The following is a 72,089-nucleotide window of genomic DNA, read 5'->3' as shown; positions in this document are numbered from 1 at the left end:
ATAGAAAATTATAAGGTATTACAAAGTTTTGGTAAAAATATTTAATTCATCTGAAACTCTTTGATGTTATAACAAGATGCAATAGGAATATCTTTAACCAATCTCCACCGCTGAAATACTTTTTTTTTTTTTAGTGAATTAAACAGTAATTAATAAATCAATTATTAGTTCCAAGCTGCCTGTATTTAAACCGGCTCATGATGTTGTATACTAGCGCCATCTACTGTTGTAAATGGTTCATGGTATAATCGATATTGAAACACTGTGTTACGTTCGCCCATCGAAATCCAAGTGGTTTGAGTTCGTTGCGTTCGCCCCGCCCGGCGCAAGCCACATGGACAGAAGACAAACAGCAATTTTGACACCGCGCTGACCCCGCTCCACGGCGGGGAAGCGACTGTATTCGAATGGCTTCGGTCCATGTTCTTTTTTATAGCTCCGTGGTACCAGCATCTGTGTGCGTTTGTGTGAGAGCAAGTACCGTTCAGGATTGTATCGCACAAATCAAGGGAGTTATAATCTCCTTGCAGAGTGAGTTTGACCATAAACCTATGGTTTGACGTACCCGTAAACCCTCCTCCGCAACCGTCTCAATCTAGTCTCAGCTTCGACTGATCAGTCTTTTTGATATACATTTATAACAGACAATTTCAAGTAGGCCTACGGGATACATGAAGTCTTATCATTTTTTCCAATTGTTATGTCCGTGAAATGCATTCAGAAAAGAATATCAGAAAGAAAGCAATTTGAAAATGAATGACCACATAATCGTTCAGATAAACATGAAAGAAATACAATAAATATGTCTATCCAGATACCGCTCTCCCTCTCTCTCTCTCTCCGAAATATAGACCCAGGCTCTCTCTGTCACTCTCTCTCTCTCTCTCTTGTTCCCTCTTTCCCTTCCTCTCGCACCCTCTCGATCTCCCTCTCTTCGCCTGTGCTCCTCTGCACTGCATGTTTGACTTGTTTTCTTTCATCCTCATCTACATTATAACCCCATCAAAAAACTATGGTCCTATCACGTGAATGAAAACTTCTATCGTCTTTGTGATTATTATTATCTTTGTCATATATTTATATGATCCTCATGTACATACACCCCAACAATGGTCCTATCGCGTGAATGAGAACTTCTATCGTTTTTACGATTATTATTATCCTTGCCAAACGTACTGTATTATCATATTCATTTACATGAACCACAACCAATTATGGTCCTATTACGCGAATGAGAACTTCTATCGTTTTTGTGATAATTATTATCTTTGTCATATAATTATATCACTCTCATTTACATAACCCCGACAAAAAAAATATGGTCCTATAACGCGAATGAGAACTTCTATCGTCTTTATGATTAGTATTATCCTTGTCATAAAATCCAACCAAAAACTACAGTCCTATCACGTGAATGAGAACTTCTATCTTCTTTGTGATTATCAGGTGGGCTGTATAACGTACAGACCACCTTATAATTTCGTTAGAATTGCCTTTATTTATTTATTATTATATATTTTTCTTATTTCTAACCACTTTTTTGTGAACAAGATAACTTGGAAATGGCTCAATCAAATGCCTAGAAATTTGGCACACATATGTATAGACATATGTACAAAGCACAATAACGTTTTCAACATTGACCTTCACTGATGACGTCATCTAGGCGCCATTTTGTAAAATTTTACGAAAATCAACTCATGATCATATCTTCATAACCAAAAGGTATTTCTCGTTCATATTTATCATGATCAAGGTCAATATCCGTCCGGTCAATAAAAGGTCAAATAACGCGCGCGTGCGCGTACGTCCGCGCGTCAATGCGCGCGCAAAATTTTGAAATGCTCAAAATCGTCTGAAAATCATTTTGCATACGTTTTAGGCCATTCTAAGCATTTTATAAAAAATCGCGCGTACGAGCATGCGCGCGCGTTGTCGCGCGTAAAACTTTTGCACAACATTGAATTGCCTTTCTTTTTTTCTTTCATAATATACCACATATATTTACAAACATATTGATACCATGTTTGTCTCTTTATGACTATTAATAACGGAATGATCGACCGTTTAACATAAATCTCCATGCGCGCGAGCTCTTGTAATACATAGCATATATGGGCAAAAACACGCCTATACAAAATCCATTGTAGCTCTTTAGGATGCAAGGTGACCCCAATTTGTTTTCATATTTTAAAAGAGTATGATTCGGAAATATTGTTTCATGTCTCATTTGACCCTCAATTAACTCATGACGTCATCATAATGGCCTCCGAACTAAAAATTCCAATTTGCATATTATGACGTCAGCATATTTATGGAAAATTGATTGTATCTCTGTAAATATTGATCAATTTTCTTCCAAATTTTAATATGTTCTAGCTGAGACAAATTTCTACAAATGCAGTCAGTACTATTCTTCATTTTGACAAAGGTATCATGGCGTATTTTTGCGATTAAAGGAGGCATGTCAATTTTTCACATTTTGCGTGTATTCTCTATGGGACATGACTTTTTCTCAAAACTCGATTCTACATTCCCGTCTTTCGCGGGCAACATCTACGTCATTTTAGCTTCATTTACGCTGAACTTCGAGTATGATGTAGCTGAGACAATTAGCTATCTCAAATGTGCCCTTCATTTTGTCTAAAATGTTAGCTGGACCAGCCCACCTATACTTGTACCAAACAAGTATTACAAATCTAGTTATTATTCTTGTCATATCACCCCATTACGAAAAGCTCTCGTTAAAACTATACCCCACCACTATAGCACAGCAGTCAATGTAATCTGGTGGGGTAGCACTACCCCAGATTCGTTTCTCTCGTTAAAACTTTGTAATCTGGTGGGGTAGCAATACCCCAGTTTCGTTTCTCTCGTTAAAACTTTGAGAGAGCTACTACTATTACACAGGCACCAATGGGAATCTGATGGGGTCTCACTACCCCACTTTCAATTCTCTCGTTAAAAACTTGGACAGAGCCTTGAGGCTCTGAGTGAGAGATTAAGATATTGGATTGCAGCTGGACTCTACATCATCTTACGTAATACTAGTGTAAACAAACTCTTACTGGGGTCTGCCTGAAAGGAAATGAGAAGTAGGAAATAAGTATTTTACTTGTTTTAAGATATTTTCATGTCCTAAAGTCACTAATAATTTAGATGAAGACCAAAATGAAAGTTCGAACGAAGCAAAATGACCCATAATTGGCGATATAACAACAATTTTAACTCTGGCAGCGAACCCCTGCATGTGTCTCTTTCTCCCTTCTCCCTTCCTTTCCCCTTGTATCATGCTTATCTCTCTCTCGCTATCACCTCATCAAGGTCTCGGTGGGGGTGGATTACAGCGCTAGTGTTTACTTAGGGCTTATCACAATCTCAGCTCTAGTACAAGTAGAAATTGTGAAAGTCAAATGGGGGTTTCAATTTTAAACGACGAGTTTTCGTCATGCTCATTTACATAACCCCGACAAAAGAAATATGGTCCTATCACATGAATGAGAACTTTTATCGTTTTTGTGATAATTATTATCTTTGTCATATATATTTATATCACCCTCATTTACATAACCCCGACAAAAAAATATGGTCATATCACGCGAATGAGAACTTCTATCGTCTTTATGATTATTATTATCCTTGTCATAAAATCCAACCAAAAACTACTGTCCTATCACGTGAATGAGAACTTCTATCGTCTTTGTGATTATTATTATTCTTGTCATATATTTATATCACCCTCATTTACATAACTCCGACAAAAGAAATATGGTCCTATCACGCGAATGAGAACTTCTATCTTCTTTGTGATTATTATTATTCTTGTCATTTATATCACCCTCATTTACATAACCCCGACAAAAGAAATATGGTCCTATCACATGAATGAGAACTTCTATCGGTTTTGTGATAATTATTATCTTTGTCATATATATTTATATCACCCTCATTTACATAACCCCGACAAAAAAATATGGTCATATCACGCGAATGAGAACTTCTATCGTCTTTATGATTATTATTATCCTTGTCATAAAATCCAACCAAAAACTACTGTCCTATCACGTGAATGAGAACTTCTATCGTCTTTGTGATTATTATTATTCTTGTCATATATTTATATCATCCTCATTTACATAACCCCGACAAAAGAAATATGGTCCTATCACGCGAATGAAAACTTCTATCGTCTTTGTGATTATTATTATCCTTGTCATAAAATCCAACCAAAAACTACTGTCCAATCACGTGAATGAGAACTTCTATCTTTTTTGTAATAATTATTATCTTTGTCATATATATTTATATCCCCCTAATATACATAACTCCGACAAAAAGAAATATGGTCCTATCACACGAATGAGAACTTCTATCGTCTTTGTGATTATTAATATTCTTGTCATATACTCTACCCCAAAACTAATGTCCTATCAGGTGAATCATAAGTTCTCTCGCATTCGTGATAATTATTATCTTTGTAATATTTTTACATCACCCTCATTTACATAACCCCGGCCGGCAAAAGAAATATGGTCCTATCACGCGAATGAGAACTTCTATCGTCTTTGTGATTATTATTATCCTTGTCATATTACTCCAACCAAAAACTACTGTCCTATCACGTGAATAACAAGTTCTCTCGCATTTGTGATAATTATTATCTTTGTCATACATTTATATTACCCTAATTTACATAACGCCGACAAAAAGAAATATGGTGCACTCCTATCACACGAATAAGAACTTCTATCGTCTTTGTGATTATTATTATTCTTGTCATATACTCCACCCAAAAACTAGTGTCCTATCACGTGAATAATAAGTTCTCTCGCATTCGTGATAATTATTATCTTTGTAATATTTTTATATCACCCTCATTTACATAACCCCGACAAAAGAAATATGGTCCTATCACGCGAATGAGAACTATATCGTCTTTGTGATTATTATTATCCTTGTCATAAAATCCAACCAAAAACTACTGTCCTATCACGTGAATGAGAACTTCTATCGTCTTTGTGATTATTATTATTCTTGTCATATATTTATATCACCCTCATTTACATAACCCCGACAAAAGAAATATGGTCCTATCACGCGAATGAGAACTTCTATCGTCTTTGTGATTATTATTATCCATGTCATAAAATCCAACCAAAAACTACTGTCCTATCACGTGAATGAGAACTTCTATCTTCTTTTTGATTATTATTTTTCTTGTCATAATATCACCCAAATTTACATAACGCCGACAAAAAGAAATATGGTGCACTCCTATCACACGAATGAGAACTTCTATCGTCTTTGTGATTATTATTATTCTTGTCATATACTCCACCCAAAAACTAGTGTCCTATCACGTGAATAATAAGTTCTCTCGCATTCGTGATAATTATTATCTTTGTAATATTTTTATATCACCCTCATTTACATAACCCCGACAAAAGAAATATGGTCCTATCACGCGAATGAGAACTATATCGTCTTTGTGATTATTATTATCCTTGTCATAAACTCCAACCAAAAACTATACTGTCCTATCACGTGAATAATAAGTTCCCTCGCATTCGTGATAATTATTATCTTTGTCATATATTTATATCACCCTCATTTACATAACCCCGACAAAAGAAATATGGTCCTATCACGCGAATGAGAACTTCTATCGTCTTTGTGATTATTATTATCCTTGTCATAAAATCCAACCAAAAACTACTGTCCTATCACGTGAATGAGAACTTCTATCTTCTTTGTGATTATTATTTTTCTTGTCATATATTTATATCACCCTCATTTACATAACCCCGACAAAAGAAATATGGTCCTATCACATGAATGAGAACTTCTATCGTCTTTATGATTAGTATTATCCTTGTCATAAAATCCAACCAAAAACTACTGTCCTATCACGTGAATAATAAGTTCTCTCGCATTTGTGATAATTATTATATTTGTAATATATTTATATCACCCTCATTTACATAACCCCGACAAAAGAAATATGATCCTATCGATCGAATGAGAACTTCTATCGTCTTTGTGATTATTATTATCCTTGTCATAAACTCCAACCAAAAACTATACTGTCCTATCACGCGAATGAGAACTTGTATCGTCTTTATGATTAGTATTATCCTTGTCATAAAATCCAACCAAAAACTACTGTCCTATCACGTGAATAAGAAGTTCTCTCGCATTTGTGATAATTATTATCTTTGTCATATATTTATATCACCCTCATTTACATAACCCCGACAAAAGAAATATGGTCCTATCACGCAAATGAGAACTCTTATCGTCTTTGTGATTATTATTATTGTTGTCATAAACTCCAACCAAAAATTACTGTCCTATCACGTGAATGAGAACTTCTCTCGTTATTGTGATTATTATTATCTTTGTCATATATTTATATCATCCTCATCTATAACCCTAAACAAAAATAATATGGTCCTATATCACGCGAATGAGAACTTCTAGAGAGAGAGAGAGAAAGTTGGAGCGAAAGAAAGATGAAGGGTTGATATCATTGACCTACTATGGTGATAGTAAGTGAGAGAGAGACAGTCATCAGACAGACGGACACAGACCGACAGAGAGAGAGACTAACAAGTGATATGGATATAGAAATATGATACAGAAGGGGATGAACGAGGTGATGCGATGAGAGGGAGAGAGAGAGACACTCAGACAGATATATACAATATACATCAAAAGAGAATGGTATGGGGTAGAGAAATAAAGAGAGAGGGAAAGAAAATGGGAGAAATAAAGATAGCGAGAGAGAGAAGAGAGAGAGAGAGAGAAAGGAGAGAAGGGATAGAGAGGGATACAAAAGAGAGATACAAAAGAGAGAGGGGGAGATGAGAGTGATATAGAAGCGACAGAGAGAGTGAGAGAGAGAATTTCAAGGGAGAGTGTTATAACAAGGAGTTACTACATGTAGTAACTCCTTGGTTATAACATGGACGTGGTTGGGGGGCGAAGGATATAATTCAATTATACGGAAAGAGAGAGATTAGCCCAAACCATAGCCCAAACACGTGTAGCAATTACTGACCTCTACCAGAGGTCATTTAGCAGGATAAACAAAACGTACTCGTAAACTTACTAAGGGATGATCTAAAAATAAGAATGTGCAGTATACACATGATCGACTGTTCGGGAAAACGTCAAGTCAACCTTATTATTGATTAATCTTCGTTTGTAAGATTAAACGTATCTTCCTTATTTTTAATAAAGAAATGCAAAATAAATAATGTTACGTTCTCTCTATAAATGATTACCCAAACTGTCCCTGTACAACGACTTTGGGGAGTATTTTGAGATCATCCCTAAAAAAAAATGTGCTAGGAAATTCTTCGGGCCAATCCGGCACATAGACTAATACACGTACACACGTAAAATGTACTATACGTAGGCCTAATACATGCACAGGGATGCCAGATCATGTCACCACGACCACTTGACTGACTTGACCAAAATACAGGCAATGTGTGCGTTCGTTCACAGAGCTGACGAACAACAATATTATCAAAGTCGAGCCATAACAAATGCATTTCAAAGTTGAAAACACAGAAACGATTAAGAGAGGGAAATGGAAAAATGAGTTGAAGAGAACAACACAGAATATTCCGGCCCGCACAGGAAATACATAGACTAACATACGTAAGTACAATAAGATGGCGGCGGTCCGATCGATTATAAAAATTTATATAGCGATTACAGTGTACAGACAAGTGTTTTTTTTCTTCAAATTTGGGAGACAGTATAAAAATCTTACACTAAGGCAACTCGACTTTAAAATAATTATCTTTATGATTATATATATTGTTTAAGTCTGGTAATATGATTTGGTGTCAAAACATGTTAATTACTACACTTTGACAATAGTGCTATATATGTGTTATGCTGTTCAGATGACATGTACATTTTCGAACTGAGAGGGAGCTATACCAAATTTACCGGGAGTACCGGTAAATTTTTTTATTTTTTAAAATTTTAATTACTCCAAATCAAAAGCTTTTTAGAGCCCAATTTTTTTAGAGTTGGGTGTTCTAACACTATGTTTCACAATAGTAATGCAAATTTTAAATTTCATGATCCAATCCTGATGAAATATTCCCAAAACTTTGTAATACCTTTAATGGCACCCTTATAATTTTCTATTCTTGATCGGGTCGGAGAGGTGTTACCCAGTGTTATTTTGGGACGGCCAAACGCTTCTAGGGTTACTATGTCAGAGTACATGGGGACTAGCTACGCGCTCTTTTCCTCGAAAATGTTATTGATTAAGACGTCACCAACGGCTAGATGTCTCAGATACGATTGTAAATTCCTAGACAGATGGATAAACTGTGACGTCGTAAGAAGAGAACATGAACCACTTAAGTGACGATTTGCTTACGTGATGTACAACGAACTATATTGGTTTGCCGTAATAGGACCCATCTTAAGGCTTGGTTGTTTGACACTTGCATCTACGGCGATTGCTCCCCGACAGTTCCTTTCATTAACCAAATTAATAACTTAAACTCCGGCCCTAGACAGAAATAAAAACATCTGCTTGGAAGACTCTTTAACATACTTTGTCTTTCGTCGCTCTTCTCCATATTAAAAGAGAGGATTCGGTGAAACCATATGAAGTATAATCGGAACATAATCCAGAACGAAATAGAATATTAGTATTAGGCCTGCCCTGGACTCACCGTTATAATACCTCACCCTAACCCATACCCAGTGGCGGATCCCCCTGGAAAAAAGGGTGAAAACACGTTAATTTTACCTCTTTTTTTTTTTTAGATCCCCCCCCCCCCCCCCTGGCGCTCAAGGAAGGGGGGGGGGGGGGTGCGATTTTTCAAATTTTCGGGAGTAAACAAAAAAAAGGTCATTATTTTACACTACATTTATAAAACCCGTCGAGACGAATGCTGTATTTGGGCTCATGAAAGTAGTATAGTTATTCATGATTTGTTTTGTTTTAAGCAAAAAGTTTGTAACATGTTTAAAATCTTACATTCTCTACATATAGCCTACTGATTTGTATAATTTCTGTTTAATATCAGTCAAAATAATGTGGATTAAAATATTCAAATAAAACAACAATATTTTCGACCCCCCCCCCCAAAAAAAAAGAGTATTTGAAAAACCGAAGCATCGATTTCTCTTTGATTATCACGTGAATTGGTATGCGATCCTAAAGAAAATTAGAACAAAATATACTTAAACAAACAAACAAACAAACAAACAAACAAACACACAAAGATAAAGACCGTCAATACTACTGGTCAAGAAGGGATGAGACCACTCAGCGAGGTCACTGACAGGTGGCTATCCCATTAACTCAGCTCTCAACTAACATAAGAAAAAGAGGATCATGGGGACCAACAGGCACCGATTGGGGAAGTTTTCTATATAGAGGCAGCAAGTAGCTACAAGTAAGACAGCGGGCCTTAAAAAAATGTTTACAATTTCATCACTTTCTCTTTGATTAGCACGAATCGCAAGCAGAAAAAGGTAAGCCCTATAAATTGGCATCGCATGCAATTTGTAGAGTAAAAAGTAGAGCGATATTACTAATGCGGATACTTCTGCCTTCCTGTCTCTAATTTTTGACATTTTAAGCGGGATATGTCTGTCATCCACAACTCATAAATGTCAAATCCATCTATATGAGGGACAAACCGTTTATTCCAACCGACTGACTCACCTCAACATGTATGCCAAGCTGCCCAAAGTTTGAAATGCACCGGAATCTAATATTAAGATGTCAAGTATGCTTTAAAGTTATTGTCGGGAGAATTACTGTAAAGTTATCACTTTTAATCAATTTCACCTGAATTAGAAAGCAGGTTTAACAAATATCGCTGTTTCAAACAAATTTCTCATTTCTCCTGTTGAGTCAATGAAAGTGATAAGATGAATGGTATACGAGCATGATCATATGATGGATAAAGAGCAATCCCTTTTAAGCAGCATTTCTATCATAAATTCTTCCAACTGATATTTGAGAAAAATAAAACAATGTTTTTTTCATCCATCCTTACCAGAATTGAACCTGCTCTTAAAATCACCTCACCGTGAGTATGAAGATCACTGCACTATCTGTCGTACTAAGCATGACTGTGTTAATGGCTGTTATGGGCATGCATGCTTCGGACGAACTAAACGAGACGCATTAGTAATATCAACCGAAGAACGTGACCAGACTCCGATTGCCCTTTCATGCATTTGAAAATACCATCCTAGGGGCAGCTCCAGGAAAAAAAACTTACAGGAAAAAAATAGGGCTACATTAAGAAAAAATAATCACTTACAATTATATCCGAATATCTAAAAGTACTCAAAAGCGTTATCAGTCGTTCTACTTATTATTTTTTTTTTATTATTAATTAATTAATTTATTCATTTTGTAATTCTTTTTTTTTAATTGATTGATTGATTTTATTTTTTATTTATTTATTTATTTGTTTTGTTTTATTTTTGTATTTTTGTATTTTTTTTATTATTCTGTTTAAATATTTTTTTGTTTTGATTTTTTGTTTGTTTGTTTTTTGTTTTTTTGAGGGGGGGGCAATTTAGATTTTTAAGAGATTTAAAAACGATCATGGCGATGCTGAGTACCAATAAATGCAACTTAACAGAAGATTGTTAGTTTGATTGCTGATGGCTAATTGTTCTTTATATTTATCTCATTAATAATAATAATAATAATACTCAAACGGTGCTTATAAAGCGCTTTCCACCGAAGTCTGGCATTGTTTTTGTTTTGTTTGTTTGTTATTTTTTATTGTCTTCCTGATTCATAGAAATAAAACCAAATTTACTAAACGTACAATGCAGCAGTGGCAACTGACCTGTTTGTGCAAAATGGTGACCATCTCATTTATCGTAATCATAATGATCATTGCTATTCTCGTTCGAGTAATCGTACTGAGAAATGGTAATCACCAAACCGCTTATTGCTTATTGTCAAGTCTTTCCAGACAAAAAAACAACTATATATCGATTTTGTGTCGAAGTACTGAATACAAATCAGAAATGCGGTGGGGGAAGTTGGTTGTTTGTCTCATCAATGATTCCCAATAATTAAAGACGGATAAAAAGACATTTTATATTTATAATCAAAGATATCTGGAGCTAATCTGACACGCGCTTCCGACAGTTCTATTCACAAAGTATTCGAGGCATACAGCGTTAGAGTGATCCACAAATAGGGATATTAATTTCAAATCTGTCACAACGGGATGCGAGATTCGAGAATCTTTATTTTCCCCCCTCCTAGGCACAGGTGGGAAGGAATGATAGATAATGATAATTGGACAACAAGCATCAAATTACAGAATGCCGCTTCTCGTCAAAGGGAATCGCAGAGTATTCACAAATATTTGTGACTTATTCCTTGAAGAAACCGACATACAATATTGCAAATTTTGTATTAAATAGAGATATAGGTAGTGAGGGAGAGAAAGAGAGACGGAGAGAGAGAGAGAGAGAGAGAGAGAGAGAGAGAGAGAGATAGAGGATATGTTATCATAGACGGAAGAAGATGAGTAGAGATTGGGAAAGAGACAGATGGAGATAAATACAGAGAGAGAGAGAGAGAGGCGGGGAGAGATACAAATATAAATAAAAGAGGAGACAGAGACTGAGAAAGAGAGAGAGAGAGAGAGAGAGAGAGAGAGAAAGAGAGAGCAAAGAGACACAAAAAGGTAAAACATCAACAACAGCAACATCAAACAAACAAACAAACAAACAAACAAAACAAAAAAAAGTAAACAAAAATGCAGATGATGCCGGGGTGATGGGGTCTGCTATTGAAGACTGAGTGATGCTGGAGAGTGTCGAGAGCCCAATCAATTTCCCGTTTCCATGGCAACGCATATTCACACTTGCTCATTTGTAAAATCCTTGGCGATCAGAGGTAATACCTTCTGGTTTCTAAATCACCCCCTCGTCTATTATTATTTTCTCATCATCCGTTCAAGGGTACCATAGAGTGACCGGATGAATATATGGGTAGAAGAAGTAAACTAAAATGGCATGCGGTATCTGGGAAATAGTTTTATTACAAGGTTCTCGTATTACCTGTGGTAAATTTGAGCAAAACTGTGTGCAAATAACAACAACAACAACAACAACCTCAACACTACTACTACTACTACTACTACTACTACTACTAATAATAATAATAATAATATAAATAAATCCGTATGCTTATTTTTGGAATGGTAAGACATCTGCATATCCACATTAAAGTTACGTTGTGTTTTTGATCTAGATAAGAAAATATAAATAACAATACTAAATAAAACAATAACATATTATCGCTTTCCAAAGACTTAGTCAACTTTCACGGAGCAACGATTATCTCTGGTTTGATAATACAAAACCTAAATTAGAAGAAGAAAACAAATCATTATCTTAAACCCCCCCCCCCCCCCTCCAATAGAAGGCACCGTCCACGCGTTTATGTGAGTGAGAATACTGGCATAAACCTATCGAAAACCGTTAAAACAACACTGGAAATGACTGAATAACGTTATAACCACCAAGAATCATTGCTCTGAACAATAACAGGTCTACTTAGCACTTTTAGGAACGAGCCAGAGAGAGAGAGAGAGAGAGAGAGAGAGAGAAAGGTGAAAAGGTGTAAATACTAAAAAGGTGTTTATTTAAACAGAATAATAAACAAATAAAACAAGAGGACGAGCGAGCAAAAGGGTGATATATACTTGGGGAATCTGGGGAGGGTGGGGCAAGAGCTGGGGCGGGGGAGGGGTGGTCACATACCACTATATGCAAATGAAGACCATGGACCTACGTATGTCCATGGTACGACGTAATAAACAGACTTGTTTTCCTTCACATGTAAACCACAACGCATACCGGTACACATATTACAGTCTTCGGTGGCACGCTTCAGTGATAAAATTCAAATGAAAACCTAACCACTAAATCTTCCAGCCGTGCTCTCAATAAATAAGAAGAAACATTTATCATGGCCTGAGTACATTGACACCTCACTCTCCATACATGGATACTTATTGTCAGACGGAAATATCGGCTTCTCACCAAACCTCAAGTCAATAGATCTAGGCGCAAAATTCTTGATGTTGAAAAGGTAGAATTTGCACAATCGGTTGGTCATTACAATGATTACATACACATGTATTAACAGTTGCGATATGACACCTTTCGATATATCCAAGTCACCAGAAAGCGTTTGCATGAATGAGCTTGTTCTGATCATAATTCTTACAATCACCTCATCATATTGAAGTACAACTATCTGTTTTTTCTTCTATTTTAGGTAAAAGATTTTCACACATTTCCTCAACAATTTAAAGTAAGCAGCGGATCAACATATTGTGAAATGATACCAAGATCATGTGACGATAAAACAGAAACAACATCACGAGGCCTTAATCTAAAGGCGGAGTAAACATCTGCAAAATATGACGATTAGTGTTGACAAAATGAAAGCAAATCGTTGAGATTGGAGTGACGTGGGAGGAAGCCCATATCAGGGAGAAATCTCGATCACGCTGCTTTTGTAAGGTTTTGCCAGGAGCAATGCCGAGACAAATATCACATTTATTTTATTCTCCTGATTAATAGAGGGATTACAGGTTTGATTCCCGGGAATATGGAGAAGATGAGATGGTTTATTTGTAAGCTTTTCAATTTGTGATTTCTAGAAGACGAATGTCATCAGTATTCATTTATACGATGAAATGGATTGCACTCGTAATGCTCGTTCCTCCCTCGCATCTTAATAGACCATTGTCGTAATGTAATAAATATAATGCATAAATCATAGTTAAGTGCCTGTTATAAGTTGTTATTGTAGTTCAATAGTCAGAATGTGAGCTGCATGCATTAATTATTGCTAGGTAAGACAAACATTTTGGCTTTGTAATTTATAACGAGGCATTTAACAAAGATGTGTGCATTAAATTAATTACTTTACGAAAATGGCCTATCAAATAGACTAACAATTCATACATATTAATGTACATGTATCTTGTGTTTTGCAATGCTTATGTTGGGCAGGATTTAGTCGACTTGATAATTTAGATTCAGAAGCATTATAAACGACAAATTAGATTACACTCGTTATAACCTAGTAAACTAAAATTATATAAATTCTTTAAAACAAACATGACTAGTGTTTTGCCAGTTTTAATTTAAACAAGGTGTACTCGATTCGGTATATCTTTAATGGGTCTAAGTAAATTTTGTATTGAAAAAAATCGCCTATTTACAACATGGTCAATTAAAGATAAACTCCAGTACTGGTAAAAAAAAAAAAAAAATTCTCACAGAATCAAACCAAACTTACACTGAATGTTCAAGATTACAAATAAATGACATGTGCGAAACAATTTTGGAAGAAAATGTATACTGGCTGAGTAATGAGCATAGAAAGACAAGGAAATCAAGGTAGTACTAGCCCCGACATCATGTGTGTTGTCCCATATATAGCTTTTCTATGTGAGTGCTTGTTACTTTACCAAGACTCGGTCAAATTTATTATGATTTTGATGACTCCAGAACCTTGCAGTGCACAGCAATACTTACATGCTACATGATCAACTGTTTCTGATCCTTTCCACACCTTTTCTTTCACAATGCAATCGCATTACCAGTTCTAAAGTTTATCTTTAAATAAAGTATGAAGAATTAAACTCTCAAGAATGTTTCTCTTTACTTTACATTGTATAGGACCTCCATGGAAAAACAGTGACATCATGTGTAATTGGCTATCCGCCATATCTACATGTATACACATTTATGATTTATCAGTCATATTTTTAACTTTTTATTGTTATGAAATAAAAACAAGCGAACAAACAAAACTATCACTGCGTACTGGATACTTGTGTTTATACCATCTGCATTTGCATGAGCTAATCCAAAGCATTTATCTTTAAGTTTTCACTCCCGATCTATCAGTCACATTTTCGATTTACTTCATACGAGTCATGATGGCAGCGATTTATCTTGCTTTGTATCGCTTACTAGAGCAACACCGAAGGCGTACTCGAGTCACGGTAAAACGAGAGGGAAAGGATATTTTGATAGATCGAGAAAAATGTGAAATTCGAGAGAAATATACAATATTTTGCAGCGCCGGTCATAAAGGTAAAGAGCGAGTATCACATATTTAAGATGATGACGTGGATCCTAATCAAAAATTAATGATTGATTGAAAGCGTACACGTGACCAGTCATTTATTTTGCCAAACGCGTAATTTGGATAATGACCGGTCATTATCCAATTCTAATGACCGGTCATGAGTAAAATCATGTTATAAAACATAATCTGATAAAACAAATAATAATGTTTGACTGTTCCAAAGGTACCTTGTGTGGGCAATTCTTACTAATGCCCTCACTGATGTGTATTATTTGTATAATAATTACAGGTCACCGCCACTCGCGCACTGCAAGGAGGTCTAACCGTAAATATGGTAAACGGTATTTTAGTAAGATACAATAATGGTAAACGTTATCAAAAAGTATTGGACGAACTTTACTGAAAATACATAAGCAAACCCCAGGGCATCGCCGAAAATTTGTAAATATGGAGGAAAGGGACATTTGAGAGATGGAAAGAAAAAACGAAAGAAGCGATGATAAAGAAAGAGAAGCATATATTTACAGGCCCGATTCATTAGAAACCATTGGTATATGTTAAAATGTAAAAGTAAATTAGTAAATTACGGGAAATGATAGTAACCAGTGCTTGCTACATTCATTACTGCACATACCGTTATGGATTTGTAATCTAAGCAAGAAAAATAAAGCAACACCAGCAAACAAAACATCACCTGATAAAAATTTGATGAAAGAACATCGTTACGAAAACTTTGACTAAAGGTCATGTATCATTTTACCCTATCATGACTTTTATTAAATAATCCCGACAGCCATGACGACCAAACATATTAAAATTAATTATATTCATTCTCCAGCAGAACCTGTTCATAATTTTTTTCATCGCATTTCCTTGATCATGTATAATTTTGCTTTGATTTTGCGTTTGCACCTGTTTTCGTTTACCTTTTGTATGTTGGTGATTTGTCAACCTGTTTTATAGGCCTGTGCATTATGTTCCCCTCTAATTAATTATTCTTCTGCTCGCATTCTTCAATTGTACATTTTCCCTATTTTGTACGTTCCTGCTTTGAAAAAATATATAAATAGTTTATTATTAGGATCATCTACATACTATGATCATCTACACAAGTCTCTTTAACTTTATGATGATCCAACCACTCCGTAATAATAGTAGATATATGTTTTTGAGAAATGTTATTGTATTATGCGACTTCGCGTGCTTTTTTAAAAATGAAAGTGGTGAATAAATTCAATCCAATCATATTTCAAAGACATTTTATCATTTTGTTTCGATTTGCAATTGTACCTGTTGTGGTAATAGATTCCTATCACTGGTTATTTCAAAGATCTTTTTTTTTTTTTTGAATGCGCGTGCTTTTTTGAGATGAAAGTGGTTAATAAATTCAATCCAATTTTATTTCAAAGACATTTTATCACTTTGTTTCGATTTGCAATTGTACCTGTTGTGGTAATACATTCCTATCACATTTCAAAGATCTTCTTCTTTTTTTTTTCTTTTTTTTTTTTTTTTTACTTCGCGTGCTTTTTTTAAAATGAAAGTGGTGAATAAATTCAATCAATGCAATTGTACCTGTTTTCTACCTGCAGATAAGCCAGACATGCAAATGAAGTGTGCTTCAGGGTACGATGACCCTTGTTATTGTGTTTGTATCTCATTGTAAGATTTAGAAAGTTTTCTGTCATGACGTCGGTTCAGATTAACCATAATTTCATTTGGTCGTAAGAGGGCGTTTGTAGTTGGCCAGCCTAAAAGTCACGAAATTTGAAATGTTTTGTGGACAGTGATTCCATCAGTAATCCCCGACAATCGAGACAAGCCCAATGTTGTAAGTACTATAAAGCTGTTATTTGTATAAATCAATCTTTAATTGTTTGTATGAGGCCAAAAATGGCACAAGATATAAATCTAGTTTTCTGTAATTTTAAGATGAAAAGTACGTTAAAATGTTGTCTGTGCATGTAGCACCACATATAGACAAACGTAGGATAATGTGTGTGAATGCACAATTTGTGCATATATCAGTTTGTGTTGAGGATAATCTAGATTTGTGTGTAATGAGTGATGATAATTGACATGAAACAAAGAGTATGAATTGTTTTCCTTGGTTATAAAGAATGTCAAGGGTGTAGAAGCAAATAGGAATTTAGTTCAGGAACCAAGTAAAGAGTGTAAGATAGAGGCAGGAAATAAGGCTGGTCGAGGGTTTATTTGTGTATGACGTTAACCTACAAGATAGAGAGGTATGATTTGTAAGGGTTATATTTGTAAACAAAGGTAGAATTTGAGACAGTTCATTAGAATAAGATAAATGAGGCAGTTATACAGTTTGTGTTTGCACAAGTGAGCTTTACTCACATAGTTTATTCTTGAAGGTTTTCTTTACTCAGTTATGCATATTAAGGTCATTTATGGCAAGCTAGTTGTGCGATACAATAGATGTTTGTTTATTCATGTGAATTTGTACACATGCTTATGATTGCTTGTTTGTTTTATTGATATTACAGATGAACTGCATTTTATGCACGTATCTCAACTTGGATGTCGTCGTCCTTTCTTTAAGCCTACTGTTGGGGTCACTTCAGCAGAATTTAACGTCACACAAAGTTCATAACAGCTTTAGCATTCGTCACCATGAGTCAAGTAGGTGTTGATGATGTCAATCCAGAGGATTCTGCAAGTCAGGTTGGGAAGAGTTCCACCACGTCATCTGGACTTAGGACCAGGGCCAAGAGGGCTGCAATAGCAGCAGAATTAGCAGTTCTCCAGGAAGAACAAGAGATAGAACTCGAAGAAATACGCCTTAAGCAAAGGAAGGCTAAGTTACTCTTACGTGCCAAGCTCAGCGCAGCAGAGGCAGAAGAAGACGTGTATGAGCAACACAGGAGTGGCAGTAAGGTGTCGAGTATAGGGAATAGGAGTTCCAGTCAGCAGAATGTCAAGCAGGTGCATGAAAGTGCAGAGCATGCTACGGAACATCATCATCATGTCAGCAATCATGATGTCAAGGAACCTGCGCTCCTACAAGAGACTATTCCTTTTCCAGCTCAGCAAATGGCTTCATCTCCCATTTCAGGTCAAGCTTATCAACCACGAGACGACCGAGAATTTTATCTGCAGACCCAAGTTCAGCAACAACGATGGTTGGAAGCTATCAGTCTGGCTAATGTAGAGATGATGAAGTTTGATGGGAGTCCTTTGCACTTCCATGAATTTATGATGTCGTTCGACAACTTAATTGGTCGATCTTCACTCGATAGTGGGACAAAACTTATGAAGTTATATCATTGCTGTGAAGGAGAAGTTAAGGGCATCATACAGTGCTGTATGGTCATGGAACCACTGTATGGGTACCAACGAGCCAGAGAGCTGTTGGTGGAACGCTTTGGCAGCAAGTACAAGATAGGAGAAGCCTGGATCAAACGTATAACCACTGGTCCAATCTGCCATGCGAATGACCGGAAGGGGCTGCAGAAGTTTGCAGATGAGTTGAAGATCAGCATGGAAACTCTTCGAGCAATGGATCTACTGCAGGAAATTAGTAGCCAGAGAGAGTTGCTGAAGGTGGCTGAGAGACTTCCATATTACCTTAAAGGTAGATGGTTAAAGTTGGTGAGAGACATCAGACAGCAGGAGCGTTCTCCCGATATCTCGGACATGGCAAGGTTTGTCTCCAACGCTGCTGAGGAAGCCAATGATCCTGTCTTTGGAGATCTGACAGCAACAACAAAAAGAGTTGAAACTTCAAACCCAGCTTTCAACAAGAAGAGTACAAGAAGTAACTACATGTACGCTACAGAGGTAACAGAAGTAGCAGTCAACCTGAAGTGCCTGAAGTGTAGGCAAGAACATTCCTTGTTTGGGTGCGACAGTTTTAAATCCATGGCACCCGAGATGAGATTTCAGTTTGCTCAGGACAACAGACTATGTTTCAACTGCCTGCAATCTGGCCACACCAGTAGGTTTTGCAGATTGAATAGAAGATGCTCAGTTCAAGGATGCCAGAGAAAACACACAAAATTTCTCCATTTTGCACAGGATGCATCTTCATCTGCAGGAAGGATGACAACGACACAGGCTCCAGTTGAAACCCAGAACAACGAAGTCCATCAAGTCCAGAATGGGTTCGTTAAGAAGTGTGTCACAGGGGCCGGAAGGTGTGTGCTTCCCATTGTTCCAGTGAGGGTTAGAGCTCAAGGAGAGAATGTATTTGTGAATACATATGCACTGTTGGATTCTGGTTCAACCAGTACATTTTGTACAGCCACTTTGGCCAGAGAACTCAATGCTACTGGAAGGAAGCAAGGTTTAAGCCTGACAACACTGGAGAAGCGTAATAGCCCCATAGAGACCTCAGTGATTAGTCTGATTGCAGACACGGGACGAGATACAGACTGTGTGAAGCTACCCTGTGTGTATACCAGAGACGCCATTAATATCAGAGACACACACATTGCCAATGTGGATGACATTTCAGGATATCATCACTTAGAAGGAATCAACCTCCCGATCATTGAACGACATGAAGTTGGACTGTTGATAGGGCAGGATTCACCTGAAGCCTTGATACCTATCGAGGTGAGACGAGGACAGCATGGCCCTTATGCTGTTAGGACCAAATTGGGTTGGTCAGTGAGTGGACCTGTAGGTTCCAGTTCAGATGGTGTACCCAAAGCTACATCTAGCTTCATTGACAGTAATGATAGACTGGAGGAACAAGTCAGCCAATTCTGGAAGATCGAAGCTACAGATGTGCTTAAGAAAGACAAGGCAATGTCAGTCAATGACAAGAAGGTAATGGAAATATGGGAGAGGGACATCCAGCGGGAAGGTGCACATTTCCAACTACCGGTGCCCTTCAGAAGGAGACCACCTAACTTGCCTGATAACAAGTGGAGTGCAGAACAGCGTTTGAAATCGTTGGCAAGGAGATTGCAAAGAGATCAAGCAATGTATGTGAAATACAAACAGGGCATAGAGGATCTCCTCAGGAAAGGCTATGCAGAGGAAGTTAGTGAGGAGACTAGGCAACCCAAGGACACCCCTGTTTGGTATTTGCCCCACCATCCAGTCTTGAATCCCCAAAAACCAGACAAGATGCGAATCGTGTTCGATTGTGCGGCCAAGCACCAAGGGGTATCTTTGAATGATGCAGTGTTACAGGGGCCGGACCTTATCAACAATTTGATGGGAGTTTTGCTTAGATTCCGCCAGCAACCAGTAGCACTCATGTCAGATATAGAGGCAATGTTCCACCAAGTGAGGGTACCTCCAGAAGATCGAGACGTGTTGAGATTCTTGTGGTGGAAGGACGGAGACTTCAACAAGGAACCGCTGGTCTACCGGATGTGCGTCCACCTCTTCGGAGGTACGTGGAGCCCAAGTGTGTGCAGCCATGCACTTCGTCAGACAGCAAGAAACGGTGATGGTAATGGTAAAGTGGAAGCATCTAAGGCCATTCTCGAGAACTTCTATGTGGACGACTGCCTGGTGTCAGTTGAGAATGAAGAAACAGCGGTGAAACTTGCTGCGGACTTGATGGTCTTGCTCAGTGAAGGAGGCTTCAGATTAACCAAATGGGTCAGTAACAACCCATTTGTCCTGCAATCCATACCAGAAGAAGAGAGAGCTAAAGATGTGAGGGGTCTGGATCTCAATCATGATGCTCTTCCAGTCGAGAGAGCACTTGGAATCAGCTGGGATGTAGAAACTGATTGTTTGCTGTACAAATTTAGACCCAAGGACAAACCCCAAACCAGGAGGGGTATCTTGAGTGTTGTATCTTCCATCTACGACCCTCTCGGTTACGCCAGTCCTTTCATCCTAAAGGCTAAGATGATCTTGCAGGAACTAACCAGACTTAAACTTGCATGGGATGAGGAGATTCCAAGCAAGGAAATAGAGAGATGGAATGAATGGTTACAGGAACTACCCAAGATGACTGAATTCCAGGTCAACAGATGCATCAAACCACACGACTTTGGCAAGGTAGCAGAGTATAAGCTACATCACTTTGCAGATGCTTCAGAGAAAGCCTATGGAGTCGTTTCCTACCTGCGGATGAAGGATGTTGAGGGTCAGGTGCACTGCAGCATACTATTTGCAAGGTCACGTCTTGCACCCCTGAAGAGGATGACAATCCCACGGCTTGAACTGATGGCGGCTACACTCTCTGTCACTATAGACAGTATGATACAACGGGAACTGGATCTGCCGCTCCAAGAGTCAGTGTTTTGGACTGACAGTTCAATAGTACTTCATTATGTGAAGAATGAGGATAAACGTTTCCATACGTTTGTAGCAAACAGAATTACAACCATTCATGAGGGATCTGAACCAAGGCAGTGGCGACATGTTAACACTGATGTCAATCCAGCCGATGATGCCTCGCGTGGACTGACAGCTGAGGAATTGACTGGACGATGGAAAGAAGGGCCAAAATTTTTGTGGTCAGAAGAATGCGATTGGCCTAAAAGCTTGACAGTGAATGAGTCTAGCTTAGAGCATGACCCAGAGGTAAAGCAAGACAAGACTGGAGTGTTTGCTGCAGCCGAATCTGAAGTCAAGGCGACAGATAGACTCCTTGAAAGTTACTCGTCCTGGTTCCGGCTGAAGAAAGGTATTGCATGGATCCTGAAGGTCAAGGAGTGCTTGAGAAGAAAGGCACGCAAAGATATGAATTTACTGGATATGAAGCAGCCAGTAACAGTTGATGAGATGACTGTAGCTGAAGAAGCAATTGTCAGATACGTTCAGCAACAGACCTATGCTGAGGAGTACAGAGTCTTACAGCAAAATAAGACTACACAACGGTCACCCACTCGAATAGCAAAATCCAGCCCACTATCTAAATTGAGCGTGAAACTCACAGACGAAGGATTGATATGTGTTGGAGGAAGACTACACAATGCACCACTAGAAGAGCAGACAAAACACCCAGTGATTTTGCCTTCCAAGCATCATGTAGTACAGCTTTTGGTGAGACATTACCACATTATGTGTGGTCACTCAGGGAAGGAGTATGTGCTATCCCTACTCAGACAACGATTTTGGATAATCAGAGGGAGGTTAGCAGTTCGTCATGTACTACACAAGTGTTTCACATGTAAACGTCAACGTGCAAAACCAGTGGAACAGAAGATGGCAGATTTGCCGGCAGATAGAGTGGTACCAGAAAAACCTCCATTCAGTAACGTGGGAGTTGACTGCTTTGGCCCATACATGGTGAGACAAGGAAGGAGCTCTGTGAAGAGATATGGATGTATATTCACTTGTCTGGTTATAAGAGCAATACACATAGAGGTACTGCATTCATTGGAGACGGATTCATTTCTGAATGCCCTTCAGAGATTTATTTCACGCAGAGGACAACCAGAGATTATCAGATCCGACAATGGTACAAATTTCATAGGTGCTGAACGTGAACTGAGGGAGGGATTGAAACGATGGAACCAGGAGAAGATCCACGATAATCTCCTTCAACAAGGAATTGATTGGAAATTCAATCCACCGAGAGCATCCCATATGGGTGGATCATGGGAAAGACAAATCAGAACTACGAGAAAGGTCTTGAATGCAGTCATGAAGCAGCAGGTTCTGAATGATGAGGGCTTAACGACTCTTATGTGTCTAGTAGAGGCAATTATCAATGGGCGTCCACTCACCATAACATCTGATGACGCAAGGGATGCAGAGCCTCTCACACCAAATCATCTGCTGCTCCTGAGGTCAAAAAATGCTCTACCACCTGATGTGTTCCAGAAACATGATCTGTATGGACGTCGACGCTGGCGGCAGATTCAATACCTGGCAGACTTGTTTTGGCGCAGGTGGGTGAAGGAATACCTACCTTCCTTACAACAGCGGCAGAAGTGGCTGAAAGAGACGAGAAATCTGGAGGAAGGTGACATCGTGCTGATTATCGACAATCTGCCGAGGAACAAGTGGTTGACGGGAAGAGTAATCGAAACCTATCCTGGGAAGGACAAGCTCGTCCGATCGGTGAAGCTGAAACATAGCACCGGTATCCTAGTCAGGCCTGTGCAGAAACTATGTCTTTTGGAAGAAGCAGATAGCGTATTGGTGAACCACAGCGACTAATTGGAGCATTCATTTCTTATGTGAGATAATTATATTGATGCACGGTGAATTAAACGTGCGAGGTGAGAGCCTAGCGCCGCCTCTTGTGAATTTTTGTGTCGCAATTTTCCTGATCCGTGACGAGCGTAAGATCCTGATCATCATGTTTCAGTTTTGGAAGAAGCAAAGAGCGTAAATTGGTGAACCGTGGAGAGCGATCTCAATTTAAATGGATCCACAGCGAAGAACGACTAAATTGGAGCATTAGTTTCTTATGTGAGATAATTATATTTGATGCACGATGAATTAAACGTGCGAGGTGAGAGCCTAGCGCCGCCTCTTGTGAATTTTTTATGTCGCGATTATCCTGATCCGTGACAAGCGAAAGATCCTGATCATCATATTCAAGTTAGACTGACGTCGACGCAAGACAGAACTCGTTTACAGCAACAAACTTGTTTAAGCGCAAGAAATTGATAAAAACAGTCCTCAGACTTTATACAAGACTATTTGCGGTAACATTGTGCCCTTGAGGTAAATCGGGCACGTTATATTTGAGGACAGTGGACTCTACTCTTGAAGAGTAATAAACATTTCAGCCTTGTTATAGACTATGTCATATTATGTTTATTAGTCAATACTTGAAGAAAGACTATAATGGACTTCAGAATACATGTATTCATTTCAGTATTGAACTGAGACTATTGCTGAAAGATTTTTTTGTTCGAACGATATTCATACGTAATTTCTTACATGTTTTTTCCTAAGAGCAGGAGTTAAATATTTGACCACTACAAATGAGAATCATTTGTCATGATAACATGTTATTTGGTCAATGCATGAGCATACAAATATGTAGTGTCTAGTTCAAGTTGAAACTTTAAAGAACCGAATTGTGTTGATATTTGATGCATAGACCCAAAAGAGGATATTTGATATGAAGGGGATAGTTGAACTAAAGTTTTGTATACCGGAAGTAAATTGACAATTTACTCAAGATTGCGAATGATGAGAAAGTTTAATCACAGAAGCACCATTTTCTGAATTTGAAAATCATTTTTTTGTGTGTAACCCTGTTGTACTTAGTGGTGGGCTACTGAATTTTGCTTGAAAACTCACAAAAAAGGGGGTTTAGTTTCAAGAATCGAGTACTGAAATACACAGTTCTGAGTAGTTAGCAGCTCTAGTGCATAGAGGTACATGTAGAATCATTATGTTTGAGCTGATATATTTCGTATTTTCCTTTGGTAATTCACTAGATAACTCAAAGTGTGTAAGGAATGTCAAGGACTTTAACAATCCTTGTTATTGTTATTTGCTACAGAGTGTCAACAATTGTGTTGAGATTTAGTTAATGTGTACTCTATTAAGGCAACTGATCGTTTTGCCCAATGTTACTTTAATTGACCTGTCGGTATACATTTTTAGACGACAAGTGTTTGTTGTGTATAGGCTATAAATTCACCCTAAAGGCATTTACTGTAATGTACTACATTGTGTAAATGAAATTAATGGAATGTGCTATGCAGAGTTGAGTGTAAATTCTGAATGTTTAGTTGTGTTTTATTAGCTCGTTCCTCCCTCGCATCTTAATAGACCATTGTCGTAATGTAATAAATATAATGCATAAATCATAGTTAAGTGCCTGTTATAAGTTGTTATTGTAGTTCAATAGTCAGAATGTGAGCTGCATGCATTAATTATTGCTAGGTAAGACAAACATTTTGGCTTTGTAATTTATAACGAGGCATTTAACAAAGATGTGTGCATTAAATTAATTACTTTACGAAAATGGCCTATCAAATAGACTAACAATTCATACATATTAATGTACATGTATCTTGTGTTTTGCAATGCTTATGTTGGGCAGGATTTAGTCGACTTGATAATTTAGATTCAGAAGCATTATAAACGACAAATTAGATTACACTCGTTATAACCTAGTAAACTAAAATTATATAAATTCTTTAAAACAAACATGACTAGTGTTTTGCCAGTTTTAATTTAAACAAGGTGTACTCGATTCGGTATATCTTTAATGGGTCTAAGTAAATTTTGTATTGAAAAAAATCGCCTATTTACAACATGGTCAATTAAAGATAAACTCCAGTACTGGTAAAAAAAAAAAAAAATTCTCACAGAATCAAACCAAACTTACACTGAATGTTCAAGATTACAAATAAATGACATGTGCGAAACAATTTTGGAAGAAAATGTATACTGGCTGAGTAATGAGCATAGAAAGACAAGGAAATCAAGGTAGTACTAGCCCCGACATCATGTGTGTTGTCCCATATATAGCTTTTCTATGTGAGTGCTTGTTACTTTACCAAGACTCGGTCAAATTTATTATGATTTTGATGACTCCAGAACCTTGCAGTGCACAGCAATACTTACATGCTACATGATCAACTGTTTCTGATCCTTTCCACACCTTTTCTTTCACAATGCAATCGCATTACCAGTTCTAAAGTTTATCTTTAAATAAAGTATGAAGAATTAAACTCTCAAGAATGTTTCTCTTTACTTTACATTGTATAGGACCTCCATGGAAAAACAGTGACATCATGTGTAATTGGCTATCCGCCATATCTACATGTATACACATTTATGATTTATCAGTCATATTTTTAACTTTTTATTGTTATGAAATAAAAACAAGCGAACAAACAAAACTATCACTGCGTACTGGATACTTGTGTTTATACCATCTGCATTTGCATGAGCTAATCCAAAGCATTTATCTTTAAGTTTTCACTCCCGATCTATCAGTCACATTTTCGATTTACTTCATACGAGTCATGATGGCAGCGATTTATCTTGCTTTGTATCGCTTACTAGAGCAACACCGAAGGCGTACTCGAGTCACGGTAAAACGAGAGGGAAAGGATATTTTGATAGATCGAGAAAAATGTGAAATTCGAGAGAAATATACAATATTTTGCAGCGCCGGTCATAAAGGTAAAGAGCGAGTATCACATATTTAAGATGATGACGTGGATCCTAATCAAAAATTAATGATTGATTGAAAGCGTACACGTGACCAGTCATTTATTTTGCCAAACGCGTAATTTGGATAATGACCGGTCATTATCCAATTCTAATGACCGGTCATGAGTAAAATCATGTTATAAAAACATAATCTGATAAAACAAATAATAATGTTTGACTGTTCCAAAGGTACCTTGTGTGGGCAATTCTTACTAATGCCCTCACTGATGTGTATTATTTGTATAATAATTACAGGTCACCGCCACTCGCGCACTGCAAGGAGGTCTAACCGTAAATATGGTAAACGGTATTTTAGTAAGATACAATAATGGTAAACGTTATCAAAAAGTATTGGACGAACTTTACTGAAAATACATAAGCAAACCCCAGGGCATCGCCGAAAATTTGTAAATATGGAGGAAAGGGACATTTGAGAGATGGAAAGAAAAAACGAAAGAAGCGATGATAAAGAAAGAGAAGCATATATTTACAGGCCCGATTCATTAGAAACCATTGGTATATGTTAAAATGTAAAAGTAAATTAGTAAATTACGGGAAATGATAGTAACCAGTGCTTGCTACATTCATTACTGCACATACCGTTATGGATTTGTAATCTAAGCAAGAAAAATAAAGCAACACCAGCAAACAAAACATCACCTGATAAAAATTTGATGAAAGAACATCGTTACGAAAACTTTGACTAAAGGTCAAGTATCATTTTACCCTATCATGATTATTATTAAATAATCCCGACAGCCATGACGACCACACATATTAAAATTAATTATATTCATTCTCCAGCAGTACCTGTTCATAATTTTTTTCATCGCATTTCCTTGATCATGTAAAATTTTGCTTTGATTTTGTGTTTGCACCTGTTTTCGTTTTCCTTTTGTATGTTGGTGATTTGTCAACCTGTTTTATAGGCCTGTGCATTATGTTCCCCTCTAATTAATTATTCTTCTGCTCGCATTCTTCAATTGTACATTTTCCCTTTTTTTTTTACGTTCCTGCTTTGAAAAAATATATAAATAGTTTATTGTTAGGATCATCTACATACTATGATCATCTACACAAGTCTCTTTAACTTTATGATGATCCAACCACTCCGTAATAATAGTAGATATATGTTTTTAAGAAATGTTATTGTATTATGCGACTTCGCGTGCTTTTTTGAAAATGAAAGTGGTGAATAAATTCAATCCAATCTTATTTCAAAGACATTTTATCATTTTGTTTTGATTTGCAATTGTACCTGTTGTGGTAATACACTCCTATCACTGGTTATTTCAAAGATTTTTTTTTTTTTTTTTTTTTTTTTTTTGGAATTCGCGTGCTTTTTTTTAAAATGAAAGTGGTGAATAAATTCAATCAATGCAATTGTACCTGTTTTCTACCTGCAGATAAGCCAGACATGCAAATGAAGTGTGCTTCAGGGTACGATGACCCTTGTTATTGTGTTTGTATCTCCTCGTCTCAAAGAAGATCAGCTTGACTGGCGAAGCGTGAATTACCTGCGAGATTTAAAGGTAAAGACCAGTTATGGTCATGCGATTGCATTGTGAAAGAAACGTTGTGGAATCGATCAGAAAAGGTTGATCATCTAGCATCTAGCATCTGCAAGGTTCTGGAATCATCAAAATGATAAGAGATTTGGCCCATTCTTCTAAAAGTTACAAGCACTATACACAGAAAGATGTATATAGGACTACCCTATATCTCTCACAGACCATGAGAGAAACAAATTTACCAAATATATGAATTAGTAGGCGGTTTCCCGGCAAATTTTTTATCATCATGTATAAGTCAAAACATATTCTTTCACATGATTGGTAATGAGAGCTTCCATTTCATTTTTTGAAATTGGGGCGTTTCCAATACTGGTCTTTACCTTTAAAGGGATTGAGTATCTTTGTCTCAGGTTCTGAAACAAAATCCTGGATTCAGCTCATAATAATAATAATAATAACGTTTTATTTACCCAGGGTAGCCACTTCAGTTATGAAACTGCTCTTCCAGCGGGCCCTGCATAACATAAAATGTTATTACTACCCTTCTCCAATCTAATATGCTGAGCACCTAGCTAGAAGGCAGAAGGTCCCATTGTTATAATTCTTTGGTATGACTCGGCCGGGGTTCGAACCCGCGACCTCCCGTTCATGAAGCGGGAGCTCTATCCACTGAGCTCATGCTGCAATGGTAATTATAAATCTTTAGGTCAGTCAGTTCAGGAAACCCATGACTTTTACAAGCCGATCGCCTGTCTGATTATCAGGATATTAATGATCGGAACCGGAATCATTTTTTTTTTCCTAACGGTTTTTATAACACTACAGTCTATTGGAGAAAATGAGTATGGTAAAACCGGTCACTTGATCACAAGATTTGTACTTTCTTGAGGCACTTCATGATCATTTTGAAGCGCAAATTTTGTTAGGGCTTCAATTTTACACCATATTACAGACACTGAGGGCCGTGCATCTCAGATTTAACATTGTTAAACGATGCCTTTAAAGGGCCATCGAGCCGTGACAACAATCTTCTTTGAGAAGAAAAGGTGACAGATCACATGTGAAAGGGTGCATGTAATCTGGTCAACAAATAGAAAGCTACGAGAAATTAGAAGTGGGGTAACAATTACATGTATCTATTTCTATTTATTTGGAAAATAAGTAGATAGGGCTATATGCTTATTTAGAAAACTTCATTCACACACAAATATTTCGTTTTACAATACATCAGTATATACAAATTATTGAAAACCACGTGAAAGACACATGGAAAGAAATCAAATGTATTTATTGAATAGGTATACATATTAGTTTAGTAAATTTAAATGATAGTTAATTTAAATAGTTAAGTTAGATTTTAAAAGACGACCATGCAGCGGTAATTCCTATCAAATAAATGTGTTGACACTTAACCTACTTGAGTGCTACATAGATTTAGGCAAATCATTATGGATATAGGTTTCAAACTCTCAAAATGGCGAATTCAGTGGTCAGCCCATAATACGGGGCAACCCTCAGTCTGGAACCTTTTCATGATTCGGCTGTGCTTGTTGAATATAATTATGTTGAATAATATAGGTCCTCCCACGGAGAAAACAACATCAACGGTCAACATTTTTGGGGAAAAAATCATGACTTAGTTTGTTTTTTGGAACAGCTTTTTGGAAAGCTGTTCGTAAGCACATCACAATGACATTATATATATTACGGGTTGAAACAAATTGACGTAATAATACCAATTTGTTAAAAAGTCGCTTTATCATCATGAGCGCTTACAAGATGTACCGTAATTATAATAAACCCGATCACTGGACTCCATTACTACTCTGCATAATACAGTGCACATTCCCCACTCCCTGAGGAGCAATCCAGGTAGCCCCTTTTCTTTACGGGCGCGCACACTATTATCCAACAAAAATGGCCTTTCGCATCCTTTAAACGTTTAGTGATTTCACGTTTCAACAACATTCATGACTTCAAACCCTAGACTCAAGATTTTACGCCTCGGTTTCCTTGATGGTTTGCTCTCCTTCAAAGCGAATTGTTGTCGAAATTGGAGTGCTCTTTTGAATTGACCAGAAAAAAAGATGAGAGCATTGTATTACCTAGCTAATTGAGGCCCCTGTGACCTGTTTCTTTGCGAACGGGGTTTTTATCGTGTTTATCGCATCGCCACGCCCTGCATGTAAAACATGAAGAATGTTTTGAAGGATGTGCGAACGTGCATGCGAAAAGTGATATCTCCTAAAAGAGAGAGAGAGAGCTAGTGCAGTGGATCTCTTTCTCTCTCTTTCCAACCTGAGGCCTTACGAATTTGATAATGTTTTGGACCCCTCACCGAAATTATTTTAAAAAAATATTTTTTAATGAAGAATGTACATGTAGGAACCTTTCGTGGTTACCCTGTCAATGTTTATTTCATCTATAAGAAAATGATAAGATTAATTCTAACAAAAAATCGTAACGAGGTATGAACGACCAAGAAATCAAAAATAATTATTATAAATTAAAGAATATTATTTGCAATTTTCTTTTGTATAGGCCTATATATTTGAGTAAAATAATACACTTTATAGAAACATGTACTTAGTCCGGAGGTTAAACATAGCACAAACAAGTTACATCTGTCGTACTAACATATTCTCATGGGAGATTAAGATGACTGAAAAATGGGAAAAGTTTGTATAATATCGGGTGCATACACCATTGAATACCCAGGCCAATAGTTGTTCGGTTTTCCGACTATGCCCCTGTTGGAGACAACATCTGTTGGGGTTATACGCGGAACATCATTATTTTTATACTGATACGCTTTAACCTTTTGCTTCGGGGAACCGGGGGCCCTGTATTAAGCCTATGGATATGAGAGTATTGAATAGTCAAAGGGTTAAAGACTGTTTTCTGGGTCAAATTCATCGGACGACATAATATCAAAACAACAACGAAAAGAGGAAAAATCATAAATAGGTCAGGCGCAAAAGAGAGCCAAAAACCTGAACTAGATGTGCGTGTCTGGCCAACGAATCGTGTCCAAATTTGGTGGAAATTGTCTGCTTGCTTCAATTAAGTTTGACATGAAAATGACAGTCCGTCTCATTGAGGTGCACTGTAGACGGGAAGTGGGATAATGGCAGTGATTGCGGGTGTTTGACCTATTAAAAAGGTCCCGCTGTTAGCAAAAAGAGACGCCTGTGAAAATGCTGTTCATCATCTTCCTATAGATTTTCGCCGCGATTGCCATGAAAATCTTGCTGGAAACCCTATAGTGAATGGGTATATAGGGCTTCGTTCAAGCGTAAAAGAACTTTAGAGGTAATCTTTCAGTGTAATGTACCAGTAATTCATCAATTTTAGGCATAATAAACACGGTGAATCCCATGACATTTTCAGAACTTTGATTTTCATGGTCTGGAAAATGTTGTGTGTTATTAATCCTCGAATAATCATGATTAAGCATTCGGGAAACGAGTGCCCCCCCCCCCTTCTTTGACTAGCTCGTGGAGCTAGGGTTTGAGAGGGGATCCCCCCCGTCTCATTCTCTCTCTCTCTCTCTCTCTCTCTCTTTTCTCTCTCTCTCTCTCTCTCTCTCTCTCTCTCTCTCTCTCTCTCTCTCTCTCTCTATATATTATACAATGTCGCTCATAACGGTGGAATATTTTTTTACCCCAATTTATGGAATTATTTTTAAAATAATTCCATAAATTGGGCTGAAACAAAAATATTCCAACTATATGAGCGACAGTGTATCTCTCTCTCTCTCGAGACCTATCTATCTATCCATATCTCTCACTCTCTATCTCTTTCTTTTTTTCTTTCTCTCTCTCTCTCTCTCTCTCTTCTCTCTCTCTCTCTCTCTCTCTCTCTCTCTCTCTCTCTATATATATATATATATATATCGAGACCTATCTATCTTTTCTTCTTCTTCTTCTTAATTCTTCCTCTTCTTTACTCATGTTTAACCATTCGAAAATGGTGCGCGAGGAGGGGGGGGGGGCACGCATCTCCGTTCCTATACCACTGCAATGGATTATGGTACATCATATACTAATGTGACATATTCGTTTTTATCTATTTATTTATTTACCACTTGTGGGGTGAAAACCCTGCTCAGCACGGATACTGATTTCCATAGAGGTACTTAACCCATTGCTTACTGGAACCTGGTGGTCTCTGTGTTAAGTCTATGGGAATTAGATAATTCAGTAGTCAACGGGTTAATTGATTTGATTCATGCAGACAATGACTTCCTTCCCGTTAAGTGATACCTGGATAAGTAGCCTAAAATCCGCAGACTTTCATTGTCTGATTAGCTGGATAACTTTGTTTTCCACGAAATTTGGAGGATGAGGAGAATAAGAAAAAGAAGGAAAGGAAGGAGATAAAGAAGGAGGATAAGGAGGAAGAGGAGGAGAAGAAGGAGAAGAATAAGAAATAAGAAAGAAGAATCAAGAAGAAGAAGAAGAAGGAAGGAGTGGAACAAGAAGAACAAGAACAAAACAAGAACAAAAAGAACAAGAACAGAGCAAGAAGATCGAGCACAGCATACTTGCTCTACCAAATAAAAAAGTCATATCAACTACCATCATGATTGTACAAGATTTTGTTTCACGGCATCTATAAGGCTTCCACCCTGGACCAGTCATGCTCATAATCGGTTGTTACAAGAATTAGTGTTTTATATAAGCTTCGTTGTTTGTCACCGCCATCCTTGACTCGAAATGAGAAGCTCGCTTTTGGATACGCCAATAGGAAATTTCGATTAACACGTTGACGCCCATGGCGGGTGTTATGTTTCCACTGCGAACAATCGGGTAACTCGTGCAGCTTCGCGCCCTTGACTGGGAAGGTTGGGTTGTTGAGTAGTTTGAATAATTGCTGAATATTATAGGAAGGTCCTCGGTTCGAGCCTCGATATGAGGGTAGTTCTAGTTCTGCAATACACATTTTCCTCATACGAACCAGTCATGTAATAGAAAGTTGGTATAAGGATGAATTAACTTTCTAAAACCTTGCCACTTAATATGGTGGGTGTTATAGCTTGGAATGCCTCCTGTACTATACAATTAACAAGTTTAACATTATCGTAATTGTAATATTGTTATTGGTATATTATAGAAAATTAAGAGACCATCAGCACAACCACAACTAAAAAAAAACCCATCAGTGACCAATATCACCTGACTAACCAACCCCAACTGCACAACCACAATAACCTCAAGCTCAACGCGACCAGCGACATCATCATCTTTACCACCACTACACCACCAAGACCACCACACTTATCACAAACGCAGTGGCGGATCTAGAGGGGGGGGGGGGGGGGGGGGGGGGGGGTTGCAACCCCCCCAAAAAAAAATCCGGGGACCATTTTTTTGAAACCTTATCTTTTTTTTTTAAACTTGTAATTTTATTTTATTCTATTTCTATGTATTTATTTCATTTATTATTATTATTATTATTATTATTATTATTATTATTATTATTATTATTATTATTATTATTATTATTATTATTATTTCTTTTTGGGGGGAGGGGGGGGGGTTGGGCGAACAAATGTCACAGAGTCCCTTGCCCCCCCCCCCCCCCCCCCCATCAGCTTTTTTGAGGACACGGGCCACCGCCGAAGTGACAAGCTAGGCCAGCGTTGCCGATTCTCATCCCCAAAATCCCCACATTAAAAAAAAAAAAAAAAAAAAAAAAAAAGGAAAAAAAAAAGAGAAAAAAAGAAAGAAAAAAGAACGCACGCTGGAGAGAAACCCTTTCAAGTGCAAATATTGTGAGAAGATATTCAACTCATCTGGTAACTTAACCAAACACATGATAACTCTGGATATAACTGTGTATTTAACTGTTACTTGATTTAAAAAGACGTTATCATGCACTGCTTTTTATGGTCTCCATTGTGTTAATAGATGCCAGGAAAACATCACTTACGGGGTTCAAATAAACACCCCAAAAAAATCGGCTCGCCGCTTCGCGGCTCGTGGACGATGCTCCGCATCGTCATTATTGGTCAACCCCCCCCCTGAGCAAAAAGCTAGCTCCGCCCCTGCAAACGCCAACACAAACACCGTACATCACCTGACCAACACCCACTCGACGACTACCATTACCATAACCAAAACATGACCAACTAGACCATCACCCTTACAACTAACAACCATCGCTACCACCGTAACAACACCAACACCATCACTCTTACCACAAACACCACCTACGATTACCACTACCACTATCACTACCACCCCCATCACCAATAGTCACCACAACGAAAATACAAGATATGCTCACCTGATTTACCGACTCCTCTCTGACCCAAAACAGTGAATCGTATATCCCTCTGCATCTTAACAGGTGATTGTTTGGTAGACCCCGTCATCTTGCCCCCCTCAACTTCTCCAAAAATCCCGAAAAATATTTCACCTATGAGATCAGGACGCACCCCTTTTATTTCAATTGGTGTCACTCTCTCCACCGATGCTGGTTGGTATTGAAGACTCACAAGAAAGTTAGAGCGGTGCAGCTCACCAACCGATTCTGACTGAACACGATGACTTCCAAAAAGGTTAAAAGCGGTGAAGCTCACCCACTGGTGCACTTTTAGCACGACTCCAAAGTGACAATAGATATCTCCCAGTAAAGCGACAGATCCTTCTTAGATCAATCAACAAGCTCGCAGTATCTAGGATCAATCTATGTAGGAAGGGGTAATCACAGGGGTGTGGTGTTGCACCCCTCCCTTTCGCAAAGTTCCCCCGTCAGTAGCACGATGATAATCCGAAAGTGATCATCTTAACCCCCTTAAAGCGCTTTGGATCCTCGCCGGATCAGCATAGGTCACTCAATAATGTAGCGTCCACCTGTTCATCAAAGGCGACTGTCAAATTTAGCAGATTATTTTCGATCCAGAAAAAATCGTAAGCGTTATATTTTGAAGGATATTGTTTAAAAGTTAATCAAAATCTATATACCACTTTAATTGAGGGTTACCGAAGGAGAGGAATAATCAAGTAAAAGACAGACTAAGAAAGAAATGTAATACCGAAGTGATACGAGACAGCTAGATGTATAAATGTTTAAATGAAATCGGTGGTAAGAGCACGAACCTTGCAGAAATATGCATGCACGTGCAGAAATCATCAGTTCAAAATGAAAATGGGGTGTCCCAATTGAAAGCGATAATCACCAAAGTAGTGAGGTGTCACTATTTAACCACCGCTTATAAAAATCCGATTGTGGATCGATGGATGAGGCAAAACTAACGAACTAGTTTAATAGAAATACTGTCTGATTTCGTCACTGCTCTCTACACTGCTCTCTTTTGGAGTCACCCTTTACAGACGATGACTAATGAGTGTTGAATACCCGTCTTGTTTGAGACGGATGGATAACATCAATAGATGAGAGGACGTGGGAAAATAAACCCGCTGCTATCCCCGCCCACTTGTTGCGTAGTTGCTAGGCAACGTCAAACAGTATAGTAGTGACGGCTCTCGAATAGGGTTAGCAGACGACAGGGCTTGTCCGAAGTTTATCCTGCGTGTACGCAACCGTTATCAGCAAGCTTGCAAGTAAAACAATAAACTCAGTATTGAAACGCGCTCAAATTGCGTCACAAAACCTATCTAATGTTGGGATGTCTTTTTTTTTCCTTTTTTCACAATCCGGGTAAAATACAAATTGTTGCAATCACTGCTTTATTCCTCAATAATCATCCACAGAATGGAGCAAGGCGATGATGATGACGACGACGACGTTGAATATAACCCAGTTTTCACGTCCAGTGCTATTCAAGACGCTTGCACAATAAACATTTAAAGAAAAATATAGGGCCCATGTATCGAAAGGTTAATGTGGTTATCCGCAGATTACATTTTATGTATCGAGTATGTCAAACAAATCGAGCAAGAAGAATGGATGTGCTGTGCGTTCACGTCATACTCCTACAACCGTCCAGCTGCATTATGACGTGCACTGATCGTCACGTCGACAGTAGGGAAACAGTAGGGAAAGTACCGTATTGGTCTGGTTCGGTCCTGGGATTGGATTCATACCACGAGAGGGCGCTTATCAGAATAGAGATTTCCGTAAAATTGAATGTGCTTGAGTAATTAAGAGTGGATGCTCTTTTGGAAAATGAAGTTCATATTGAGAAATTATAAGAATATATGTTTATGATGTCACAGCTTTGGTACTCTATACCTGGCATAGCTCGCTAATTATACCTGCCCCCCCCCCCCCCCGTGTACAAGCGGGTTTGTCATGTCTTTAGTAGAGTAGCTCCAGGGCAGTGGCGGGTCCTGGAAAAAAAGAAGGATAAAAAAAGTCTCTAAACGAAATATCTGACGACGTAATTTTTCCAATTTCCGGGGCCCCTTCCCCCCAAAAATGTGCTCTCCCCCCCCCCCCCCCAGCAAATCTTAAAGAGAGAGAAGAAAGGGAAGAGAAAGGGACAGAAACCAAAGAGATAGAAGAAAGGTAGGGGAGATCAGTTGCGACTTTTCCGCCAACAAAGATCAGTGTAGATCAGGGGGGAGGGGCACTGGCGTACTGATCGGGGAGGGGGCTCGCGGAGCGGCGGGGATAGGGAGCCTCCAGCTCCCTCCCATCCCCCCACACTTTTTTTGAAAAAGTAAATTAAAGAGAAATAAAAAGAAAGAGAGCAAAAAGAAAGAATAGTTAACTGCCAGTGTCACAACAAAATAAGGTATACAAAATATGTTCATCTGACCCCTGGACCCCGCCTAGGGCCCTAAGGCGGACCCCTGGATGCAAATCTGGACCGCTGGACCTCACGCCAATCAGTGTCCTGCCAGTGCCACAAATAAAGCCACAAATGTTATCATCCATCAAATAAGATGGGGGGGGGGGGTCTTATTTGATAACCCTATAGTGGTTATCAAACCCTATAGTGACTAATTCACGAAATACGCCATTTCGTTTATATTATGACTTGAATACCAGCCAAAATTGCTCTCATTTTGGTGCCTATATAATTTGTTGTAGGCCGTTGAGATAGCATTGGACATGCAAAGAAAAAGTTATTCTAAAAGGGACGCTATTTGTAAATGTTCACCGGAGGCATTGACATATATATATATATATATATAGCTTGGTCAACTCAGTTGCGTCCGGTTCGAGTTGGGCATAATATGACGAATATAGTGCTTTGCTGCAAAACAAAAGAACATACGCCATGTTGTGACCAAGACAGTGAAACTAAACAGGCCAACTCTTTGTTTAAATGGCTCTGATTATCCCAGTTCTCATAGACATGTTAGTCACCTTCTCTCCAACCAACTGAACCACCAGCGACCAACACCATTACACAATCACGACCACAAGCACCACTTCCGTCACCAACCATCTTAATCCTAACCATGATAATCCATCACTTCCATGCTACAACTGTCACACCCATCAATATCACCGCATTTCAATTACATTCATCATCTTTATATCACGTCATATTAGCAGATCACTAAATGGGAACCTTGTTTTATACTATTACTGTACTACTTCTATTACACCTACTACTACTACTACTACTACTACTACTACTAATTCTGATCATTAATATAAATGATAATAGTAATAATCAATAGGTCTATACGATGTCACTCTTGACCAAGGTAGCTTTTATTTATAACGCCTTTATTATCTATCAGAAGCAAAGTATATAACGTCATATACTGATTTGCTATTCATACACAAATATTTAACATGCTTGAAATGATAATTAAAGTGAAATCTTCCATTAGCAGTCCATATCAAAACTAATATAGGGATGATGGGAACTCTCAGATTTGTTGGGTAAACAAAATATTGAAACTGTCCCTTTTTAAAATGTTGACGATGTATTATAGAAAGCATTACTTCACTTGTACTTGAAGAATGTTTGTTCCTTCGTAAATATAAGCAACTGAACGGTTTGAGTTATCAGAATACAAAAGAAAGAATACTTCTCCGATCTTAAATTAAAAATAGTAATTTTCTGAGTCGTTATCCAAATTTTGAATAATTTCTTTGTCTGACTTTTCAAGCTTGCATTTATTTTTTAGTCGAAGGGTTGTTTTCCTTTTAACAAGCAAAATTGCGGACTTATTGCGCCTTAAATTTCCATCGGATACAATCTGAACATGCTTTCATTCGAATGATTAGCATATTGAGGAATCAATAAAACTGTAAAGCGCTTTGAACAACAATTGATGATTGTTTTTTAAATGACAAGCCATTTATTATTTCATTTCTATTTCATAACATCCCTCTTTCCTAAGGCAAAAAATGAGGAAAAACATGGCACTTCAATTATGTCTCCCTAGAGATATCGCAAACCATCGTTAGCAACGACATGGACGGCATCTCGTGTCTATGGTAACGGTGTATCATCATGCGTTTGGTTTCCATGGGCTGTGTCAGGCAAATGCACGTCCGGTTCAGCCTTATAATATTATGTTCACAGTGTTATCATTGCACGCCAAAAAACTGCATTATAGATGACTATGAAGTGTGTATACATGCCTATTATATATATCATATCGAGAACGAGAAACTAGTCTCAAGCATTGTTACATTCATAGACGAGATTCCCCCTCTTTTCTCTTTTTCTTCCTATATGTCTATTCAGCATAACACGCAAAAACATATATCTATTTCGTACTTTGTAGATAGAAATGGTTTAATAAAAAGATTATCGCAGCCAACGCTGAATTGCGATCCATTTCACAAAGACACAATACAATTGCAATTCAAATTTAAATAACACAAACCATGACATAAATACAAAAATCAAACATTATAGCATTTCATAAAAAGGTGTAGGAGAGGGAGAGTTAGAGTGATGAGAAAGAGAGAAAAAGAAAGAAAGAGGAGAAGGTGGGAGAGAGAAGGGGGAAAAGAGACAGACAAAGGGGGTCTTTATTATTACGGATGAGGAGAAATGGCAAGAAACATTCAGAAATGCAAACAATCGAGATAAAAACTATTTAAAGTCAGTCACATAGTGCAATCATGAACTGTGAAATTCTAAAAATACAATTTATATTAGTACTACATTTTATTAAGGAGATTTATCAAGTATGGAAGGGAGCTGCACTGGAAGCGTTTTGTTTTACAGTGTTATTGTTTAAACTTTGAGTGAGACCTATGAGAATAAGTGCTTTGTTGTCTAAAAGGTAAACATTCTTTAAATTGTGGGTGTTTGGCAAGAGCATTGACAAAATCTATGCATAACTGCTCACGTCTTGCTTCTAACGAACGTAGATTGCACGTTTCCAATGCTGCTTCATAACTTTCATACTGACATCCTAAAATGATTTTGCAAGCTCGTTTCTAAATACGTTCTAAAGTAGACACATGAGTTTTTGTTAAATTACCATTGAAAACCGGTACCCTATAATCTAAAATCGAACGAATGTATCTTTAATAGTAAAAGGTCATCTAGAGGCATTCCATATACTTCTTAAGGCAACGAAACAACTTCCTATACACCTTTTTGTGAGATCGGATACATGACTAACCCACTTTCCTATAATAATATGCGTCTACAATAAATTCAGTGGCGGTGCCAGAATCAGGGGGGGGGGGGGGGTGAGTGGTATACATGGTAGAGGAAATATGCATGTGGATAAAGTTACACGCAGAGCAGAGGGGAAAACACATGGTGTAGTGGAAATATGAAATATACGTAGCAGAGGAAAACATACATGGTTGATTAAATATTTATATATCATGTATATATAGAACATTTACATATGATAAGTAGAGGATATATGGTAGTAAAGGATATACATGTATTGTATTGTATTCATTAAACTTCATTGATGTACATCAATATTCTGTTTATAAATTTATAATCACTTTACAATGTAATGTAACAATCAATATTCTGTTTGGGAACATATACATCATATTAGTCAATTTACCAATTTACAATGTAATGTAACATATCAATATTCTGTAAACATTATATACCGTATAAATCAATTTACAATACAGTGTTTATAGCAAAACAGAAAGAAAATTATATCCAGCAGAAACACTCTTTTTTCTTTTAGTAATAACATGACATGATGCATATAGTAATATAATGTACCATATCATGCATGATAACGGAAATGTACACAATAGAGGAAATTTACATGCTAGATGAATATAAATCGTAGACATAATATAAATTCGTCACCGAATTCTTGACCAATGATCACTAACTTGAAAGAGTGAAAGAGTCCCCTACTAGGCATGTATATCAAGAATGATCTGAATATGGATTTCTTAGTGTACAAGTCCATGATAACAATAATAATAATAACAATAACAATAATAATAATCATAATCATAATCATAATCATAATATTAATGATAATGATAATAATGTATTTATATACCGCATTTTCCATATACATGTTCAAATGCGCTTTACGATTTAGTTGTGAACAGAAGAGGTGAGTTTTTAGATATTTTTTTAAAGTATTGAGAGACTGCTGCAGGTTGCGAAGAAATAGATTATTCCACAGTTTGGGAGTAGCCGTTGTGAATACTCTGTCACCAAGTGTGATCTGACTGACTTGCTGCTTCCCACTCTAAAACAAGACACCCTGTACGAACAGGACGATCCACATCAGCAACACGGAGATGGAGATCGTGTTACCGTGGTCGCCAGCCTGTGGTGCTGAGGAGCCAGTGGTTGTATCACCCTCATCAGTGGTCATCTTTGAAGACATCGCTGCGGGGTGGTCGGGGTCAGAGGAGCACAAGGCTGGGTGCCATTTTTACTAAAGTCGATCCGGATGTTGTCGCTTGCTGAAAAAAAAGTAATCCCGATGATTTTAAAGGTAAAGACCAGTATTGGAAACGCCCCAATTTCAAAAAATGAAATGGAAGCTCTTATTACCATCATGTGAAAGAATATGTTTTGACTAATACATGATGATAACATTTTTGCCGGGAAACCGCCTACTATTTGATATATTTGGTAAATTAGTTTATCTACATGGTCTGTGAGAGATACACACACGTGTCGAGCACGTGTGCGTATAGTCCCATATACATCTTTCTGCGTACAGTGCATGTAACTTTGCGAAAACTGGGCCATATTTCTTGTCATTTTGATGATTCCAGAACCTTGCAATACACACCAATACTTATATGCTAGATGATCAACCTTTTCTGATCGATTCCACAACGTTTTTTTTCACAATGCAATCGCATGAACATAACTGGACTTTACCTTTAACGCATTTTGAAGAAAAAAGATAAATATTGATTGTAATTTATCATAAGTCTATGAATGTATCAACGTAGATTCAACAGCGTGATGTTGGTATTTGTTAGATTCGAAATCTAAAGGGATAAAAGTACAAATAATAACTTTGTCAATGACATGATTGACGCCATGTGTCAAAGATCCGATTAACAGTTCTTATATACAGTAAGTTTACACCTAGAAAACTGCTAACTATTTAAAAAATCATCTATGAACAGTAAAGTATTATACATCTTATAAAAGGTGTTTTATCCCAAATCAGTTGGTATCATTTTTGTGTGGTATGTGTTCACGCTTAGATGAACAGGAGACATTGTTGGCGAGAGTGCAAAAATCGAATTGCGCCAAAGTGATGCCTACAGCATGTATTATGTTGGGATTAGCGAGAGTGAGAGTGAGAGTGAGAGAATGAATTGAATGTATTTAAATGAAATGCATTGGATATGCTTTTTGCAGCAGCAAATTCCACACACACGCACAAATGTACGTTGATATTTGATATTCGATATTTGATATGTGTGGCATGATTAAATTTGTGAGGGATATTATTTGGATATGCAAAGACCGAATTAATACCCAAAACCCAATTGTTTTATTCAAACATCACACAAGCAACTTTGGCGCAAATCGATTTTTGCACTCTACCAAACAATGCCTCGTGTTCATCCAAGCATGAACACATACCACACAAAAATGATACCACATGATTTGGGATAAAAACACTCTTTCATAAGATGTATAATCATTTACTGTTCATAGATGATTTTTAAACTAATTAGCAATTTTCTAGGTGTAAACTTTTATTTGACTCACACTGTATATACTCAAGACAATACACTTGCAAGTAAGAAGAAGAAGAAGAAGAGAAGGAGGAGGATGAAAAGAAGAAGAAGAAGAAGAAAAAGAAAAAATATAAGAAGAAAGGAGAAGAAAAAGAGAGAAAACACACAGATAAAGAGCACATGAAATCAAATCAAATCAAATCAATTCAATTATAGTTTGGATTAGTACCACGTATACGTGTAGCATGTTTGTTTATCAATCCATCATCAGTCTTCGGTCCACGAGCCCATACCACGCTGATGGACCGTTGGTAGGAATCTCCCGATCATAAGCTGAATCTATTAATTAAAAAAGAAATGTAAAATAAGCAGTGGCGGATTTAGGGGGGGGGGTCCTTTTTTGATACCCAGGTGACAAACCTTCAGTAGTCAAGTCCGAAAACGGCCCCATTTAGGGTAATGATCTTTAATTTTATTATTTAATGTTACTGCTTGTCAGAGATTTGATTTACTATTATAAGATGATGACGTGGATCCTAATCAGATGATTGGTTGAAAGCGTACACGTGACCAGGCATTTATTTTGCCTAACACGTATTTTGGATAATGACCGGTCATTATCCGATTCTAATGACCAGTCATTAGTCAAATCATGTTATAAAACATAATGTTATATAACAACAAAAAACATAATCTTATAAAACAAATAATACACAGCATTTTGTTCGGGTATTAGTAAAATTACCCACCTCGGGCGTGTTAGACTGTTCCAACGGTATCTTGTGTAGGTAATTCTTACTAAAATGCTTACTGCTGCGTAGTATTTGTATACTAAGGGCCTAAGATATCCTGATGACCTCCATGGATCCACCCCTGAAGTTAGGGCAATCAGCCTATTTCATGGATTTATTACAATCGATCTGGATCCTCAGCAGATGGACAGAACCAGGGAGAGGGGGTTTAGAATTTATCTCAGTATTTCTTAACAAACTCCAGAAAGTATGATTTTGGTGTTCTATGAAAAGAATAACAATATACAGATATCATAATGTACATTTTCTGACAGAAGTAGAGCACTTATTTGTTTACTTTGCACTCATTCTCTACTTTTTGTATTGTGACCGCGTTCTCCTATCTTTGTCATGTAAAGCACTCTCTTGTTCCGTTTTCATCTCTGTTGGCATCCTCTTCCCCCCTACTTCTAGTTCCTGTTAGTAGTTACGAAATTGTTAATTTAATTACTCATTATTCCTAACTATTATTTGAGGGGGCTTTTTAGTGGACCCCTCTGTTCACAATATGTATTCCTTAATTAATGGTTATGATTATAATTGATTTGCTAATGTCCTTTGACAAGACATTGATCTACATTTGCCACTCTCCACCCAGGTGTTAAAATGGGTACCCGGTATGATGCGAAAGCTAATGTGGTTTGATTAGCAATGGCGCTTGTAAAATGGCGACTGGCTGGAATGCTCCCCAGGGAGTGGAGAATGTGCATAACTTGTATGCGGGTAAGCCTGAATCCGATGGCCGGGGTAATAATATGTTCCGCGCCTAGAAACGTAGTATTAGGCGCATTATAAATGTGAGCTATTATTATTATTATTAATGTTTTGTTGGAAAAAGAAATTCAATTTTATGACATAGCAATTCAAGGCAAGGCAAGGTCATAACGATTATTTGACAATATACTGTGTATGTCTAAACAAAGAATGGCTTGTATTATTTATACTCATATCATCATGTTCTGTATACTTAAAAAATTATATTTCAATTGTATGTTATTGTGTTGAAAATATGTAGCCCTAACATAGATATTGTTTCCGATTTGATTGAGAAATATTGTTATTGGATAAATGCCTTATAAAACCATCTTAACATATTATACAAATAATGAATGGTTATGACGCCTCGTTGAATAGAATGTTAATCTTTCAACTCATGAAAGTATTCGCACTATTGAACGAATGAAAAACATTCATTATTTGTTTTATACAACATAAAAGAAGATCTAATAGAACGTTGATCAACAATTATGCTTTACTCCTTATATTTATTGAAATTGGAGTCAAGCCTTCTCGATTACATACATTCAGATTGCCTTCGCGTCAGATACACGCAGGGATACGCGCACGGCAGAGAGGTATACGCAGTCTGCATATAACCAAAAATGCACTCTGCATATAACCAAAAATGCACGCCCGTGCAATATAACATCTATTGAATATCATGTGACCAACAATCCTCCAATCAAATGACAAGGATCCACGTAGGTGTTGTATAAAATGCAATGTAACAACATACAATATGATTTGATATAGTGTCAAATAATGTTACCTTGCGCACGAAGAGGTCGCTGGTATCTAAAGGTCTTGATGCCATTTGTATTGGAGGAAGCCAACAGAGCGACATCATCATGAGCCGTGCTAGACGCCTTAGTATCCGGACAGGCCCCCGTTCCACTGTTCCCGTTCCATATACACTGATGCCGAGAACAAAAATGACATAGTAGCTCTAAAGTTGACGTTGTCAATATCATCTTTTAAAGGCAGGCTTTACTACTTCAGTTAGAAGGGATTAGACCACCCAGCGAGCCAGCGAGGTCACTGTGACAGGTGGCTATCTCATTAACTCAGCTCTCATTTAACATAAGAAAAAGAGGATCATGGGGGACCAACAGGCACTGATTGGGAAGTTTTCTATATAGAGGGAGCACGTAGCTACAAGTAGGACAGTATGCCTTTAAAAAAAGCTGTAAATAACTGTGCTCTGGTTGTATAAAGTATTGATATTTCATGTTCCCCACCTTTTTTTAATTTTGTTTTTTATTAGTCTTTAATACTAATGTTCATTTAACCTTGATTTGGCATCATCAACTCTATTAACCTGTGTGTTATACTGTTTCAACGGTTGTGAATATTACTGCACTTAAATTAGAAATTTAGAACCTCCTCCCCTCTTTCTATCTATCTTTCCTTACAAGTCACTCTCTTCCTTCCTTATATCTTTCTTTTTTTCGGGGAGGGGGGGGGGGGGTTGTGGGGTGCAAAATAAGGGGTACAAGCACATACAACTTTATGCTTCCACTTTTTAAACTTTCTATTTGTATTTTGTTTTATATAAGACTTGTGTCATAGATGTTTTCTGCCTCCTGACAAAGATTTGTTTAGCAAATCTGAATGCACTGTAGACAGATTAAACTGAAACGGTTGTCTTTGGAAGAAGAATTGTACCTTCTCTTGACTTAGTAGGGAGTAGTCCACGATGGTTGCATTACCGTGACCGTCCATAGACATGACATCGACATCACTTCCGATCATCTGTGTAACGACCTCCGAGCCGCTTAACCCAAACGCGACGTACTCGTCGTCGTATTCGATCACGCTGTTGACCTCGATGATGACCAAGTCATTGTCCATGTCGATTAAGTAATTGACATTGAGCTTGCCGTCGTCGAGGGTTTGGCAGTTGGGTAAGTCCTGAGCAAGCCAGAAATATTACGCAAGATGGAATTTTTATATTAGTTTAATGGTAAAGAATGGAAAGGGGGAAGGCATTATGGTTTAGGGGAAATCGAGGATATAATATTAGAAACTAATAATAAATGAATTCACCAATGGTTTGATAATAAAGACAGGATACGATCTAGGGCAAGGAGAGCAAGTGACACTAGGCCTAAATCTGACTGACATCGTACGCCTACTACTAGCCCACTCCGGATCATGTGCAGTACCATGCGTGTTCCCAAAATGTCCGGTAAAGGGGTATTTTTCACGCACCAAAGTCCGGCTCGTAGTACACAAAAATCCGGCCCGTATAGACTTTACGCACCGGATTTAGGGGGTGTTTTCAAAAGGAGGGAACATGCATTTGCGTACCCTAAATAACACTGAGTGGGGGCCGGGGTGCAGTACAGTCCACTGTAAAAATATATAAAAACTGATTTTCTTTTTTTTTCCTTCTTTTTTAAAATAATATTTTTAAAGTATTTTTTTTAAATAAATGTTTGAAACAATATATAATTATTATACTTTGGTGTTAGTGGAGAGCTTGTTTGCGTGTTTTTCAGAGAAGAATGGAAAAAGAAACAACTTACTGGCTACTGCATAAGAAAATAACCATCCACTCACCATATTTGCATGAATAAGATTGGATGAAGCACTCGTTATCTCAATCCTAAGCACTAGTAAGAAACAAAAGTTACATATTATATATTAATATGAAAATATTTACATATATTGATATGTTTTTTCTATATTGCTACTACTACAACTACTACTACTACTACTACTACTACTACTACTACTACTACTACTATTACTACTTCTACTACTTCTGATGATGATGATGGTGGTGGTGGTAATACTAATAATAACAATAATAACGCCACCACAACCCCCAACAACAACACAAAATCATAATTATAATGATGATAATGATGGTAATGATGATAATGATATACATGTACATGTATGTCTCCCATATATTTTACTTTTATATCTCCAAACAATTATAGTCTCTCTTTTGTCTTTGTCTTCATTTTCCCTTTCATTCTTTTATGTCGTTCGTGTCCACTGTGGAGTGCTGGTTAAGGTTGCTCCTTCCAAACTATGTTGTGCTAAACAATGATGTAAGTGATCACACCAGCCCCACACACCGATCGAGTTTGCCATGCTCCAGCAGGTTGCTTGAATGATCTCGCGGTGAACTTTCCCCTTTACCCAACTCGCCTATTATACAGAACTGTCGGTTATTTAAAATCAACATCTTCTTTCGGATATGCGCCAGTGCATATCATTGTGGAGATGTAATTGGCTTCATTACATTATAATGCTCCCTATATTAATGACTTATGTTACACAAACGCTGAACGATGTAGCTGGCAATAACGCAAGCCTTTTATTCCCGCCCCCCCCCCCCTACTCAGTGTTATTTAGGGTACGCATATGCTCGTTCCCTCTTTTTGAAAGCACCCTCTATCTGAGGACTGCCAACATTCCCGAACCCACCTTTCGCGGGCTTTTCGCGGGATTATCCTGGCTTGGAGACCCCCCTAAATCAGGAAAAATGCTCATTGTACACCCCCCCCCCTAAATTCGGAATAACTTCTCAGGAGTCCACAGAGATGAGAGAAAAAAAGGAAAAACACCCTCTTTTTAAAGAAATCTCCGGGTGAAAAGTCAAATACACCCCTTTTTTTTACAATTCTCGGGCCGGACTTTGTCGCACGAAAAGTACCCCTTTACCGGACATTTTGGCAACACGCATGCGGTCATTCCGACCCCTGAGTGGGGGGGGGGGGGGGGGGGGGGGGGAGGGGGAGGGGGGAGGGGGAGGGGGGGAGGGGGCGGGCTTTTATTCCCTCACGTGGAACTAAAAAATCATTATGACATGCCTCTACGTACCAAAGAGTTCTACCGTGGTATTCCCCTTATCTCACTGTATTGTGCAACACATTTAGGTAGGGGAATTTCGTGTTGTTTCTGCTTCAATGGGCTACATCAGAAAGTAAGTCGATATAATTATAGCCCTATAGCCCTCTTTGGTAATTTTTTGTGTGTAAACCCCCCCCCTAAATTTCTCTAAACCCCCCCCCCCCCTTTTGGATTTTTTTTTTTTTTTTTTTTTAATAAAAAAAAGAAAAAAATTCCCATGGTTGACCTAAAAAAGCTGACCTTACCCCCCCCCCAACGGAGCAAAATGTCAAATTTTCAAATTTCGAGACCAAAAAAAAAAAAAAAAAAAAAGTGTCCTCTTACCCCCCCCCCCCCCCCCCCCCCCCCCCCCCCCCCCCTCCCCGCTTATTCAGCGATCGGCTGAGACGTTGCGATTTTTTTGGGAAAAAAAAAGAAAAAAAAGTGACCTCTTCCCCCCCCCCCCCCCCCCCCCTTGAAAAAATCCTGCGTACGCGCCTGATGTAAGGTACAATGTAAAATAAACATACAGCAATAATAATACATAATTCTAATAATAACATTACAGATAATTAAAAACTGCCCTATAAATTACTATCAAACTTGCCTTAAAAGACTCTACAGATGGGGATTGACGAATAGTAATTGGTAAACTGTTCCATGATTAAGGGGCTGCAATAGCAATATGGGTTACAACATCACTTAATCTTGAGATTAAAATATTGATATTTCAAATTGACTGAATCAATAAACTGTAAGAGCATCCGATCAATATGTGTTATCGTTGAACTTGGTTGAAGGCTTCCGCCATAAGGATAGATTTGAGCGAGGTTTGCGGTTACACCACGTATTCATTTGACAGGATTAGTTGGATGGGTGGATCTCTTTTATAAGGGCCAACTAATCCTATAGAAAGAATACAGATCAATGTACGTATTGTTCTTTAAAAAAAAAATTAAACGAAAAAACAATCACGCCCACAAAAATAAAGCATAATGCTTTATTTTTGTGGGCGTGATTGTTTTTTAATGCACAAATTATAAAATGACTGTAGAAATGGTAAATGTATTATTTGTTACAATTTACACAACTGGTATAAAACACGGCCATTTCTGAAAAGTACAAGAGAAATCACATGTACAATGTGATTGAAATAATAACTTTGGATTTGATTAATGACATAGCATTCAAGTAATGCTGTTGGAAATTGAAGATAATTAATATTTGACAGATTTAAACAACCAAACCATGACGATATCTATGGAACAAGCTATAGACCATTTAATAACATGTTGTCGTTCCCAATTACTGATGATGATGGTGATTATGATAATAATATTAACAATAATAATAATAATAATAATAATAGTTTCAATAATATTAAAATTAATAATAATTTTAAGTTATATCAGTAACAATAATAGTAATAAAATGGTAATAATTATGATAATAATGACGATGATGACGATGATGATGATGATTAAAATAATAAAGAAATACCTGTAAAAAGTAGCAGGTAACAAAGAAAAGTCACGATGTTCCTCATGATTGCTCCGCCTCTCCCGCGTTATGCAGTAAAGATAGCCCAACAGTTTATTGGAATCCTTGTATGTAACTGATCCAGACACAATGTAAAACAGCAGTTTTCACTGCTGATGCATCACGCAATTTAACCAAAAAAAATTATTTTCCGCAATGAGATAAGACGAAAAAGAAGCATTTGCTTATCTCAGAGAGAATGGATTTGATCAGCAGTTTGATCCGATGGTGGAGGTAAAATGTGATTCTTCCAAGGGTGTGGAATATGTTTCCGCCACACGATGCTAACATATAGCCAAAGTGGCGCTGTGCATATCTTTCCAGTTTGTTATTCTCTTTGTTCGCGTTGTTGTGACGACGCCTGCATGGGGATTCCCCATTTCATGGAATATTGATGACATTAACATTCAAAAGCTGTAGGCACAGTTACACTTTAATACTTAAAACATTCCGGGGGCTACTTTTAAAGCTTGCTTGCATGAAACACTCTTTATTTTGTTTTGCATTGAACTCTATGCAATTTGGGGGGGGGGGGGGCGGGGGCTCTTTTATGACTTTCGGGGGTGTCTTTTTGGCATTTCGGAGGCTAATTCGCCCCGAGCCCCCGTGTATTTTTTTTCCTAAGTTCACCCATAACAATTTAGATAAACTATGTGCATAAATCATGTACCGATAGCACCTTCACTCCAAATCTTTAATCTTCCTTCCCTTCTTTTTTCCCCTCGTCTTCCTTTCATTGAATTATTATCTTTTGTCTCTTGATCTATGTTACTCATATGAAGTACCATAATTCTTGATTCATGTTTTTAACTTGAATATAGTACTATGGAATGCTCTCCCTCGAGAAATTCGTAATAGCGATCAGTTAAAGTGTTTACAAAAAATGACATGTATCTTTTTTTTTAATTCGGCGTATTCGGCATGACAATTCAAGCAGATCGCATTATTTCAATAGCAAATTTGATTACAGAATAAAAACGTGGTGTATACTGCTACATAAATATGTGTATCAGCAAGCAAAAGTTACAGAGGATCTATAATGTACTCCATCCTTCTTTCACAGAATTATGTATCTCTATATATCAGTTCTACTCTTCTTTCCCCATTATCTGCACGCAAACAAAAAAATGTGTGTGTTTGTTAGTGTGGATAATTTTTTTTTTTTTTTTTTTTTTTTTACAGACGTGTACAATTTTTTAGTAGATGCTTTAAATGAAGGTTGGGCCATGGGGAGTTTATCCATATTACAAAAACAAGGTTTTTTAAAACTTTGATTGGTAAGGAAGGGAAAGACTCTCGATACATACCAAATTATAGGCCGATTACATTACTAAATGTTGATTACACAATTTTTTCAATGGTGTTAGCTAAAAGAACTTAGGGAGTAGGGTAGGTGTAGGGAATTGGAGACCCTTAAGCACATTTGCATAATTTACATAAACATGAAAAATGTTACACATACAGAAAGTTTGTTATTCTCTTCAGTAACTTCTTCTCTTTATTTGGTAACAAAATTGTGGTCATGATGTAACTGATTAATAAGATAACAATGATTAATGACGTCATCACCAAAGGTCTCTCATTACCTACATGTGTAGGTAATAAGGGACAGTTACAAATCAAGACATTTTAAATAGAATTCGAATGAAAATGGGATTGTTATATAGTTAGTTCAAACACATTTTGTAAGAGATACATGCAGCCAATGAACTTACTGTCATTTTGAAACGATTTTAAAACAACGTGGCCCAAAATATTTCTGTATTTTTTTTGTTTACAGTAATAAAGATGCTTTAAATTATGTTTAAACACTTTCAGAATAATTTTCTGGCAATGTGACTTTTACATTGATCAAACTCACAGCATAGAATCAACTTCTTAAAGATAAAATTGAGTTCTGGTCATGTGATTGCATTGTGAAAGAAAAGGTGTGGAATGGATCAGAAAAAGTTGATCATGTAGCATGAAAGTATTGGTGTGTACTGCAAGGCTCTGGAGTCATCAAAATCATAAGAAATTTGGCCATTCTTGGTAAAGTAGCAAGCGTTGTACACGGGAAAATGCACATAGGACTACACAAATGGTGTCGGGGCTACTAACCTTGATGTCCTTATCTTGCTATGCTCATTTCTCAGCCAGTATACATTTCATATCAAAATTGTTTGGCAATTTTTTTTTTGTAATCTTGAAAATTCAGTATAAGTTTCGTTTGATTCTGTGAGAATTCATTTTTTTATTTTTTTTAACCAGAATTCAAGTTTATCTTTAAAATGAAATGCATTCAAATAAGAATGGTGACACAAACAATCAAATATGTTTCATGATAGTGCCCTTCAACATGAAATGAACAACTGGGGGTAAGTAGGCCCCCCATCTTGGACCTAGTGTCCTCCATTGCCTACACACATATCTGATCAGACACCATTCATAATGTGCATTGCAACACCCATTCGCAACACTCAATGGCCATAGAGTCTGTGATGGTTGGAATACTACATAACTTCTTTTTAAAACTACTTTTTAAGAGCCACCCCTGAATACCTGCATACACCACAACATTCAGTGAAAATTGTGTTTTTATATCAGAGCAAAATTTTACGATAAAAAATTGCATATCTTGGTCAATTTTGCCCATTTTCTTAGAGAAAGAACGCATTGTAGTCTTCGAAATGAATTGGATATTATGCAATAGTGTTGTTAAAGGCCACATATGGCGCTATATCAATATATATTGGAGCCAACACTGACAGACAGTGATGGGTTCAAGCTTGGTGGTCTCCAATTCCCTACGGTCTCCAATTCCCTACACCTTCCCTACTTGAGGAAGTCATACACGTAGACGAATAATCGCAATATTGGAGAAGCGGTACATTTAATTGATGATATATTCTGTTTCGTGAATGAGGAGTCAGATGATAAAGCTTGTAGTTTTTATTGCAGTTGATCTTGATAGGCGCCAAAACAAAAGAGAGAGAGAGAGAGAGAGAGAGAAGGAAAAGGGAAAGAGGAGAGAAAGGGAAAGAAAGAAGAGGAAGCCGAAAAAAGGGGGGAAGAATGAGATGGGAGGGGGGCCAGAAGGGTGTTGTCTCGGGAGGCTCGAGGTCCCCCTCCTTTAAATTAAAAAGTACCTTAAAGAGAAATAGAAGGAAAGAGAGAGGGAAAAAAGAGAGAACAGTGACCTGCCAGTGTCACAAAATAATGAGTTATCAAAATATGCTCATCTGACCTTGATGTAATACCTAAACCCTTGAGCTTCCGGGAGCTCTGCCCCCTGGACCCCACCTAGGGCTCTAAGGCAGGCCCCTGGACTATCATCTGGATGTTATTTAATGCATAAAACCCTTAAGCTTACGGGGGCTCCACCCCTGGACCCTAAGGCGGGCCCCTGGATGCTCATGTGACGTTATTTGATGTCTAAAATATGCTCATCTGACCATAATTCAATGCTCATACACCCCAAGCTTCCGGGGGCTCCGCCCCCTTGACCCCCGCCTGGGCTTTGCCCCTAGATCCCAAGCCAATTTACGCTACGCTCTCCTTGATTGTAAATACTTTAGCCTCCCCCACCCACTTTACAAAAACGTTAAGCAGGGCCTGCATGTAAGAGTGGCGGTGATGCAGAATTTGTTGTTGCCCCCCCCCCCCTAAAAAATTGGGCCCCCCCAAGAAATCCTGGATCCGCGCCTGGATAATATAACCCATTGAAACATGTTTTATAATCCCAAAGTACTGCTTATTATAGACCCACGACAATAAGCCTCCATATATATGTAGGTCAAACAAATGTTCAGAGACACTTTGGGAAAACAAATAATCCATGCACTTTGTAACTAAATGATTTAATTTTGCTTTTAATGATACATTATTATATAAATATATGGGTAATTTTGACACAATTATCAAAGTTCAAATGTTAATTCGAACTAGTTTCTACCCAGTTTTGTACATGTATTACAATCATTTATTGCCTACAACCAGTTTGTCTACTACTCAATTCGTCTTTTCCCATAGGGTCTACACCCAAGCTGTCTATTATGGTCTTATAATCATTTAATCACGAATAATAATATTCATTAAATGGTTATTAGAACTTATGGATAGGAGACAAAATGTTAAATGTTAAGAATAACATGAAAAACAAGATAGACAAATTCATTTGCAACAGCTTGAAAAGCCTCAGTATTATAATAATAATAATAATAGTGAACATTTGAAATGTGCCATGTATGTCAAAATCGACACTCCTGATGGCAGTTGTGTGAGTATAGTATAAAGGTTTACATAACATTTATGGTTTACATGATGTATTGAAGCCGTGCTTATCAATGCCTTAACCCTTAAAAGATCAAGGAACTCTTGTGATCACACAGTTGAATGAGAGGGGGGGGGGGGGGGGGGAGGGGGATAATCACATTATTTTGGAATGCTGTACAGTCACTACTTGTTGTAACTTGTAATATCATAAAGATGATATCGATTGATGCATATTACTGAAGTACATAAAGTCATGAAAGCTTGAATCTGTGGGGAAAAACGAAAGTCACCATCATTTGATTTCAAAACAGTTACTACAATGTATGGATTTTACGATGAGATATCAGCGTTTAGTTGCATCATGCGACTTTCAATGACCGGTTTCATTCATAGTTCTGCATCTATTAAAATAAACTTGATATCGGGGTGGGCTTCCCCCTTTTAAGATTCTGTCACTTGTTAGTTTCCTGCAGACTCCAAATATATCTGTCACAATCTTGTTTTATCTTATGATTACTTCATTTGTCCTGTAGATTCCAAGTTAAGTCAAGTTCTGCAGAATCCAAGACTAACAAAGTCTATGATTTCCTCTTATGCTCTTTTCACTTGTGGGAGTGTTGTGGTCGAGTGGTTGAAGGCGCTGGAGATGCGAAGGTCGAGGGTTTGAATCCTGACACAGCACTAAATTCCTTTGGCAAGATATTAACCTACACTTGCTACTCTCCACCCAGGTGTTAAAATGGGTACCTGGTAGGATGCGACCGTCATTGTTGGTTAAGCATCAAGTAACGCCTGGCTGGAATGCTCCCCAGGGAGTGGAGATTGTGCACACAGTGTGTGCGGGCAAGCACTGAATCCAATGACCGGGGTAATAGTATATCTGTAAAGCGCTTAGAGACATCCGAGATGTATTAAGCGCTATATAAAAGCTGAATATTATTATTATTATTTTCCTGCAGAATCCAGGTCAATTTTAGTCCCAATCTCTTGCATCTTTTCACTTGTGAGTTTCCTGCGGCCACCATGACGGTCTCCTTGCCTCCAGGTCAACTTCTGCTCCATCTTCAGTGGTGACCTTGAGCTTGTTACCTCTATGAGAGTGAGAGAGAGAGAGTGAGAGAGGGAGAGAGAGAGAGAGAGAGAGACATAGAAAGAGAGAGAGAAAGAGAGAGAGGACTTGGTTTATCACATAATAAGAATATGAACACAAAGAGTACGGGAGGGTGGGAGAGAAAGAGAGAGGGTGGGGAGGTGGAGGAATTACAATTGTTGGATGGACAGATTTAAAAAGAAAATAAAAGAAAGATATTAGGAAGAGATTGAGATTATCAGGGAGATAAGAGGAAGTAGAGAGAGAGAGAGAGAGAGAGAGAGAAAGAATTAGAAAGGGAATCAGGAATATAACATTGAAAAAAGGAAAAAGAGAGAAAAGACAGGAATTATGCCATAAGTACTTGAGTTGTTAAACATGGCAGAAGTTTGTCACATGTGACATGACAGTTCTGGAAAAGTAGTACCATTGACATGATTAAAAGAAAAAAGATGACAAGAAATGATTACAATCATGAGAGATAGAGAGCAGGGGATGCAAGGGGGGGCGACTTAAACAGAGGTGATTCTAGAAAGTGGATTCCCACATGCAGTTCACATGGACATTATACAGATGGCTGACCACTAAATGGAAGTTTATGTATTTTATCAGCATCCTGAATCCTTAATTATAATCAATAATAGCCTAATAGTCCACTCCAAATTTTATTAAACCGAAACGGAAATTCTTTTTGCCCAATTGATCGTGAGCCCGGCAGCCACTGAGCAGCACCAGATCGATGTTGCTCTATCCCTTATTGTTGAACGCCAAACAAGGTAGCAACAACTCCCATCTTTTTACGTCTTTTGGTATGACGCAGCCAGGGTTCGAACCCACGACCTCCCAGTTTTGAGGCGGACGCTCTACTGACTGAGCCAACACTCCGGTACTAATTTGCGCTTTACTGAGTTTTGGAAAAAACTAATATCATTTTTTACACAACAACATTTTCAACTCACATGAGAGCTGTCCTGAGGAGGGCAAGTCCATTATGATGGAGGTGACATCTGAATTTCCCCACATTCTTTCCCTCAGCAGTCTTGATGCTTGTACCAGCTGGGATAGTAGGTATTGCATTCCTAATACATACAGAGAAAAAATTTTGGGAGGTATTATCATTTCTGGGGTAGTTGCTTTGTGCCTTTGGAGGCCAAGATGCTATCTTTTTAAGTTTTTTTTTCTTCTCTTCTTTTTGTTTTGTTTATTTGTTTGTTTGGTGGAATAAGTTGCCTGACCAACTGAAATCTATAGGATCCTATAAAACTTTTATCAATTCTCTAAAGACATATCTTTTCACCACTTCATAAATAATCAAAATTATGAACCCAGTGCATTCTTTTTTATTAAAGTGCATAGAGACATGCAATTTGCCTATGTGTTATATATATGCGCTATATAAAAATGTTTAATTATTATTATTATGCATTAAAAGTTGATGAATGAAATAAAATTCAAGCATTAATCTGCAATTTGAAAGACACTTGCTGATTAGCACAACCACAATATGTATATAAAGCCACCCCCCCCCCCTGATAAAACAACTATGGTGAAATTATTCCTCATTGCCCTGTACCGGTAGGTGAACCAGAAGGACTAAGAACCCAGTGTATGTGTATATCACAAGCGTCTTAATGGATTATTTTTATTTCATTTATTTTTGATTTATTCAAACAGCATTGCCTCTTCAGCTAAAAAACTGCTGTACATAAGGGCCCTGAAACAATACAATACAAACAAATATTCACAGAATGATTATACATATGTACATAATTAGACAATCGTAATATAGTACTGACAGCACAATGAAAAATATTTACTAACAATTAATTCCAAAAAAAAAAAATCAAAAAAAAAATTGATAAATAGCATTGGCTTCCATCTGGCAACTTACTCTTAGTATGAAAAGTGGACCGCCCATTCAAAGACCCTACCCGCTGAAAATACAACTTGCCATCGATGAAAAGCTGAATTAACGTAGAATACAAATATAAAGGAACACAACATTTTCCCTTACAGTGTTGCACAAAAGCAATTTAAAACCTCATTTTCCGCACCCTTCCAACTTACGGGTCACCAGGGGCCAAATTCATTTCGGTGATGACATTACATGTGGACTCGATCGGGCCCATTGATGTATAATTCATCTATTTCATGTTTTTACTTCCCTTCCGAATGGGGTCTTTAAAAAGAATGGGCCAAATGTGAATTTCAATATTACATGTATATTTCTCTCCTTTATTCTCACCCTGCAAGCTGGATCGGCATGACTCTTTTCCTGATGACTCCGGTATGATGCGTCCTGGCAGTGAGTTCCTGGCCTAAGTAACAGCCCTTGGTAAAACTCACTGAAGAAGAAAAAAACTAATGGTTACCGACATGCTAATAAAGCTAACATACATATATGAATATGGGCAAGCCTACATACAGTATATATAGCACCAAGTACCAACTACACTAAGAACATGAAAATTATAATTCTTTTTAATATTTTCTCAGTTTTATGCTCTAGCCGGTTTATCAGCTTGATACAATAATACTTAAAACTTGATCACTGACAAAGAAAAAAAAAAAATGGTTGTCGACATGCAAATAATGAAATTATTAAAAGAAATATTAAAAAGAATTTTTTTAAATAACATAAATGCACGTGTATGGGCAAGTCTAAGGTATGTCTCATACATCACCAAGTATTAGTGAACTAAATTAGGGAATGGTGAGTGAAAAATAACAGTATCCACAACCCTACTTTTAAAGCACTTCAAATGACTTTTGGTGAGCAGGTTCTCAAGATATTTCAATATGTAATTCCTGATGTTTATTTTTGTTCCCCCTGAACTTTTCTCAATTCATTTGAAAAATCTTGAAGATTGGTATCTCTGTTTCATGAAAATGCATCCTGCATGTGAGGTCCTCCCCCACCAAACAACACTTTTGGGTTAACATTATAACAGTGAAACCTGTCTATAAAGGCCACCCAAGGGAGACAAGAAAACTGGTCTTTATAGGCATGTGGTCTTTATTTACAGGTTCCTTTGGTACATGTTTCAATGAGAAACCATTTTGAAGGGGAAAAAAAACATTGTGGTCTTTGTAGACAGGTGGTCTTTCTATACAGGTGGTCACTTAAGCAGGTTTGACTGTATAATAAAGTTATGAATTCAGTGGGAGGTAAAGAGAAGAAAAAAAACACAAGAAAAATGGACTACTTGCCTCCATTCATGAGAGCTAGATTGGACTCTAGAGGGAGACAATCTCCGGGAGGAAGTTCATTGACCCCTTCCGCCACGCCCCACTGATAACGATGCGTCATGTAGTCTTCTTCATTAACTTCTTCAATACCAGGTACTGTATAATATAAAAAGAACAATACAGCCAGACTTAAAGATAAAGATCACTTCTGGTCATGCGATTGCATTGTGAAAGAAACATTGTGGAATCGTTCAGAAAAGGTTGATCATCTAGCATATAAGTATTGGTTTGTACTGCAAGGTTCTAAAATCATCAAAATGATAAGAAATTTGGCCCAGTCTTGGTAAATTTACAAGCACTGTACACAGAAAGATGTTTATGGGACTACGCACACGTGCACGCACGTGCGTAATGTCTATCACGTCCAAATAGATAAACTAATTTACAAAATATATCAATAAGTAGGCGGCTTCTCAGCAAAATTCGTATCATCACGTATTAGTCAAAACATATTCTTTCACATGATTGGTAATAAGATCTTCCATTTCTTTTTTTAAGAGGGGGGCGTTTCCAAAACTGATCTTTACCTTTAAAGTTGGTATGACAAAAAATTGATTGCTTTGAATTTAATGGGGTTCCAATGGCAATAAAAAATGCCCTGCAAACAAGCAATTGCTGAATGTACATGTACAAAGTGCAGAATGTAATGCACAGATAAGAAAAGTGGTAAGCTACTATGTGGCCATTTCGTTTAATGCAATGTCCAACTCTAGAACCTACCTTGACTGCCTTGTGGGACAATGACCCTCTGACCTAGACCGTTGACCTTGGGGTCAGTGAAGAAATGAAATGGGCCGGATTTATTAGATCCTGGGCTAGGGGGAGGAGTGGGGCCAGGACTAAAGATGGACCATACATGGTACTCAGAATCCAGTGATGTGATATCCACCTGAATATCATGTGAATAGGAAAAGAAACATTAGTGCTGATAATGATAAAAGATGATGATGATAGTGCTGATGATTATGATGGTCATGGTCATGTTGGTGATGATGATGGTGATGATAATGATGTTAGTACTTAATGTATAGTGCTTTACAAGATGATGATAGTGATGATGATAGTGATAAAATCCAAATGAAGCAAGGTGCCAAGTATTTGCGGGAGGCGTTCAAATAAGTCATGAAAAACGGTACCTCACCCCCCTCCCCTAATTTTAAATTGGATTTACAAATTAAATTGATCTTTTCGACAAACTAATTTATTTATTTTTATCTGGAAATTATAAGGCCTCGGTACTGATGCTAAATGACTCTTAGGAAATGAAATTTAACCATCATTATTATTATGATTTACTGGTATGTATTTATTTATTTACCTATCATCAATTAATTCCCTTTGAGTTTCACCCATAGTTGTATAGAGGTTTACTTTCAAATGGTTATATCGCCTTAGTGGAGTCCAACAGAAGGACATTATTTTGTATAGGTTTAAATAGTTAAAGCCCTTCTGACTCAAAACAGAGGATTTGACAGAGATAATCACCTTCTTCCTGATTCTGTAGAGTTTGAGATGTTTATGTAATTCCTGCGAGATGGCGCTATCACACTCTAGAAGGTATGACTGTGTGTCTCCCTCTGGATCGTTACTCCACTGGTAACACATAACATCATACAGGACTCGCCCCTGCAATACAAAGATAATAATACTTCTAATAATAATAATGCAAATATTATTGATAGTTAAATTAATAAATAATACCATAAATAATAATAGTAATAGCACAATAATAATAATAATAATACATGTATAGAGCGCAGAAACTATCCAACATTAGGTATATATTCTACTGCGCTACAAGAGCTCCTGATATCCTTAGATTTACATTAAATTAAAAAGATGTGTTTTCAGATTCGATTTAAAGACATTTACGAACGGTGATTTCCTGACTTCAAAATTCAAATGGCAAGTTATTCCAGAGTTTTGGGACAGCACAAGCAAATGCTTGGTCACCTAGCTTTGATAATGATAATAATAATATTAATGATAATCTTATTTTTATAAAGCAGATTTTCATTAGATACAACGTGCATAACCAAGAAATACTTTAAACTTCAATTAATGTCACTTACAAAGCGCATAAATACATTATATTCGCAAGATGCAATTTACTCACTTGTTTATTTAGAAACATGGAATAGATGACCTCTTGACCTTCGCCCCCATTCAGCTGCTGCACGTCATTGGTCATTAACCCCTGAAGTAGGTCCTGAGCATCGCGACCTTTTACCAACATCAGACTACGACCCGTCAGTCTTGACCCTACAAAAGGAGAAAAATCAGATGAAAGTACAAAAAAATGAGTGGTTTAAAGGTACTACAGTATGTCCCATTTGCAGGCCCAAAAAATGAAAAGTTTAAATTCCAACGGCATTTGAAAGACAATACAAATTTAGAACCTCCCTAAAAAGGGTGGGGCTTGAAAATGTCTTCAAGTAGGAGAATAACGGCTATTAGTTGTCAAATCGACTTAGGAGCTCTAGGGTGGGACACGCTTCACACACGTCGAATCCTCGACCAATGCACCCTTCTCTACAAGATCCATCACCGACTTGTCTCCATACCTGCACCAACTATTGTTATCCCCGCTACATACTTCGGAAGACATGACCACAACCTGAAGTATGTAATTCCTGTTACAACTATCGACTCCTTCAAGTTCTCATACTACCCAAGAGCAATAAGGATCTGGAACCATCTGCCAGGCTCTGCAGTCAATGCAACAGGAATAACCAACTTCAAGGAGGCTGCTCTACCCTCCATCAGAATGATGCAGCCCCCCGTTGGTTCTCACATCATATAAGCTTACTAGCTTGGTTTTTACTTGCACTGGACTTAGCATATTTTACTGTAAATTGACAAGTGCTTTGTCCACATACCATTCCAGCAATTCATGACACTCCTTGTAGTCACTTGCCTCACCTACCATCCCAGTATAGCTTCCTGAGTGAGCTGCCAAAGGGATTACCCAACCAAGTACCAAGAGCCAATAAGTAATAGTCTTGATTTTCAGACCATTTTACCGAAAGGTCATACGTTTTATGCTGCGTAAAGATTTGATTAGTTTAATTTTGGCCATCACAAGAAGTGGGTTATTGATGTAGACAAATGCTCATGTTCCCTTTACAGCTCATTTTATGTAGGCCTATGTTATTACCAAAGACGAAAAAAAGCCAGTCAGTCACTCAATAGTGCCTGACAGTGAGGTCTAGCAAGTAAACGGGTTTCCTTGCATAATTTGAATATAAGGACACTGCTAACGTTTAAATTTCACAGATAGGACATACATGACATATTCATAATTCCTGCAAAGTTCTACAGAATTTGAGGTTGGCTGCAAAAGGGACATAGTACCTTTAATGTATAGGAGAAATTCCCATCACTCCTGGCATTCCAATATCATTACCGCAGTCAATGACCAGCTGTCTGATAGTTTAAACATCAGGGCCCTTTTTTTAATAAAACTTGTTATCAATAACAAATGCTAAATATCTATGACGTATTTGCTCTCAGCCAATCAAATGCAATGATTTCAATAGCTTATAACAATTATTGTAACTGGTTATTAGTAAAAAAAAGTTTAATGAAACAGGGCTCTGGGTGGAGAGAGGTAAATTTTGGTAAGTGGCTCGCTAAAGGATGGTATCAATGAGCTGGCGGTCGAACCTTTTGAGCTGTCCACTAAGAGTCATGTGGATGAACCAATGTATTATGATCTATTCTAACCAATTATTTGTATATAATGAAATAAATGTTCTTTGAAAGAAAGACCTTTCCTTCGAGAGGTGACCTTGAGTAAGGACTAAATGTCCCCAGATTTGATGGTTGATAGCCGGTTTGCCTGTTTTACCCGACTGTAAAGAAAGCTAATGCTTGGAAGAAAGCGACCAGGAGACTGACGGCTATAAGTCCTCTCTGAGGGACTTGGTAATGGGGATCAATTGGTTTTAAATCCGGGGCGGGACCTCCAAGTTATGATACCACTACTACTACTCACCATTCAATGATGGATCTGCTGGTTTGAGGCTATTGTCTGAAGAACATGTCCTTCTGCTAGCCATGGTAGTTTGTAACGCTCCCCTCAACACGCCTGCCTTATTTAGGCTCCGGTAACATCTATTACATAGCTGATGTATAGGAGCCCACTTCATACGCATAGCAAAGACTCCTACAGCTCGCGCTTCCATGCTGAAAAGCTAGTTCTGAAAGGTAAAGAGAAAAAACATGCACGTGCATACAATTCAACAAATTATTTCATGAAAGATAGCATTTTGAGGCTTAGATCATCTAGATCTAGTATTATATTAAAGTTATGAATGAAAATTATGAAATAGCACAAAATAGACTTTTCTCAAAAGGTTTTCCTTTTTTTTTGCATGAATAGATCTAATATACAGATTGCTTTATTTACAAATTTTCAAACAGAGAATGAAAACTTGATGTTCAATGACATGTTTGTTCATTCATTGCCATGCATATGCCCATATAATTTAGAAATCATCGTGCAGTAGTAGCCTAGATCTAACAGACATTGAGAAGTCACAGCTTGTGTGTAAGTACGGTATCTAGCCATACAATTCCAGTTTGAGAGAGAAAATGAGTAAGCTGCTAGCGCTAGATGAGCCTTGTCAGCGATCAACCGGGCCGGGCCGGGCAGCGGCAGGCAGGGGAGCGGCCGAGGCTGGCGCTGGCCGAAAGAGGAGAGCATCTTAATCTTCTTATTCTTGTCAAATCTTATTTTATTTTAACTTATTTTTTACACCAAAACAGATACAACATTTCTCACTAAATTCAATTCACTGGTTTCATCGGCAATTCAATAGATATCAAGAAATATTTCGAACACAACTTAGTCTACTTACCGGTTTCACACCTACCAATGCAATGCAATGCACGAAGTTAATTTACGACAGCGATCGTACTGGTATTACGCAATTGGGTCAACCGTGACTGAATTTCTCGACTAATAATAGATCATACGAATCAGCTGAATCAGCTGAATCTGGTAGGTCTGGTAGGGTGCGCGTTGTGTGAAGGCTGCTTTCCAAATCTGCTGCTGAATTTGCGTTTAAAATTCGACATTCTAGCAACAAAATTGTTTTTTTTATTTGGTCAATATTGTTGATAACTAGGCCAGAAAACATCACACTTGAGCCTTGATTCCTCAAAGTGGATTTTTCATAATTTTTGGAGCCTAAACATTTTGGGCTTTCTGGCATACAACCCAGGCAGTCCCACATATCTACTCTGGTGAAAGCAACTTGGTCTTACATCTGTCATTGGAGACTAGTTTTGCCTGTATTCACACATACAGAATACAGCACCATAATATTACTACTGCTGTGGAGCTGTCAACTCTACTTGTAATCTGCTGGCTAGCTAGCTTCTTGACTTCCATCTCTGTGAAAGTCAAACTTTACAAAATAGCCTAGCAGTCTTGTGTAATATACACCAGCACATTACAATTTTGAATTTGCAGTATAAAGTTTGAGCTTCAAGTGGAAGGATAGCATCGCAACGTGCAAATTTGTAACTATCTTATTTTGATTTGTTCCCTGTACTGCGGAATATCACTGCTAACTGATAACTAAGTCAGAAAACATCACTCTTCAGCCTTGATTCCTCAAAGTGCAATTTTCAAAATTTTGGGAACCTTAAAATTTTGGGCTTTCTGGCATATATCCCAGCCAGTACCACATATCTACTCTAGTGAAGGCAAATTTGTCTGATATGTCAGTGGGCACTAGTTTTCCCTGTATTCACACATACAAAATTCAGAATACAGCACCAGAATATTACTATTGCTGTGGAGCTGTACACTCTACTTACAAGTAACCTGCTGGCTTCTAGCTTCCTGGCTTCAATTTCTGTCAAACTATCAGTTTCAAGGTTGATCTTCAAATTCAAGTGGGAGGTCCGTACCGAATACAGAATCAGAATATTCTCCTGTGGAGCTGTCAACTCTACTTGTAACCTTCTAGCTTCTAGCTTCTAGCTTCTAGCTTCTTGGCTTCCATCTCTGTCAAGGTCAAACTTTACAAAAAAAGCACCTAGCCTAGCAGTCTTGTGTAATTTACTGACACATTACAGTATATACAGCTATCAGTTTCAAGGTTGTTCTTCAAATTCAAGTGGAAGGTCCGTACCAAATACAGCACCAGAATATTCTCCTGTGCAGCTGTCAACTCTACTTGTAACCTGCTGGTTTCTAGTTTCTTGGCTTCCATCTCTGTCAAAGTCAAACTTTACAAAATAGCCTAGCAGTCTTGTGCAATTTACTGACACATTACAGTATATACAGCTATCAGTTTCAAGGTTGATCTTCAAGTTCAAGTAGAAGGTCCGTACACATTACAGTATATACAGCTATCTATTTCAAGGTTAATCTTCAAATTTAAGTGGAAGGTCCGTACCGAATACAGCACTAGAATAACCTTCTGGCTTCTAGCTTCTTGGCTTCCATCTCAGTCAAGGTCAAACTTTATCCTTATATGTTTACAACAAAAAAAACAAAACCCACCTAGCCTAGCAGTCTTGTGTAATTTACTGACACATTACAGTATATACAGCTATCAATTTCAAGGTTGATCTTCAAATTCAAGTGGAAGGTCCGTACCGAATACAGCACCAGAATATTCTCCTGTGCAGCTGTCAACTCTACTTGTAACCTGCTGGCTTTTAGCTTTTTGGCTTCCATCTCTGTCAAAGTCAAACTTTACAAAATAGTCTAGCAGTCTTGTGCAATTTACCGACACATTACAGTATATACAGCTATCAGTTTCAAGGTTGATCTTCAAGTTCAAGTAGAAGGTCCGTACCGAATACAGCACCAGAATATTCTCCTGTGGAGCTGTCAACTCTACTTGTAACCTGCTGGCTTCTAGCTTCTTGGCTTCCATCTCTGTCACAGTCAAACTTTATCCTTACATGTTTACAAAATAGCCTAGCAGTCTTGTGTAATTTACTGTCACATTACAGTATATACAGCTACCAATTTCAAGGTTGATCTTCAAATTTAAGTGGAAGGTCCGTACCGAATTCAGCACCAGAATATTCTCCAGTGGAGCTGTCAACTCTACTTGTAACCTTCTGGCTTCTAGCTTCTAGCTTCTTGGCTTCCATCTCTGTCAAGCCTAGCAGTCTTGTGTAACTGACACATTACATCTATCAGTTTCAAGGTTGATCTTCAAGTGTAAGTGGAAGGTCCGTACCGAATACAGCACCAGAATATTCTCCTGTGGAGCTGTCAACTCTACTTGTAACCTGCTGGTTTCTAGCTTCTTGGCTTCCATCTCTGTCAAAGTCAAACTTTACAAAATAGTCTAGCAGTCTTGTGCAATTTACCGACACATTACAGTATATACAGCTATCAGTTTCAAGGTTGATCTTCAAATTCAAGTAGAAGGTCCGTACCGAATACAGCACCAGAATATTCTCCTGTGGAGCTGTCAACTCTACTTGTAACCTTTTAGCTTCTTGGCTTCCATCTCTGTCAAAATCAAACTTTGATACTGCACCAGAATAATTTCCTGTGGAAGTCACCAGAATATTCTCCTGTGGAGCTGTCAACTCTACTTGTAACCTGCTGGCTTCTAGCTTCTTGGCTTCCATCTCTGTCAAAGTCAAACTTTACAAAATAGCCTAGCAGTCTTGTGTAATTTACCGACACATTACAGTATATACATCACATCTATCAGTTTCAAGGTTGATCTTCAAGTTCAAGTGGAAGGTCAGCACTGCCACGTGCAAATTTTCAACTAATGCGCAATGTCATTGCTAATGACCACCGCTTCATCTGCAGTTGAGCTCAAGGGCTTTGAAATTTCTTCTGAAGGACAAGGCAAAGGGGGCTTTAAGTTTGTTAATGTAGCCTTTGAAAAACTTTTCTTCATGAAAATCAAAAATGTTGTTTGTGAAACCCTAGTGAAACATCCAACATTTAACCCTGCACATGTAGCAGTACCAGTCAACGGTAAAGTGAGCAATGGCTTTGAGATTTCCAACAAGAAGAAAGGCGGCGATGCAGGAAAGGCCAAAAAGCTATCCCTCCTCTTTTTTGATGAAGCCTACCGCATGTTTGTTAGTGGTAAGCAATTTCAACTAATCACTGAACTCAAGCCATTCCTCTTTCAAGAAGCCAATGATGTCACTGCTGATTCGTCTCTCGGAAAAAGCCTCAACTGCCTCTTTGATGAAATCTGCATGTCAGCTAGCTCGTCACGTAAGGGTCTTAGCAGTGCCAAGATATGCCAATGTTCCCCTGAGGAACGGAAACTGCATTGCCCTATCTGCAATACACATGCATGTTTAGGTACAATCCAGTGCCACGCATGTGACACATGGACCCACTTTGAATGTACAGGGTTACAGGACCACGATCTAGCGGAACTAATAATAGACAAAAAGGCCCCATTCTCCTGCGTTGCCTGCAAAGCCACCAAGCCGTCCACGTGTACCTTATCGCTACGATCTCGTGCCAGCCGATCTCCTGAGGTCACCTCATTAAGTCGACATCTCGTAGAAGCCCAAATGGATGATGAAACAGAATCGGAACAAATTTTCCTGACATGTCCCAGTGCTGATCATCCCTTGCCTTCTAGTCCGCGCTCCACCATTAGTGGGTTGTTACAGGTTTGCTCCTCACAATCACAGCCTGATGGAAAGGACACACCTAACGAGGGAGATTACTTCAACAGCAATAATCTAGCAACTTCTGCAAGAACAGTCCTTGTGGAAGGTCAATCGGAAGAACCTGGACCCGAACTTTACATAATAGATGTGAACGAAGCTCCTCAGGAACATGGTGAAAGCAGGCATGCAGTTGGGTTGGAAGATGAGACGCAGAGGACTCTTTCAAAAAACACCGTCCCTAACCCAACTGCCTATGAAAATCCCCCATCAAAAACATCTGAGTACGAAGCTTTTTCCAAGGAGATTCAGGAGCTCAAGGAAGACTTGAAGGAGAAATCTAACATAAACACAGTCATAATAATGGAGAATGAGCAACTCCTTAACCAAACGCGACAGCTTCGGAGGGAGCTAAAGAGCCTACAGGACCTACGAGTCTGTGATAAGGCCTTACTTGACAGTAAGGTCAAGGAACTACTCACCATGCAGAACTCGTTGCTCAAGAAGGAAGCTGAGCTCAGATCTCTCCAGTTGCAAGTAGATTTTTTAAGCACTGTTTGCAAAACCCATGGCCTCCATGATATTTTCAGTGATAAGAGCGTCCCTACGGAGACACCATCAACAGGAGGTCAAACTAGTCCTAATGCAACGCATCAGCCAAGGCTGCAAAAGAGCAGATCCTTCACCAATAGCACTCAGCAGTACAAGCCGAAGAGCCATCACCTGGGTTCGCCTTCCCGGTACCGTCCACCACCTGGATCACCTACCAGCTCCAGTAACAACGCCCGAGCTTTAGGCACGTCCACGAAAAACTTTAACCAGCATGGTCAGCAAGCTCACTCAAACCAGTACCCTAGACATACGAGCCAACACCAAGACAGACAGCTACACATTATTCCTACCATGACGCGCAAAGTACACCATGATGGGAGCAACAGCAATCTGCAATCGCCTCCTAATTCACCAGTTAGCATTTACCATCCGGTGGCTGAGGACCCTTATGGCATTCCAACCAGCAACAGGTTTGAAAGTCTACCTGTTGATGAAGAGGTCCAGGGTGCTGATAACAGTGGCTCACATCTGCATAGGGAACCAGTGACAAACCATAGAGTAAATTCACCAAAACGCTCCAGGCCCACAAACCATAGGGCATTTCCATGCGGGAAAACCCTACAGACGCACCACTTTACTCCTGGAAACTCTTTGCCCAACGCAGAAGCAGACAAGCTTCCTCTCCGAACCTGCTACCCACCAAACATGGTTCAGCACACTGTAGAAGACGAGCATCTTACCAGAACTAGCCGACCTATGCATGATGACCTGAATAAAGCCTTACCTAGCAAGCCCAACTTCATTAGTTCTGCCGAAGTCATGACAAGCAACATTTCTAACTGTGACCTTCAACAGAATGTCTCAGGAGCAGAAGTTGGCAAACGGCCAAAGCCAAGTTTGTTTTTTCAGTCTGCTGATGTCATGAGCAGCAAACCTCCAAACTGTGACCTGCAACAGAATGCCACAGAAGTCAACAATCAGTCAAAGCCAAGAACGCTCTTTCGGCCAGCCGAAGTCATGTCGAGTAACACTCCTAACGGTGACCAACAGCAGAAGGTGACAGGTCAGGTCATCAACAATCAGCCTGAACAGAGCTCGCTTTTTCGGCATGGCCGTGCATCGACGGCCACCTACTACTGGCAGATGGAAACAGTCTACTACCTCACAGCATCTCTACTAAACCTTCTGTCAATACACTCCACGCATCCGAACAGCGTGGTCGAAGATTCGATCAGGGAGCAGCACCTACGAATCATGCAATTAACAGAATCAAGCCTTCGGCTACTACCTCCTCAGAGGAGGTAAGCTCTACTTACATGATCATCTGTTCTCTCAATACCCGTGGGTTTAAGTCAAATGAAGCCTTCATCCATCAACTGTTAAAGCGAGCACATATTTTTCTTGTTCAGGAGCATTGGGTCCATGAAGGGGAGCTTGGATACTTCAGTAATGTACACCAGGGATTCCATACATTTTCCAAAGCCCATGACCCAATACAGTCACTTCCAGTCAGGAGAGGTAGAGGAGGTGTGGCCACATTCATCAGCAAGTCATTTCCGTGCTCATCCAAGCCCATCCCTACACTTTCCCAAAGGCTGCTTTGCGTCCAACTGCTTTTTGCAAAACAAGAGGTCCTGGTCTTCAACTGTTACATGCCGTGTGACGTTACCTCAGAAGCTCTGGCTGAATATCAGGCCATCTTAGAGGAAATCTTGTGCATCATCCAACAAAATCATTCTGACACCTTTGTTATAGGTGGTGATTTTAACGTTGATCTACACAATAAGGAGCGAAAGAAAAGAGCTAGGAACATCCTTGATGCTTTTATCTCTGACAATGAGTTTTCCTGTCTATCTAAGATCTTGGGAGTTCAGGATGATTACACCTTTCAAAGTGACGATGGCACTAAGCAGTCCAACATAGACACATTCTTGACCCATGTCCTGATGGCTGGTGACTTCTCCAACCTTGAGATCCTCTACAATGAGCCACTGAATCAATCAGATCACTTTCCCATCATGGTCACCTGGAATCTCCCACCTCCCTGTGCTGCCCAGGAAAGGACCAACCACACAATGCTGAGCCAACCACTGTGTCGTCCAAGAGTCAAGTGGAAGGAGGTGTCCAAGCAGGTGATCAGAGAACGCTACACTGAACCTCTTGAGAAAGCCTCCGAATCAATCCTGGCCACCCTTGCTGGTGTAATGCCTGATGAGAATCTCTTGGACTCAGTCACAACCAGCTTACAGTCAATTCTTGTTGAAACTTCGATGAGCCTACCATACTCAAAAGGGAAAAGCAGAGGCAAGGGTAAGGCTGAGTGGAATCCAGAGGTGGATGAGTGTTATCAGAGGTACCTTAACGTGTGGAAGAACTGGAGAGAGACAGAAGAAGACAAGAGCAGTCAAACAGGGATGTTAGCTGCCAAGCTAAAGAAAGCTTTCCGTGCCAAGCTGCGGCAGTCAAAAGCCGCCTGCAGAAACGGACTTCTCTCAAGGATTGAGGAGGCCCATGAGCACAGTGACAGGCTGTTCTACACGCTGGTGAAAGGCAGAGGACCCAAAACAGATGTGCAGCAGCTTAACCTTGGAGGTCAATGCTTCTCAGGATCGGATATCATCCAGGGCTGGACTCAACATTTCCAAGATCTTTCCACACCCACTGACTACAGGGCAGCACAAGCTCCCAATCCAACACACCCTGAAAGTCATCTCTCCCATGGGTTAGAACACCTCTTCACATCAAAGGAGCTGTGCACTGCCATCTCTTCCTTAAAACCCGGCAAAGCGAGTGGACCTGACAACATCTCTCCTGAACACCTACTGTACGCTGGTCGCAATACCAGGATTCTCATCCTTGTCTTGATGAATTTGATGGTTCATTTGAAGCATATTCCTCCTAGCCTTAAGGATGGTCTTGTGATCCCTCTTCACAAAGGCGGGGACAAGGATCCATCTGTCCCAGGAAACTATAGGGGCATCACACTCACCCCTGTCCTGAGCAAGCTGCTGGAGCTGCTGATCAAACCTAAACTCACCCAGCACCTACAAGAGCACCAAATACCAGACCCACTCCAATTTGGCTTCCAGCAGGGAAGATCCTGTACTCTAACAGGAAAAGCCTTGGACCTTGTCATCGAAATCTACAAGCTCTCTAACCAACCACTATACCTTGCCATGCTGGATGCTCAAAAAGCATTTGACAGGGTTTGGCAGGAAGGTCTCCTGGCAAAGTTAGCAGCAACACACCCGTCCCCAGCTCTGCTGCATACCATTGCAGAATTCTACAACAGCTGCTCAAGCAAGGTGTTTTGGGACCATTCTGTAGGACCCTCTTTTCGTGTGCTGCAAGGAGTGAGGCAAGGAGGTGTTTTATCTCCCACGCTCTACACACTCTACATTGATGACCTCATCAAGCTCCTGAGAGAATGCTATCTAGGTTGCACAATCAGGAACCTCTACGTAGGTGTCATAGCATTTGCTGATGATATTGCTCTTCTTAGTAACGACCCAACAGAGCTCCAACAAATGCTTAACATCACATTCCAGTACACCCAAGAATGGAGGTACAAGATTAACCCCACTAAGAGTGCCGTCATCGTGCTGAACCAACATCGTACAATCAGCGGACATTCCTGGCATATCGATGGCGAGCCAATAGATGAGGTATCCTCCTACAAGCACCTTGGTATAACCAGGACATGTGACCCTCAACATGATTATGCAGCAGATACGATCACCAAAGGTTACAGAGCCTTTTATGCCTTAGTTGGAACCTCTCCACTCGGAGCAAGGGTCGTACCTCACATCGCGGCAAAGCTCTGGACAACATTCTGTGTGCCACGGATGCTGTATGGCTGCTCCAGCGTGCCTTTCTCCAAAGCAATGTTGAATCGCCTAGATAAAGCACAGATCCACCTGTTCAAACGGATATTGGGGCTTCCAGCAACATCAGCTGATGAAGCCGTCTATCTGCTCACTGATACCTTCCCTATTAGTCTGCTGATCTTACAAGATAAGCTTCTTCTTCTAGGGCAGATCTTGAACATTGACTCTGATAGGATCGAACACAGGATGCTCCTTCATGGTATCTGCTCCAACACCTCTTCCATCCAGCAATGGCGCTCTGCTCTCAAGCAGCTCAGTCTTCCCACTCTAGACGAGCTTGTAATGAGACCCCCCAACTATACCACCTATGGAAGCGCATGGTACAGTTAGCAGTGATGCAAGCTTCTGAGACCAGACAATTTGTTGCCCTCATTGAAAAGACTTCTTTATCCCTGTGGACCAGAAGACCTAAACCTAAGGCCAAGGATCTGTATCCTGGGCATATCGCCAACCCAAGCTTGAGGTCAGCTATCACCATTCGAGCCCAGATCTCCTGCAAAGTCTACCTGACCCAAGTCAGGCTTGTCAGGATCGGGAAGGCAACTGATGACTGCTGCCGTCTGTGTCGGGTAGAGCGAGAGGATGTTGAGCACCTTGTTGCAACTTGCCCAGCCCTCCCAGATAACAATACGGCGTTGGGCCAACGTCGGCCATGGTCGGCAGGGTCGCAGTCGGCAAGCCAACGTTGGCTAATCGTTGGGCCATCGTCGCCATTTTTTACTGATAAATGGTGGCTATTGGTTGGCTCATTCGACGTTGGGCCAATGTTGGCTGAACGTTGGCCCATTGTCGCCATTTTCACTGATAAATGGTGGCTATTGGTTGGCTATTCGACGTTGGGACAATGTTGGCTGAACGTTGGTCCATTGTCGCCATTTTCACTGATAAATGGTGGCTATTGGTTGGCTATTCGACGTTGGTCCAATGTTGGCTGAACGTTGGTCCATTGTCGCCATTTTCACTGATAAATGGTGGCTATTGGTTGGCGCTTCGACGTTGGGCCAATGTTGGCTGAACGTTGGTCCATTGTCGCCATTTTCACTGATAAATGGTGGCTTTTGGTTGGCTATTCGACGTTGGGCTATTGTTGGTTTAATGTTGGTCCATTGTCGCAATTTTCACTGATAAATGGTGGCTTTGGGTTGGCTATTCGACGTTGGGCCAATGTTGGCTAAATGTTGGTCCATCGTCTCAATTATCACTGATAAATATTGGCTATTGATTGGCTATTCGACGCTGGGCTAACGTTGGCTCATTGTCGCCATTTTCACTGATAAATGTTGGCTTTTGGTTGGCTATTCGACGTTGGGCCAATGTTGGTTGAACGTTGGTCCATTGTCACCATTTTTACTGATAAATGGTGGCTATATAGTTGGCTATTCGACGTTGGGCCAATGTTGGCTGAACGTTGGTCCATTGTCGCCATTTTCACTGATAAATGGTGGCTATTAGTTGGCTATTCGACGTTGGGCCAATGTTGGCTGAACGTTGGTCCATTGTCGCCATTTTCACTGATAAATGATGGCTATTGGTGGGCTATTCGACGTTGGTCCAATGTTGGCTGAACGTTGGTCCATTGTCGCCATTTTCACTGATAAATGATGGCTATTGGTTGGCTATTCGACGTTGGGCCAATGTTGGCTGAACGTTGGTCTATTGTCGCCATTTTCACTGATAAATGGTGGCTTTTGGTTAGCT

The 72,089-nt window shown here is 38.6% G+C and overlaps 2 protein-coding genes across 2 annotated transcripts; one reads left to right on the top strand and one right to left on the bottom strand.

Annotated features, from left to right (window-relative positions):
• The first annotated feature begins 16,807 nt into the window (after positions 1-16,807).
• LOC115926248 lies at positions 16,808-24,766 on the top strand. Its single transcript, XM_030990952.1, has 2 exons — positions 16,808-16,973; positions 17,653-24,766. The coding sequence occupies exon 2, from the start codon at positions 17,780-17,782 to the stop codon at positions 23,243-23,245; it is 5,466 nt and encodes a 1,821-aa protein (XP_030846812.1). The 5' UTR covers positions 16,808-16,973; positions 17,653-17,779; the 3' UTR covers positions 23,246-24,766.
• A 28,390-nt stretch (positions 24,767-53,156) lies between these two features.
• LOC755190 (putative transferase CAF17 homolog, mitochondrial) lies at positions 53,157-62,253 on the bottom strand. Its single transcript, XM_030990949.1, has 9 exons — positions 62,187-62,253; positions 61,322-61,526; positions 59,441-59,586; positions 58,810-58,950; positions 58,045-58,213; positions 57,286-57,420; positions 56,321-56,420; positions 55,035-55,154; positions 53,157-54,076 (listed from the first exon to the last, which is right to left on the bottom strand). Exons 2-9 carry the CDS (start codon positions 61,509-61,511, stop codon positions 53,983-53,985), a joined length of 1,095 nt encoding a protein of 364 aa, XP_030846809.1. The 5' UTR covers positions 61,512-61,526; positions 62,187-62,253; the 3' UTR covers positions 53,157-53,982.
• Positions 62,254-72,089: the final 9,836 nt, after the last annotated feature.

The sequence above is a fragment of the Strongylocentrotus purpuratus genome, unplaced genomic scaffold (genome assembly GCF_000002235.5).
Source record: "Strongylocentrotus purpuratus isolate Spur 01 unplaced genomic scaffold, Spur_5.0 spur5_contig_844, whole genome shotgun sequence".
In the NCBI taxonomy this organism is placed as follows: domain Eukaryota; kingdom Metazoa; phylum Echinodermata; class Echinoidea; order Camarodonta; family Strongylocentrotidae; genus Strongylocentrotus; species Strongylocentrotus purpuratus.
The sequence above is the reverse complement of the archived record's forward strand: the minus strand, read 5'-3'. Positions and strand labels throughout refer to the sequence as shown.

What these genes read in the sequence shown, in the direction of transcription:
- LOC115926248 (XM_030990952.1), top strand. Translation starts at nt 17,780, where the DNA reads ATGAGTCAAGTAGGTGTTGATGATGTCAATCCAGAGGATTCTGCAAGT.
- LOC755190 (XM_030990949.1), bottom strand. Translation starts at nt 61,511, where the DNA reads ATGGAAGCGCGAGCTGTAGGAGTCTTTGCTATGCGTATGAAGTGGGCT. An exon ending in TCTAGCTCTCATGAATGGAG is followed by an intron (nt 56,421 to 57,285) that starts GCAAGTAGTCCA and finishes TTTCTTCTTCAG; the next exon opens with TGAGTTTTACCAAGGGCTGT. An exon ending in ATGCCGATCCAGCTTGCAGG is followed by an intron (nt 55,155 to 56,320) that starts GTGAGAATAAAG and finishes TGTATGTATTAG; the next exon opens with GAATGCAATACCTACTATCC.